This window comes from Sinohyriopsis cumingii, chromosome 6 (genome assembly GCF_028554795.1).
Source record: "Sinohyriopsis cumingii isolate HCF-2022 chromosome 6, ASM2855479v2, whole genome shotgun sequence".
Lineage (NCBI taxonomy): Eukaryota > Metazoa > Mollusca > Bivalvia > Unionida > Unionidae > Sinohyriopsis > Sinohyriopsis cumingii.
In genome coordinates, this window is record NC_142966.1 from 154008837 (window position 1) to 154069784 (window position 60948).

The 60948-nt window shown below is 39.8% G+C and overlaps 1 protein-coding gene across 1 annotated transcript; it reads left to right on the forward strand.

The window, feature by feature from the left end:
• Positions 1-11467: 11467 nt before the first annotated feature.
• On the forward strand, positions 11468-42652 carry LOC149798306 (IgGFc-binding protein-like). The gene is made up of 3 exons (XM_089960860.1): positions 11468-12739; positions 13704-13734; positions 42274-42652. The coding sequence occupies exons 1-3, from the start codon at positions 11468-11470 to the stop codon at positions 42630-42632; spliced, it is 1662 nt and encodes a 553-aa protein (XP_089816986.1). The 3' UTR covers positions 42633-42652.
• The last annotated feature ends 18296 nt before the right edge of the window (positions 42653-60948 follow it).

A 60948-nucleotide genomic window follows, 5' to 3' on the forward strand; every position in this document is an offset into this window, starting at 1 on the left:
TGGTACTACTATATGAGGCGGAAAAACAGAAGTTTAAACATACTGTGCAAAATAAATAAATTTTAAAAATTAAAAAAAAAGAAATGGGTACCCAGTTTTGCATAGAAACAAATGAAACCAGGGATTAAAATGTTCGTCCCCGTTCATAAATGTCATGTGAATTAAAATAAAGAATTTGAAGAAGAAAGAAAAAATACAGAGAACTATGTGCAGGAATAATTTGTATTGGGTGTTGGAGAACACGCATCAAACAAGCGAAGCATGCATCTACCATTTTTTTTAATATTTTATATTTAATCTGTTTGGATTCATTGATAAAGTTCTTCAGTAGTTTCTTGGTTTGGTTTTTGGTGTTTTACAACACAGATACACTCTAAAGATTACACTGAAACGAGGCTATTATAGTCAAGTGCTACCAAGTTCCAACCGTAGCTTATTCCAATAAACCATTACACGTGTCATTGCTTTCAGCATTGCCATGGCAACTAATGAACTTATTGTCAATAGTCCTAGGAATTGAATATTTGCATAAAAGTATATTTGTATTGACAGTGCTTCAACAAAGGATCGGTAATACAAGAAAAGGTACCAAATTAGTATTTAGTGAATGGACATGTCAAAGGGATGGAAAAGTCAACACTAACTTTTTGCGCAATGAATCCATCCCCTTACTGCCACGGAATTTTTATGACAGGTGTTTTACTATCAAATATACACCAATTGATTGCACACATGTTTGTTTTTGTTTGTTCGTATACTTTTGTCATCCTAAATATATGTTCCTAATTCAACCATTTATTTTACTTCGCTTTTGAGTTTACGTAAGAAATATGTAACACTTTGTTGAATTGTTAAACCTGAAACTGAAATTTAAGATACATGGGTCATAAATGGTTTGGTATTCCCAAAAGGACGGAAGTGTAAAATGAATTCCAAAAAGGCTGTCACCTGACTACAGAAAATAAACAAGGTAATAGAAATAGGACAGTGTATATTTGTTTAAACAATGTTTTATACGTTGTAACTGAAAACACCTTTCAATGTTTCCTGAACTCTTGGCACAAAAAGCTGCTAGAAACCGTGAAACAGTCACTGTACGATAAAATCGTAACTGGAATACATTCTTGAGTGTATTATTTGACATATGGATGTAACAAAATAAGAAGTTACCGAAAGGTACTCTCTCTCTCTCTCTCTCTCTCTCTCTCTCATATTTTTTAAATTTTTAACAAACAGTGTATACTAAGGCTAAACCTTATCGAAGTTGTATGTTTGATTCATTATCCTTCGATATATATAATTCTTCATACATACATACATACATACGTACATACATACATACATACATACATACATACATACATGCATACATATGCTTAGACACAATTTAAGTTTATATGGCTATTTTGTATATTTTTTACGTAGCATATGAGTAACAATCTTTATATTTTTCTTGTTATTAATAAAATATCGCTTTCTCATCTTGAAAGTCTTAAATTGGGTATTTAAAAAAAAGATTGTAAATAAAAATATATATTAGTGTGAATCGGAGATTTCCACTGACATTCCGCGAGAATTTTGAAATTAAGCGTGTAATAACATTCCTATTTCCACACGAGAATGCACGTTCTACAACATCATGTATAATTTGTAACTTGTATTTCGGACGGTTTCATTCTTTATAATGGAGCTTTTAGATGCAAAGATTTGTTTACTTTTCGTAATTGTATTAATACCTCCTCACGATTATTTGCTTTAATCAAACTGCAGACTGACGATGGACTGACTCATCAGGGTAATCTTTCATAAGTAGTTTCGAAACTCTATCGTAACGGAGTTGTCGAACATGCTGTTTTGGCAGGTATACGAATATAACCAAAGCTTTTCCGAATACGCACATGTAAAACAACTGGGTATTTTGTTATTTTTTGTTATACTTCGTAATGATTAACTTGTTTGTGATTTTCATTGCGTCTTTAATCATGGGCAATGGGATATACTCTGTTTATCTGTTGCCTGTAATATATCAATGAAAAATGTATTTTGTTATAGAAAAAATTCGCCAGCAACTTTCGCCAATCAGTAAAACAGCGTCTCTGAGTTAAGCAGCAAAACCATATTCTACTGTTATTTAATAATTGAAATACCTAAGTCTAAATTTTGGGGTTCTTCTGGGACAAGCTGTTTTTTAACACGGATAACAGTACGGACCAAGTGGCCTTTGTTTGGAGAATTGCCCTCCGGTAGTTGTGGGTTGTTGTGCTAATGCTGCTCAACTATTGCTGATGCTGGGCAATGAGCATTAGCCTTGACCTTTTCTACAATCAGTAATAAAAACATTATCAATATATTGTCAACTTACATCAAAACTGTCTTATTAGGTATTGATATTTGTAGGCATGCATTACGAGTGAAAAACTACATCTCTTAAATGTAACAGTAAGTGAATAAACCTGAGCTTTTAATTTGGCGGTTTCTGGAGTATAAGGCCAGACTATATGAATATGGCTCTTGTCATGAACAAAGGGGTCACCCGCTTGCTTCACCAAGGCTGTAGAGTCATGAACAAAGGGGTCACCGGCTTGCTTCACCAAGGCTGTGGAGTCATGAACAAAGGGGTCACCGGCTTGCTTCACCAAGAATGTAGAGTCATGAACAAAGGTTTCACCCGTTTATTTCACCAAGGCTGTAGAGTCATGAACAAAGGGGTCTCCGGCTTGCTTCATCAAGGCTCAGAGTCATGAATAAACGGGTCACCGGCTTGCTTCACCAAGGCTGTAGAGTCATGAACAAAGTGGTCACCGGCTTGCTTCAGCAACGCTGTAGAGTCATGAACAAAGGGGTCACCGGCTTGCTTCACCAAGGCTGTAGAGTCATGCACAAAGGGGTCACCCGCTTGCTTCACCAAGGCTGTAGAGTCATGAACAAAGGGGTCACCGGCTTGCTTCACCAAGGCTGTAGAGTCATGAACAAAGGGGTCACCGGCTTGCTTCAGCAATGCTGCACAGTCATGAACAAAGGGGTCACCGGCTTGCTTCACCAAGGCTGTAGAGTCATGAACAAAGGTGTCTCCGGCTTGCTTCACCAAGGCTGTAGAGTCATGAACAAAGTGGTCACCGGCTTGCTTCAGCAACGCTGTAGAGTCATGAACAAAGTGGTCACCGGCTTGCTTCACCAAGGCTGTAGAGTCATGCACAAAGGGGTCACCCGCTTGCTTCACCAAGGCTGTAGAGTCATGAACAAAGGGGTCACCGGCTTGCTTCACCAAGGCTGTAGAGTCATGAACAAAGGGGTCACCGGCTTGCTTCACCAAGGCTGTAGAGTCATGAACGAAGGGGTCACCGGCTTGCTTCAGCAATGCTGCACAGTCATGAACAAAGGGGTCACCGGCTTGCTTCAGCAATGCTGTAGAGTCATGAACAAAGGGGTCTCCGGCTAGCTTCACCAAGGCTGTAGAGTCATAAACAAAGGGGTCACCGGCTTGCTTCACCAAGGCTGTAGAGTCATGAACAAAGGGGTCTCCGGCTTGCTTCATCAATGCTCTAGAGTCATGAACAAAGGGGTCACCCACTTATTTCACCAAGGTTGTAGAGTCATGAACAAAGTGGTCACCGGCTTGCTTCAGCAATGCTGTAGAGTCATGAACAAAGGGGTCACCCGCTTGCTTCACCAAGGCTGTAGAGTCATGAACAAAGGGGTCACCGGTTTGCTTCACCAAGGCTGTAGCGTCATGAACAAAGGGGTCACTGGCTTGCTTCATCAAGGTTGTAGAGTCATGAACAAAGGGGTCACCCGCTTATTTCACCATGGCTGTAGAGTCATGAACAATGGGGTCTCCGGCTTGCTTCATCAAGGCTTAGAGTCATGAATAAACGGGTCACCGGCTTGCTTCACCAAGTCTGTAGAGTCATGAACAAAGTGGTCACCGGCTTGCTTCAGCAACGCTGTAGAGTCATGAACAAAGGTGTCACCGGCTTGCTTCACCAAGGCTACAGAGTTGATCTTCTTGCGGACGGTACACTGCCAGTTTGGAGTTGGATTAACGCTGACGCTGAAAAAATACAAATCAACAATAACACTATAATTAGGTGTTTGTTTTTTCTAGTCATGTTAAACGGAATCCTTGCGACCAAATATAAATTTTAAAAATAAATTTCATTTTACTCATTTGAATGATTTTTGTCTGAAATGTCATTTAAAACTATTTTCCCCCCACTATTGTCATGTAATTCTGTAGTAGTTTTGCACTGTATTGATGATTGTATTCAAGGGTAACAGTTGTTTTAATATTCACTTAAAATATAAAATAAAGTTTGAGAAAATAATCAAGTCAAAATTTGGTTTCCCATTCAAGTATTTCTAACTAAAGCATTCAATAAAATGCATTCATAAAATTTCTTACAAAAATAGTCCCTGTTCAGAATTTGGCTATTAAATACACTAATTCGATACTGCTGGGGGTGGGGTGGGGTGGGGTGTGGGCGTTGTTGTCAGGGGCGAGTTTTTACATGGTTTGCCTAACAGAGTGCATCATTAGTGGGAACCCCAAAAGGATTGTCTTCGCAGTAATTTGCTAACATTTTAAGGACAACGACTTTGAGTCTTTTATGTCAGCTGATGACGTTTCCTCTGATCAGGAACCAACTGACTTAACTACATAATGTAAATTGAAATCAGCAGTTAAACTATTTCCAAAGGTGTTGGGTCATATATTTAAAACATTTGCTTGGAATTCACATGTAGGTATACAAAAACAATTGATTTTCAGGTTCTAAGATTTTCGAGTGTTCAAGGTTTCGTCCTGGGGTTGCAGACAACAGAAGGCTTTATGACAGAATTGAGTCAGTTATTCGAGTATTACTGGATATTCGAGTGTTTGGTGTTCGAGTTATCAAAGTTTGATTGAATATCAAGGCGAAATGAAGTTTGAATATAATATCATCAAACGTGCTAATTGTTAAATAGTTGTGTTGTTTATGTGGAAGAAAAAACATTGAATCAAAGATTTTCTTATCCGGATTCCATTTTGTTTTGTTGCTGTTTTCCAGGTATGAAGGAAATGGAAACTGTGTCGTCAAGAATCGCCGTGTTTGCATTATGTTTATTCCTACTTGTAGGTAAGTCAATACTACATTTCTGAGATGGCTAAAGTAATATGCACCATTGCCCTCTCGTAAATAGTCTCTTATTGTATCGAGTCTCTATGACCCTGAATAGACAGTACATGATAAAGTACAGAAATAATGCGCCATATGAGGAGCCTTAAGGCGTACCGTAATGCTCCCTTATAAGTCGAGTAAAACTAAACAAAACAGACCCTAATCTACCGTAGATCAGAGTATATATAGTTTGTTATTGTGATTACTCATAAGAAATAGCACAGCTTTTGATCTGCCGGCACATTATGCGCCGGTAGATATGGGTCTGTGCAATTTGCAGCTGGTCTCGTCTTATAAGCAAGTAAAAGACGGTATTTACCATTTTGCATTGGTTTATGTATAAATACAGATACTGAGATAACAGTTACAGTAGCTGTGTTACTTGAGTGAGGATTACATAGAAAATTATTGACTTTTTATAATCAAATCTACGTTCCCAAAAATTGCATGCGTTAGAAACGATGGTCTCCGCTTGCCTTGTCTCTCTACTTCATTTTAGATCCGATGACAAGATCCGAGAAGTCGTATTTTTGTATAAGCAATCCTGAGTGCTTCTGATAATAAAAGCTAGTACTTGGAATGTTTTCACATGTTCATAGCACCAAATGTTGTGGATGCTGAAAATGATTGTAAACTAATTTCCTGCGTAAAGAAAGTGTAGCATTAATTATATGACTATTGCGAAGACTGTTGGCGTTATTAATTGCTGTTAGTTCCTAGCTTCTAAGAGAATAGTTGATGATCGAGAAAAAGCTGCATGTAGTATCACGGTCCCGATTGCTTTACTACGTTTCTAATGCAATAAAAAAAATATTTTTTAAAAATGTCACATTTTACCTTACTTCTGCAGCGTGTATCACTGTTATTGAGAGGAATCGTACATTGATAACTTAACGATGGATACAGGTGTGTACATCATTTTACTGCAGCGTGTATCACTGTTATTGAGAGGAATCGTACATTGATTAACGATGGATACAGGTATGTACATCATTTACTGCAGATAATTCTGCCGGTATTTAACAGAGAACGAGTTATCCAGGCACAAGAGATACATTTTAATTGATGTATATCATATTTAGAAAAAAATATATTAAATACCAAAGACGATTATAATATAAATGGATATAATTTCACCTGTAGTCAAGAAACGACGATTTTAAAACACGGGAGAAGCTAACGCACCAGTCACAACATGTTTTCTCCTTTATTCACATTCAAACATTCCCTACACATTTAGCTCCCCTTTGGAATTGTGCGATTGCTAACATTAGAACTATATAGCCATCCGGAATTTGTATGTAATATGGCAATTTTATGCGACAAAAAGAAATGTCGAATATCAATGTGTATAGAAATACCATTGAGTTGTTACAACCGTGACTTTCATACATGTGCTCTGCTACCAAAATGATCGATTTGAACTGAATGAATTGTTTGAACTCAGATTTGTATCTTATTCATAATTATTGAACTTCACATTGGTGATACGGGAAAAATCGCAACACGTCATATTATGAAACAATCAGGTCAAAGGTCAACGTACTATTTCAAAATGGAGATTCTGTCAAAAATGCAGAACTTAATATCAGGGAGAAGTGACCCAATCTTATTACCAATTATAATCTTTTAATACCATACAAGCTGCATGAGGTCACTAACCCCAGTCCTTGCACGTAAGCCAGCCTACCCATCCTCTTTGTAACATCGATAGCAAACTTTCCTCCCAAGTGTAGAAAATAAAATTAAGTCTAAATACCAATCTGTCAACAAATGCAGTAGATCAAAGCTTCTAAAGACTTAGTTTTGATCGTTGTGTGAATTCTTTGGAATAAAATATAGAAATTGCGAGGTGAAAAAAACATGAGCATATCAAGATAAATGGAGCAAAAACGAGTGAAAGTATCCATAAAAAGGATAGCTATTAAAAAAGGAGTCAACAACAAGCAAAGAAAAATTTAAAAGAGAAAGCTTAATTGTTTCACCTGGGACAACTTTTTGTACACGAAGGCGATGTCACATCGGTCCAAGAACATTCCCGAGACACCTGTACTGCTGCATCCTTTATAAACACCGAACCTTCAGACGAAGCACTGTAGATTTCCATTTGAAATAAAAGGTCAAATAATTACAATATTATAAAAACATGTCATTACATTGGTCCTACATACAATGACAACTAATTTGCTTAATATGGTCAATATTTTCATTAATTAGCATTGAAAATATGAGGTTTTATTTCTCTAAAACACATGTATGCCGTAAGGGCTATAACACTGTGAAATACCTCAAAGTGTAATATTCTCATTCTATTGCTGTATTTTCCAAGTAATATAAATTAGTTCATGGAAGAGTGTATTAATTTGAATTCAATAACATTATCTACAAATAAATCATTGATCAAGTGAGATCCTAAATTTCAGGCTTCTATATATAGCACAGAGCCTGTGAGTATAATTTTATTCCCAGAAAAGTGGAGGCTGCCACATATCGGATAGTTCATGTTTGCAAGAATGACGTAATATGGAAAGCAGCTTTCCTTGAACATGTTCATATGACCCATGTTTTTCTGACTTAATGAGATGGCGCCCAAAAGTTCAAGATCAGTATGACTTGTTTGAAGTGTTTGGATGGAATCGCCAATATCTGACCAACGTGCTTACCGCTCATTAATGTTTGGCCTTATTAGAGGAAATTTCGAAATGAACTGTTGGACAGAAAGTACTAAAAGTCAATAGAAGGTTATACATGGACATACTAAAATGTCAGTACGAAATACTGACTTAAATAAATTGATTTTGTCTGACAATATTCCTGTCACTTTTACAACAACAACAACAAAAAAAAAATACAAAAAAACAAACAAAAAAACAAAACAAAACAACAACAACAAATTTAAAGCGAAGAAAGGGTACAAAGTGGCAACTGTTGAATAACATTAAAATGAAAAGTAAGAAGGAAGACCATGTCAATAATAAAAAGGAATCAGTCGCAGACCGTGATATTATGTTCATATAACTTAAAGTGTTGCATACATGACAACCCATGTCCTGGAAAGATTCATACTGAGCCATCAGGCCCGTCAGACATCGCCATCTTTATCATCCGCCCCCTAGCAAAGCCAACATGTTATTTCTGAAAATTCTGTATTGTTTCCCAGTAAAAGTATATCAACATTTGAACAAAACTGATAAATGTTATGTTTCTTCACCGCTCCGGTGGCCTAGTGGTTAGAGCATCCGCCTTGGATGCGGGAGGTCGTGGTTTCGATCCCCGGCCGAGTCATACCAAAGAATAACAAAAATGGTACTGACAGCTGCCTCGCTTGGCGTTCAGCATTAAGAGGTTAGTAGTGTTAGGACTGGTCGGCCTGGTGTCAGGATAATGTGACTGGGCGGGACATCATGCTACATGTCTGCGGCATGGTGACCCAGTGCTAGACATCACTATAAACTGCCACATTGCAGACATCGTAGCGATATGACTGAAACGTTTTTAATTAAAGCTACGTTAATAATCCAAATCACATATTTCTTTACTAAATTCAGGTTTATAAATGGCGCCTTTATGTAAACGTTTTTAGAGATACACCTGAAGTCTGCTATTCCTTATAGGTATGGCGGTACCAGGTGTTTTTCTTCTCTCCATAAACCTTAGCGCTGAAGTTTCGTGCAATAAATACACTTTCGACCCTAATTCAGCAAACGCGTCACACGCTATTATAGCAAGCTATCTTAATTTGACGAGGTCAGCACTATCAACTCCACTGTAATTAAGAGATAACTCTGTCGGAACTAGACAGGGAGTATGAGTTAATCCTGTCGCAAGCGAGAACATTTTCACTGGTCTGTATCATATTAAAAAATAATATAAAATACAAAATATAACTTCAGTACAAATTAACGTAGTTTTACATATAGACAAGAGACTCGACTTTTTAAAGCCTTATGGAAACTACGTCTCTTACATAATAAACCAATCACAACTGGCGTTGTTCTTAATTTCTGAATCCAACCTGCCCTGCACATTTTGCTCAATCCAGGCATGCAGAATTTGTACCGTTATTCAATATGCACTAGCCTGCCGAGAGCAAACTAGGCAAATATTCCTTTACGAACAAAATAACTTGGTGAGAGAAGTCAGATCTAGAAAGCATGGATAATTAATTGATTTATTTAGAATTTCGTTCATCGTGGCGTCTATATAGAACAGATAACTCAGTTCATATTTTCCTAAGTTGTGGACTGTTTTTCTGTCCATTAAGGAAGGGCGAGGTGTTACAAATTTTAAGAAATACAAACAGCGAAATAGCTCAATCAGTTCATTTGTCAACCATTCTGAACAACGGTTTTCGTCCCTTAGAATGCGATATACCATTTGACAGATTTTGACGTGATTCTAATTAACAACAGATTATTGAATGCTTTGCAAAGCACAGAGACTGTGCACTCTCCCACTTGTTCTACAACTATTAGCAGCATCATGTAATTCTGATACTTTGCAAGAAGAAAAGTTCACGCTTCAGTCACCGGATAAAATCCCATTTTCAAATACAGTTGTACACAGTGAGGACACATATCTGCCGTCCTATAACTTGCATTTATCACATTTAAAATTTTAAATAATATATAAATAATATAAGTTAACATTATATCACGTGTAGCCAGGAGACTCAGCCTTTTTTGGGAAGTATTAGTTATCTTTTAGATATATTTCTTACGATACAAAATGTTCTGCCCACACACACACGCGCGCGCGAGCGCAAGTACGTACGCACGCACACACACACGCTCGCACACACACGCACATATACATACATACATACATACATACATACATACATACATACATACATACATCCATGCATGCATGCATGCATGCATGCATACATACATACATACATACATACATACATACATACATACATACATACATACATACATACATACATATGCAAATTCAATATCAGAAACAATTCCAGAACAAATCATTGCAAATCCTTTAACAGAAACAATCCAGAACAAATTATCGCAAATCCAGTATCAGAAACAACTCCAGAACAAATTACTGCAAATTCAATATTAGAAAAACCAGTGTGTCACCATTTCAAAAGTCGAGATCACGTGTCATATACTGCAAAATAGTCCCTTAGTATTGACATTATGAATCTTTTATATATAAAAATGTTATGCAATGCAGTTTTTCTTCACTCGCAAACCAATACCTTTGTTAATGACATGAAAATAAAAGATTTTTCATTTGTTTGGATGTATTGTTATGAGCTTGGTCATAGGTAACTAGCAAAGGGAAAATAGGACACACGATATTAACGTTGGAAATAGTACGACAATTGATTTTTCTGATAGTGGTTGACAATGGTTTTTGGACATTATCACCTCAAAACAAGATACACTTCTTTCCTAGGGGCATTGGAAAGTTAACTGACTTCATTTACTGATTTTATTAAATGCTATGCGCTTTGATACGAAGGTATAAGTAAGAACTGGTGGTAAGTATTGGCTGGTTCATTGTTGTCTAGTAATGAGTATTGAGTTCAAAATACGAGTACTGAGTTTTAAAGATCAAGTTTCGATTATAGAAAAAAAGATGAGGCAAGAAAAGCAAGTTTTGTAGAGAGGAAAGCGGTTACAGAGTTTACAAACCAGAGTACAGAACAGTGTTCGTGATAAATTGTGATGTTAGCTACCGTGTTAATCACTTCAAATATGTTTAAGAGAAACATGTAATCCATACATTCATATTTCAATGTATGTTTATCTAAAATAAACAAAATAGTATTGCTGCTAATTTAATTTCTCTCCCACGATCATACTTATAATGCCATCAAGCTGATGTTTGATTTCCACAACTCTTTTTCTTTAACATGGGTAGCTACTCACGATGACTGACAAAAAGAGGCAGTGCACTGTAATTAAGTGGTGTTTTCGAATATGAATAGTCATAAAAGTCAGTTGAAATGTATTTGTTTTAGAGTTAAATATAAAGGGAATTTACAGATATAAAATACACATCCGTGCGGTATGTGCGGCAATGTTTACAATTAAAACAAGGTTTTAAAATGTGAAATACATGCGCTGGGAGGGCCAAGACGATTCGTACACGATACTTTAAGTCTTTTGATCGATTAACACTTTAGAATTGTATTTGTTCCATAAGCATCACAGATAAATGTAGTCCCACGATCTATTGCAAGACGACTAAAAAGAGGAAGAAGAAAGAAGAACTATTCGTTCATGTAGACCTGAACATCAACATATTAAGATAATAGAACAGTCACTATATTAAAGATGGTCTTGTCTCTTTCAGGCGCATGGAACCTTAGGGGAAGAGAGTTTCTATTGGTTTTGATGGAGAATACGCAATACACAAATAAACTTGTCCTCGGCATCATCAACACGGAGAGAGTTACAAGTAAAGTCGTCATAACATGTCCACTTCTTCCAAATGCGCTCAATGAAAGTCTTCAACTTGATGCTATGAGCAGCATAGAATTCACATCAACTACTTTGAGCCTGGAACTTAAAAACTACGTCTCTAAAGCCATCTTGGTGAAATCCACAACCGATATAGTCATCATAGGTCTAAACTTTGTAAGCTACAGTGCTGATGCCTTTTTAGCTTTTCCAACAGATGCTTTAGGATTGGACTACTTCATCGTCACGTGCTGTACAGACGTTGACGATAGATGTCAGTTCTCTATCGTGTCTACCGGAAATAATAATACCATAACGCTGACGCTGCCGATGAGAAGGATCACATTTCAAGAACCAATCAATAAGAAGGCCGTTTATTCGGGAGGAGAGAATATTACCATGACGTTGCAGACATATGAAGTCTTCTTCACCCAAAGCACAGATGACCTGACTGGGATACGAATTAGGTCAACGTATCCAACTCTCGTTTCATCCGGTAATAACGTGGGACATTGGCTAAGCCACATTAATGTAGATCATGGAGAAGATATAATGCCTCCCGTTAAAAATTATGGACAGAGTTTTGCTCTCGTCACCAATCCTGCAGCTGACGCAATGGACTATATATGGGTAATAGCTTCAGAGGATGGCACAACTTTATCTCTCTTCCTACAAGAAAATACCACCAAGATTATCGCAAGAGCTGGGCAAGCCGAACATATACATTTGACGACGGAATTTGGATCTTTGACCTCGGACAAACCTGTAATGGTGGTTCAATTTACGTGCGATGACAGTATCGGTGTGTGGTCCATGTTTGTAGTTACTCCGTTGATTCGATATGCATCAAATCTCACTGTGTTTGCATTAAATACAAGTGAATCTTTCGTGAACTATGCTGTCATTGTTGTCCAGGAACGATACAAGGACGTCGTTCTTTTGGACGAAAGGAATATCACTGCCGAACTTTCTTGGACTTCCATAAATGGCCTTGACCTTGTTGCGGCGAGGGTCTTGATAAGTTATGGTGTACACAGCGTATTACTGAAGGCTAACATGTCCAATGAAACAACAGCTGGCGTCGGAGGTTATGTCTTTGGACGGGCCTCCACCACTTCATATGCTTATCCTTTCGGATATGGGCTGGTATGTAATTTACTGTAAATAATTTATATTTCGCGAGATTTAAGGAGTTGAATAGTATGCAATTTGTTCACACAACGGGATATACACACAGACACACCTGTTGACACATGTTTGCAGATTGTGAAATCTTCTTAAAATGTCTTAAGATGCATATTCGCAAAGTTATATGTCACGAATGAGACATAATGTTGTTTACACAGGAATCTGTCCATTCTTTGAATTCAGTTTTAGAAATAGATTTATGACAGTGTATACAAAAGTCGAATTTGGATTATTTCATAGCTCATCCCTATCTTTTTTTATCCTCGGAAAGACGAGAAGAAAAATAGCATTATAACATGGTTAGCGAAAATAGAATATTTTGATTGTAAATTATGTAATTTTAACTTAATATTTTCACCAATTAGATCATTCATTCAGATCAGACTGACAACATAGAAACGTGGACAATGGCAATACATTCATGGATCTCTCCTGCAACTCTTGACTTGTCATTAACGCTTGAATGTTGTACTTGTTTAAGTCTGCCGGTTCGTCTTCTTACCGTATGCACAAGTATGTAAAGCGCTTCAATCTGCCAACAATGCATACCTTGATATACCGTCGTATAATACCGACAATTATGATCCTAAAGAAAGAAGAAGAAGAAGAAAAACGTTATACCTGGATGTGTCACATAATTATGCATGCGATAAAAGTCGCAGTTACACGAGTCTATACACTGGAAATTACGGTATTCCAAATCTCTGATTGGGAGATCTGTGATCTCTAATTGAACATGAATTTTTGGCATCGAGTCAGAAATTTTGATTTAAAAATTTAAATTTTCGAATAAGTGTATTGAATTTCTCATGATACTAAGAATACATTAATTTACCAGTTACTTTTGCAATATTCTGTCTTAAATAACAGGAACGTACAGTTGCTGGAATTTTAGTTTGAAAAGAACGTTTCTTTTTTTCAGAAACGTTTCCAGCAAGATTACACAACACAAGGTAATTTTTCACATGTTATTCGCATTTGAAGGGGGGGGGGGACTTTTAAACACATGTACAAATGAGATTTAAGGCACTTTATTATGTTTTAGAGCTAAATCATTTTAAAAAATTGCCTAATGAGAAAATTATCTTCAACAGAGGAAAACTAGTAATTACACGCACGCACACACACACACACACACACACACACATATATATATATATATATATATATATATATATATATATATATATATATATATATATATACATACATACATACATACATACATACATACATACATACATACATACATACATATGAGAATTAATCAGAAGTCAGGGTAATACAAAATATACACACGTGAATTTACATACTACATTGACTTATCGGTCAGCCATCCCACGACATTTAATCTAATGCATGGCTGCAATTCTGTTCACCCATACAGGAGTAAATGTTTAACTAATTATATCTTCACATTGTAGTGTGACGGATGTGCATACGCATTGTGCAATTTACGACACAAGTATAAAACTTTGCAAAAAAATAAATTATATAGCTAGGATAATGAGGCTATAGCCTAGTTCTAGTTGAATCCAGTATGGTGTCTCTACTATGCACTTTATTATTATTATTTTTCAATTTGTACCTAAAACATTGATGTTCTTCGACAGCTAATATATAATTGGCAAGAAAGTTCAATTCTTGTCAGTTCCTTCATATAAACATAACATGCTTCCTGTTCCACACCCATTATGGCAGACCGACATGTCACCCAGTACGACGGACTGACATGTAAATTCATGTACTACACCCGGTATGGCATACCGACGTGTCAGTTCCTGTGCAACACACAATATGCCAGACCAGCATATCCTCCAATTTAGCAGACCGACATGTCAATTCAAGTTCTACACCCAGCATGAGCAGCCGACATGTTCAACAGGGCAAACCGACGATTCCTGTACTACACCCAATATGGCACACTGACACGTCATCCATCATGGCTGCTAAACGCAATATATATCAATATAATTTGATTTAGTAACATTATATGCTAGAAATTTCATGATCATTAGAAAATGACTATAATATAGTATTTTGTCCATTAAATCTGGTTATATTGTTGCAGTTCTCTTCCTATGGAGAGAATTGATGATTCTTTCCACTATCCTAACTCTAAAACAAACACTGGACAATAATATATCCTTCTGTAAATTATAGAATTTATCCTCTTGCAAAATCACTTACACTGAAGCAAAATGAGATGCGGGAAAGAGGGACTTTTACACTTCAGAAGAATAATGTGTTGCCTTGCAGAAACTATTAATCAATTCCACCCCACCCCACCCACACCCCCAAAATATGCAGTGCTTTCCAGCTTTGTCAAGAATGACTCCCAGCTTCCTTAGTTCCTTTCACCTATCTACTCGTAGAAGGGTCTGGACGCGACGGCTTCAATTTGAATGACTGACGCCATACCAGGACTCCTGATGCGATAAACGCTTTATGTGCTGGATGAGAGGACTGCTGGATGAGAGGACCTCTGATGCTATTAGCTGAACTATCACTGCTTGTTTTGCTGTACAGGAAAACTGAACATTTTGAAAGGACAACCACTAAGAATTACTATTACGATATCCCAATAAGACTTCCACACGTTCAAAATTGTCTTTCCTACACGTGCATAAGAAAAGACATTCGCCTTGGTTTAGTCCAGAGCAAATAGGTTCAAATATTCTACAAGTAATCGATTTAGAAATTTACTTAAAAACTTCAACAAGTGATTCAACCGTAATTTGGAACGCATTTTGCGATCTGCTTGCTCATGGCTACATGCACCAAGCATTGTCTCATCAGTTTCTTTCAATGACATCTCTAACTCTTCAGTCAAGCGTAAACATTTCTGATGCAGTGACCTTTTATCGACAAAGAGCTGGTGAGGTTTTAGCAACATCGACACATTCCCCATCTATTTTGGTGCATTATTTTGTTTATTGGCATGGTCAAAGTGTTTGGGGGACCACATCAATTCCGCAAACGAACTGCTCACCAGTGCCTCTGAGGTGTATGCACAACCACCCTGTCTAATTGGAATGATCTATGCTAATAGAATATGACATGAACTTTATGAAAACATCAACATCCAGACCAAAGTCTACCTGCCCAATACATAAGGACACATATCAGCACACATCTACATCTAGACCAAAGTCAACCTGACAAATACATCGAGACACATATCAGTACTCATCTACATACAGACTAAAGTCTACCTGCCCAATACACAGGAATACATATCAGCACACATATACAAATAGACCACAGTCTACCTGCCCAATACATCGAGACACATATCAGCACTCATCTACATACAGACTAAAGTCTACCTGCCCAATACACAGGAATACATATCAGCACACATATACAAATAGACCACAGTCTACCTGCCCAATACATCGGGACACAGAAAAGCACACATTTACATATAGACCAAAGTCTACGTGCCCAATATATAGGGACAAATATCAGCAGACATCTACAAATAGACCAAAGTCTACCCGCCCAATGTATCGGGACACATATGAGCATACAAAGTTAAGGCTGCGTTGTAAGGAGCCAGAACTGGAATTGGGGAAACTCTTTTTTTCGTTAACTGCACCAATTATTGGAACTAAGACAACTCTCGTTATTCGATCCATACTTTGTCAAACTAAAATGTTTGGATCAAACAATAGTTTAGGTTTGTGTAAGTAGTTCTATGGAGGCTATGTAAACAGCATCAACTGTCCACTCCTGAACAAGCTTCATGCTATCCAAAGAAAAGCCCTAATCGTATGCACCGGCACCCCACCCCACCCCCAACCTCATTGGACGAACTCCAAATACACACCGGAGAACTTCCACTAAATCTGAGGAGACAGGAAATTCTACTTAGATATGCAGTACGATTGGCCAAACACCCCAATACGCATTCCACCAAAAAGTTGCCATTGACAAATGTAACACCAAATTTAGTCAGAAACTAGTTACAAATCCTCCACGTGGTAAACAAATCATAGAACTTCAAAGATTCTTACCAATCATAGAACAACAGGAGGAATTCACCAAACCACCTGATCCAACCCCCTGGCTACAACCCAAACCATGGATAAAAACCAAAGCAACCGAATACGGAAACAAATTGGAACAAGAAATTATGCTAAAGTCTATCATTGCAAAGGATATTCAGGACATCTAGCTTGGTTTCGTAAAAATATTCACAGACGGATAAAAAATCAGCTGAACCTCCCAGTAAAGCAGCTGCAGTAGTTATCCCCGAATACGGTATCCAAATGGGAATAAAACTACCAGACCATTGATTTATATTCACTACTGAGTTCTGGGAAATTACTGAATCTATGCAATGGATTAAAGATAATAATATCCAAAAAGCCGTACTTATCAGCGACTCCCTTAGTGTAATTAACTCAATCAAATATCATAACACTAAATCAAGAGAACTGTTCCTTGCCAGGACCTACTATGCTGTTAGAGAACTATCCACACACAAAATCAGATAGTCGAATTCACGTGGATTCCTTCGCGCAAACGAATTCCTGGCAACGAACAAGCTAACCAAGTCGCCAAAGCAAGTTAGGAGACCCTGATCTTGCCCCACTTAAATACAGAATTACAGAAGCTCAAAGCTTCACAAAAAGCATATATTGAAAGCAAATGGCAGGATCATTGGAATTCCACCCCCAAAGGAAGAAAACTTTACTCCATTCTACAATCAACAGGTCCATTAAACCACCCAAAGTTAAAAGTGTGGACCAAAAATTAATCGTATAATGACAGGAAAAACAAAATTAGCTGCCAGTTCTGGTAAACTCTTAGGACCCCAACCAGCTAACATCAGTAGTGAAGGGGGATATTATAGGGTCTATGGGATTTATCATTAAAAATACCCTTGGGACAATATAGGGTCTATGTAAATTTAACATGGAGAAAAATCCTGGGACAATATAGGGTCTATGGGAATTAACATGGCCAATACCCTTGGGACAATATAGGGTCTATGTAAATTTAACATGGCCAAAAAACCCTGGGACTGTATAGGGTCTATGTAAAATTGAAACAGGGAGGGACTCTATTTTTTATAAAAAATAAAATAAAAAAAGGGGTAGGCAATGGAAAGGCTATCTCTTTTCGAGAAATATGGCTGGCCCTGAAAAGGGCCTTTGGGTTTATGTTAATATTAATATTAACATAGATGGCATCTGTTACATCTTCTTCTTCTTATACTCCTTCTAACTGCCGGTCCATACACAAGTACCCTCTTGAGACATCCTTGTCTTTCTATATAAACTCTCCTCATCCATAGACTTGTATCTGTCCTATCAACAACAGTCCACTTGGACCGGACATACATGAGCATGTCCGTTCTGAACATCATTGTTGACACAAGGGTTGAAGAATGAACGTCGGTCCACATCTTGAGGCTCCGAGAAACAGGTGAATCAATGCACTGAACTGCGCTTATTTATAGGTACAGGTAGGATTGAAACGGATTGAGTTCATTCACCAATCCGAACACGCGTTACAAAATTCAGCCAGCCGCATCCAATCCGAAGAGAGCAGTCTGTGACGTCACTTAGTCAATATAGATCTGCTAGCGCTTGTGTGCAGTCAATCTATGCGACAGTGATTCAACATGACGGAAACTCAGAAAGCGATCCAATGGGGTGCACCAGCAGCGGAGACCGCCCAAGGGAACCCGGACTTACTTTCAGAAGAGGTGAATTGGGATTTTGTGGATTTTCTCTCCTCGCAAGAATTTGTTCCGGAACCTTCGTTACCTTCTTCATTACCGCAAGTGGAGAATTTTAGACAGAGACAGAAAGAAGAATTGGAGAAATTTATACAACGACAAAAGGAAGCGGAACAGGCTTTTCTCCTACAGCAACAGCAACAAGAAGAAGAGGTAAGAAAAAAACAACAGCAACAACAGCAAGAAGAAGTATCAGCAAAGAAACAAGAGGGTGAAAATCAAACGGTCACGGTACTGTTGGACATTTTAGCGGAGTTAAGAAGTCTGAAACAAATGTATCAGACTTCTTTATCACGACCGAAGAGAATACGACCTTCCCGAGCTAAACACGTCAACCCTGTGACTAAGCCTACCGTACCACCCTTAGTGATTTCAACCCAATCATTATCATCATCATCAACATTACGCAGTCCAGAAGTAGGCCTTGGCCGTGGCAAAGGCATAAGGCAGTTAAAGTTGATTGCTTAAACTCACCCTTTCACCATGAAGAAAAAAGGCCCTTTTCAGGGCCACCCACATTTCTCGAAAAGAAATACAATTTCAATTTGCCAATAACTCAAAAAAAAAAATAAACCCCACCCATTTTACCTTATAGTACGTGTCTGTGTATGAGTGCGTGAGTGTACGTTCTTATTTTAAAATCACAACTCAAAGACACTTACCTTATATCATTAATTTATTCTTTTCTCCATTTTTTACAATTCAATTCACAATTCACAACACAACACTTTAATAAAAAGTTCATTGACTTCTTCTTTCTCCTTGTTTAGTCTCTCTGTTTTTTGAATTTCTTCACCGTCTTTTCCTCATTTTCTTCCCTTCTTCTTTTCTTCTTCTCCTGTTTCTTTGCCTCTTGTAAATAGAATTGTCTTTTTTCTTCCTCTTCTTCCTCTAAAGAATCCCTCTCTTCTTTCGAAGAATCCCTCTCTTCTTTCGAAGAATCCCTCTCTTCTTCTGAAGAATACCTCTTTTCTTCTGACTCCTCTTGTTTCTTTTTTGGGCAATCTGGAGACCAATGTCCTTTTTCTTGACAATAATAACAGGTATCTTGACTTTTGTCTTTTTTAGTCCCTGTTTTTGTTCTTTTTTGACGGTCTGGACACTCTGAAGACCAATGCCCTTTCTTCTGACAGATATAGCAAGTATCTTGACTTTTATCTCTAAAGGAAGGAGAGTAGTCCGTAGGCTGGTCTGAAGAGAATTTTCTAATGACCCCTCGCAAAGCTCTGACGAAACGTTCCATCTGGTTAGTCTCTTCCATTGTTGTGCTCGGCTTGAGAGTGAAATGAATAGTGAAAGGATAAGACACACACCCTTTTATATACGCTGGTCTGCTATGACTATAAAGAAGCTCATGGTGTTTGAACTTGAGTCATTTGACTTTTTGCTTTCAAGATGAAACGATCTAATTCATTCGAGAAGAAAGAAGAACAAGAAAGTAAGAGGCAGAAACGTGATCTATCGCCTCGAAGCAGGGCTGAAATCTTGGCACAAATTCATGCCAGTGATTTTGAAGAGGACATGAGTGAACCAGAATTTGAAACCTCTAAACCAAGTTCACCACCCTTAGTCAACCCTGAAAAATACTATTCCATTCGAGAGACGGAAAAGCGCTCCTCTAGAAAATTTAGAACCACGGCTTACAAATACACGGTGAAGTTTAAAGATTTCAAGTCCGAAGTACCGTTAGAGAAAGCAGAAGGGTTCATCACCGGAGTGTGGGATTCTCTGCTCACTTCACTCAAGCGACAATGTCAACCCAAAGAAGACGATCGCTTGAGACTTTCCATACAACACGACGGTTTGAAATCCCCTGTTTGGATCGAGTTTAGCACCCCTGCAGAATTGACCGCTTCCAAAGTCATGGACAAGATTCAACACGTGCAACAATCTAATGACCAGTTTGACATCACCGATGGAAAAGCCACATTGGACATGACCCACGTCTCTCCTCCTCAAGGGACCGGACGCAAAAAGATGTTATTGGTGAACGACCTTCGCAGCATTAAGCGTAGCCTTGTCCAAATTCACAATCCTCATGACCAGATGTGTTTAGCCCGTGCCATCGTGGTGGGACGAACCTATGTCAACAAGAACGACACGGCAGAATGGAAAAGAGACTGGGAGAACATTCGACAATCGGACCGAGCCAAACAACGAAGTGAAGCAGAACTCCTGTTACGACAAGCTGGCATGTCCAAAGACACACCCTGTGGCATTCCTGAGATGCAAAAATTGCAAGATGCCCTAGCTCCACGATACACTTTGAAAGTGCACCCTCAAGAAGTGCGCGGGCCTCTGTTGCTTCGAGGGCAAGATTTTAAGGACGGAAAATACATTCACGTTTATCATCACGATGACCATTTCGATACCATTACCAGTATCACCGGATTCCTGGGATACGGTTATTACTGTGAGAAATGTGACCATGGTTATAATAATCGAGAGCAACACAAGCATTGTGGATCGAAATGCTCAGGATGTTTGGCCTCTTCACCCTGTCTGAGCGAAGAACCAGTGCCTTGTTCAACTTGTCTGCGCACGTTTGTCAGCCCTACCTGTTACCAACAACATCTGAAAACGCAAGGTTCACAGCAGAAATGTGCTTGTCAACTCCTGAGATTGTGCCCTACGTGTGAACAAGTCATACGTACCAATAATACCAAGGCACACGTATGTTCAGGAAAGAAAAAATGTCACATTTGTCACCACATCGTGGACTTGGAACACCAATGTTACGTGCAAAAATACCAACCCCCACCAGAGAAAGAGGACGGTCACAAGAAGAAAGGCAATTTCATCTTTTTCGATTTCGAATGCATGCAAGAGACTGGCATTCACATTCCTAATTTCTGCGTGGCTCATCGAGCGTGCGAGAAGTGCATTCAAGAACCTGTCTTCAGTCATTGCCCTCACTGCAGCAAGATTCCCGGAGGGCGTGAAAAAATCTTTCGAGGACCGAACACGCTAGCCGATTTTGCCCAATGGGTCTTAGACCCCGTCGACAAGACGTGGAGCCAAGAGGACATCGAACGTTACGGAGATTGTCATCGTCATGCCACGGTGATGGCTCACAATTTCTCCGGATACGATGGACAGTTTCTTTTGAGACACTATACGGAACAAGGCACCGAGCGTCCTAAAGTGACTTTGAACGGAGCCAAAATCATTTTCATGCAAGTGGGACAAGTACAGTTTAAAGATTCTATGAGTTATTTGGTCATGCCTTTGAGTCGAATGCCTAAAACGTTTGGAATGACAGAAATGGCTAAAGGGTACTTTCCACACTTTTTCAATACGGAAGCCAATCAACACGCCGTTCTACCCCATTTACCTGAGGCTCACTATTACGACCCCGACAACATGCGTACCGAACAACGAGAAGCTTTCTACGCTTGGTACCAGGCTCACGCCTCGGACCCTTTCGACTTTCAGGAAGAAATGCTAAAGTATTGTCGTTCCGACGTGGACATTTTACGGCGTTGCTGTGGAAAATTTCGAGAACTGTTCATGGAACACGGAGGGGTCGATCCTTTGAAAGAAGCTTGCACCATTGCCAAAGCGTGTTCCTTAGTGTACCGCCAACGATTCATGCCTGAAAACACCGTGGCTGTCATCAGTCCTCAAACGACCCACTTTGTCAAACGTCAATACTCGGTCAAAGCCCTACGTTGGTTACATTACTTGTGCGACAAGGAAGACAAGTGGATTCAGCATGCCCGCAACGGAGGGGGCGAAAAGACCATCGGAACGTATTCAGTCGATGGCTGGGACTTAGAAAACCCCAAGATCGTGTACGAGTTTAACGGTTGCTTATTTCACGGATGTCCCGTCTGTTACCCTGACCGTGGCACTAAAAATCAGGTTTTGCAACGAACCATGGAAGACTTGTACCAGGACACTTGTCAGCGGCGCCTAAAGTTAGAACAGCAAGGATGCCAAGTGGTGGAAATGTGGGAACACGAGTACGATCACCGTATGAAAACCGATCCCGAGTTTAAACGCCTCGTGGAAAGTTACCAGTTCATGGACCCGCTGAACCCGAGGGATAGTTTGTACGGAGGAAGGACCAATGCCACCTGTTTGCTGTACCAAGCCGACGAAGAGAAAGGAGAAGAAATCAAATACTTGGACGTGTGTTCGCTGTATCCCTACGTGTGCAAATATTGTCGCTTTCCTGTAGGGCACCCGCAATTGCTGACGGAACACATCGACCTGAAAAACATTCGACAATACGAAGGCTTGATCAAGTGCAAAGTTTTGCCTCCCACGAACCTATACCATCCCGTCTTACCTCACCATTGTCAAGGCAAACTGATGTTTCCCTTGTGCCGTACTTGTGCCGAAACGTGCAACCAAGACCAACCTTGTCAGCACAGCCAGGAAGAACGGGCCTTGACGGGAACCTGGGTCAGCGTAGAATTGTTCAAAGCTCTGGACATGGGATACCAACTGTTAGAAGTGTACGAAATTTGCCACTTTCCCAAGACACAACAATACCACAAGGGTGACCCTACTCAGAAAGGCATTTTCGCAGACTACGTGGATGCCTTTTTGAAACTGAAGCAAGAAGCCAGCGGCTATCCTTCCTGGTGTCACACTCCCGAAGACCAAATAAAATTCAAAGAGAAATACTACGAACAAGAAGGCATCTCTTTAGACCACATCGAGAAAAACGAAGGCAGGCGATCGTTTGCCAAAGTGATGTTAAATTGCTTGTGGGGTAAAATGGCACAACGACCGTGTTTACCCAAGACGGAATATTTGACAGAACCTTCCTGCTACTTCCACATGATTCACGACAAAACCAAATACACGAAACACGTGGACGTCGTTCGAGAGAATTTGATCTTGGTCAATTACGAAGAAGATCTGGACTTTGTACAAGACGACCCTTTTGGAAATGTCATCATTGCGGCTTACGTGACAGCTTATGCTCGCTTAAAATTGTACGAAGCTTTAGAACTGTTAGAAGAACGCGTCCTGTACTTTGACACGGACAGTTGCATTTACATCTATCACCCGATTCAACATCACCCTAACATCGAAGGAGACCGTTTAGGAGCCTGGACAGACGAGCATCCCGACGACAAGATTCTAAGTTTCGTCAGCGGCGGTCCCAAGAATTACGGCTACGAATACCGGGACAAACAAGGAGAAGTGCACACGACGTGCAAAGTGAAAGGACTGACTCTGAATTATCGTACCAGTCGAGTGGTCAACTTTGGGGTATTGAAAGAAGCCTTGCAATCGGGAGAGGATGGAAACTTTAAAGTGACCACTCACCAACCGAACAAGATTGTACGTTTACCCACTCACCACATCGTCAGTCGACCCTTGGAAAAAGTTTATCAAATCGTGTACCAGAAGCGAGTGCGACTTCCCAATCATTTTACCTTACCGTATGGACATGTTGGTATAAAACATTGGTTGTAAGAGGATAGCCACCCACCAGAAGGATGACTTCGCCACAGCAAGAATCGAGTGAGAAACCCAATGAGAACTCCAAGTTCAAACCCTACCATTTTCCAGTCTTCTTACCTGACTATTGTGATTGTGCCCGTCGATTGGACACGTTTCAGAAATGGCCTACGGATAGGGAAGGATTACCTTCTTCGCATGTTTTAGCTAGAACAGGATTTGTCTACTTGGGACCTGAGTCAGGATTGGGATACGAGGTACAGTGTTTCGGTTGCGGACTGAAGTTACGAATGGATCTATGCATCTATAAAGATTCATCTATTCTGGAACATACTCGATGGTCTCCGCACTGTCCTTACCTTTCTATGGCCTTTCCACCCATCACACTACGGTACAATGTTGACGGTACCTTACAGACGGTGCCTTCCAGAACAGGACATAAAAAACGTAAAAAAGGAAAGATGTACAAGCTTGAGACTGCATTGCGACTAGTATAAAAAGGGGGCTATGGTCAAGATCGATAGTTCATTGGGACTACCAAGACCGAGCGAACAAGATGAATACTTTCAGAGAAACACAGAACAAGTTGTTTAGAAAGGCACAATTCAAGTGTGAGGCTTCGGAAGTGGAATGCGATTGTGAGCCTTGCGATGGATACGATGCTGTACCTTGTGACCTGAGCGATGCCGTAAAGCATCATGGGAACTTTAGTGTCCCTACCCCTATCATGGAAAGTGATGCTGTGCGTGTCAAACCTGTGGGATGCGAAAGTGATGCCGCTCGTCCTCTTGGACATTTTACTGGGTTTCGTTTTAAAGGGGAATGTTCACCTTCACGTCTACCCCCCTACGGATGTCATCCAGCCCTGAGCAAACTCCTGTTCCTGTCACCCAACCCTCATCGAAACGAACCTGTGAAAGACGAATATTCGTTTCCTGTGCGTTTGTCGGAATACTGCGACTTTGAAAATCGTCTTCAATCGTTCAAAGGAAAATGGCCAAAGTATCTGGGAGGACCGACCCCCGAAGAATTAGCCAGAGCCGGATTTTTCTACTTGGGTGAAGGAGATAAAGTCAAGTGCTTCAGTTGCGGTGTGTCACTTCACCACTGGGAACCGCAAGATTCAGCCTACGTAGAACATGCTCGATGGTCACCGAATTGTCATTACTTACCCTTAGTGGGACCGAGACATTGAAGTAACTTCTTACCATAATAATCTGTTCATGGATACTTTACAAGAGAACATTTGTGCTTTGCCTGTGGAGTTGAGAGAACGTATTTACCGAGAGCTGGTCAAAATACAAGTGAAACGTAAAGAACAATTGCATCCGTTACGTCACCGGTGTTTGAACCACTGGTACCTGAAGGCTATACAAGGACTGATTCAATTGAAAGTGTTCCATCGGACGGACATTGATCAACGATCCTCTAGTTTTAAAAAGGATTGGTTTGGTATGGACGATTCTATCTACTACATCACTGTAAACTTACTGCATCGAATTCCAGAGGAAGAGTTAACGAATTACCAACATCTTGAACACAATGTCAACTTAGTGAAAGAGGAAACTTCTGAACGAATTGTAATGTGTAGATTAGTGACTCAACGATTTAAATTCGACACTGAAGTAAAACCATGTTTGTGCAAAGAGTACATTTCTTGTGTCAGACCAAAGAGGATTTAGTATGACCTATTCATGGATACTTTGCTAGAGAACATTCGTGCTTTGCCTGTGGAGTTGAGAGAACGCATTTACCGAGAGCTGGTCAAAATACAAGTCAAACGTAAAGAACAATTGCATCCGTTACGTCACCAGATCTTTAACCACTGGTACCTGAATGGTATAAGAGAACTGATTCGTCAGAAATTCTTTCAATGGTCAGACATTGTTCAAAACTTTGAGGTCGCTAATGATCGACATGTTCATGATTATGGTTACTTCGAGATTCACCTAGTGCAACGCATTGAGGAAGACAAGTTAAAGGATTACCAACATATTTTACGTGGAATCTGCTTAGCGGAAGAGGAAACACCTAATCGAACTCTGACGTTTCGGTTACAGTATGCAAGATTTAGATTCCCTACTGGAGAACGAAGATCTCTGGCTAGAAAGTACGTGTATTGCATCCGAAAAAAAGAGAATATAAAAACAGGCTGCCATGCCACGGTTTATGTCACATGTCATCCAACAGATTCCGTGGAAGGAACTCAATGACCATATTCAAACCGTGGATCATTACCATCGATTATTACAAGAACTGTATCCATTCAATTTGGGACGACAAGTGGTGTGTGTCTTAGTGACTTGTTTTTTGGGATTTCGTTTACCAGCCGATTCTTTGTGGACTCTTTACGATCAGTACTTACCACCTCCATGGCCTTAAATGGTCACGAAAAACTCCTTTTGCTCAAAGCCTTGCGTTTTCATCTGGATACTTCTCGACCTCAACAGGAAAAAAAGATTCGTCAACTTTTAGCTACCCAAGACGTGTATGACGATGTGTGTGTAGCTTGTGACTTACATCCCCATTGGACAAATGTCCGTGCCTGGAAAGAATGGGGTTTTGAGGCTTGGACCCAAGAAGTGGCCCAATATGCACGAGAGTTGTTCAAGGAAAAAAGTTACTTTTCAAACGGTGTTAGTGACGGTGCCAGAAGAACCCGTCACCCAGGACAGGACTGTCGTGGACAGGCCTGAAAGACCCTTTCGGGAGGACACTTGTGTGACCTTACCCCCTACTATAGAACTGGTTAGAACATTACCCAAAACATGTTGTTGTCCAGACACTTGTGTTTATTCCACGTTCATAGTTATCATGTGCCTTTTATTGTTGTACTTAAGCCTTTGGCTTTTATGTATTTTTGTCTTTCGTATGTTTGAAACATTCAATAAACGTGTTCTGAAAAAGTATATAAACTCTTGTCTTGTTTGTTTTTCGTGTCACAAGTGACATTTCTCACACCATGACTACCTCTGCTGTCTCTGCTCCCTCTTCCTCTACTGTCAAAGTCATCGACGAACACTTAGATCGTGCCTGTTGGGAGGCTTTGTATCTTCGCCATCCCTTTAACATGCTCATTGCTGGACCTAGCGGTTCAGGCAAAACCGAATTCGTCAAACGTTTGATCGAACATAAACATCATTTGATCGATCGACCCCCTCAACGAATCGTGTGGTGTTACAAAGAGTGGCAATCGGCGTACAACCTCTTGCGAGAAAGTCAAGGCGATTCCATCGTGTTTGTGGAAGGCATTCCTAAAGAAGACGACGGCATCGTCTCTGACTCCCGTCAAACCCATTTGGTCATTTTCGACGACATGTTAGGAGAAGACGAAGAAGAAATTAAATTGTGGTTCACGCGCAAAGGGCATCACCGTAATGCCAGTGTCATTTACATCACCCAAAATTTGTTTCAACAAAGTAAAGCCCATCGCACCATCAGTCTCAATGCACATTACGTGGTCTTGTTTAAAAGCCCTCGAGATAAATCGCAAGTGCAAGTCTTAGCCAAACAGTTAGGAACGCCTTGGCTGACTCAGGCGTACGACGATGCCACTCAAACGCCACACGCCTATTTACTCGTCGATTTGAAACCTACCACTCCCGAGGATTTGCGATTTCGTACCCACTTGTTTCACCACTGGTGCCAAGACGGAGGGCCTGTCCTGTACACGTCTCCGTCCTCGACTTCATTTCACTCCCCATCAAAAAATCTATAAAAACCTCAGACCCTTTTTCGTCTGTCTCACTCTCAGTGCGAACATGACGTCCCTTCAGTCGCATCTTCCCGTCAAATTGATTCGTGCCTTGTATGGCATCAGTCGAGAAAAAGATCCACAAACACGAGCTCGTGTCTTAGAAGCTAGTCTCAAAGAAGTCTTACGATGGTTCACGGTGACGGCACGTCAATTACTCCAAGGAATCATTCAGAATCCTCATCAAACCCAACGCTTTTTCGATCGAAACAAAGTCGCTTTGGTCCAACTGGCCGATCCCCGCATCGACACTCAAACCAAAAAACAAATCATTTTGAAACCTGGAGGGAGCGGTACTCTAGGAGGGGTCATCATTCGTTCACTCTTAAGATGGGATCCTAATGCCCCCAAAGTTATCCCCAAGACAAAAGTCCAACGAAGCCCCAAGAAGAAAAAGAAAAAGACCAGGTCCCCAAGAAGAATAACTTCTCCAGTGGCAGGACCCTCCTCTTACCAGACACCACCCCGGAGAAAGAAAAGAAGCCCCCAAAAAAAGAAACAGAAAAAAAGTCCTCAGAAAATGAAAAGTCCACAGAAGAAAACTAGTCGCAAGAGAGGCACTTCGGCCAGGACGCAACCTTACACTCGCAAACCACGATCTGCCACGGCGGTGACTGCGTCTCCGGCAGTCTCACGTTTATCCACTTCTCCGTTGATGTCACCAGGAACTGAAGAGTACTTGGAGACGTTAATCACACCAAGAACTTCTCCGTTGATGACCCCCAAAAGAACTTCCCCAGTGGCAGGACCTTCCAATTTAGCGGCAGTGGCTGCTGCTCACAAATTACCTTCTCCCAAAATCAAAGTCCATGAAAGATCGGGCATGTTACAAAGTTTACTGGATTTGTCCAAGCAAGAACTGACTCGATTTAGTCCGTTACGTACCCCTGCACGACGTGTCATGCCTGTCCTCAAACTGATACGCCGTAAAGACAATCAGTGGCGACGCGTTCCAGTATAAAAAAGGCCTGTGACCGAGTAGGGTATCAGTCTTTCTTTGGTGCTCCTAAAGACTCAAAGATGTCACCCTCCAAAAAACCCCAAGGAAAGAAAAGGAAAGGACTGCCACCACGTTTAGCCAAACATGGGGACCTGTTATCTGTCCTGTCCAAAGCTTCTCCACCCCTACGAAAAAAACTCATTCAAACGGCTTCCAAAGAGGTCATCGATACCGTGTGCGAATGTTGTTTGAACGTTTTGAAAGGCACGATCCCTTTGTCCAAACACCAGAAACAATGCTTAGGCAAACATCGTCACGTTCTTCGCCAAATGGTTCAAAAGAAAATTCCCATTCGTCAAAAAAAGAAGATGTTGGTCCAACGTGGAGGCATTTTGCCTCTCTTGTTAGGTCCCATACTGAAAGGAGTCTTGGGAACCATGTTGGGAGGACTGGTGGGAGCAAGATAAAAAGGCCTTCGAAAGTCCCAAGATCTCAGAATCGACCCCTGACAACCCCATGGAAGGACGAAAACTAGCTTTAGTGCCTTACAAACGATGGATGGAATACCATCGGTGGCAAGAACAACGCACCCCGCATTTACCTCCCAATCCCAATTTGAGCGAGATGTCCCAGTTACAACACGAATTGCAGTCCTTGATGGATCGCCAAGATTTGTCCGAAACAGAAAAATCGCAAAAGTACGGTCAACTCTTGCAACGACTGCAACTCTTTCACCAGAAAGCTTTAGACGATACAGCTCTACCCACTCTGAAAGATTTTAAGACCTTGATGAAAAGTCCAGCACCATCACCAGTACCAGTACCAGTACCAGTGGTCAAGACAGAAAAAGGAGAAGAAGTGGAAGGGTTTCAAACTCCACCAGAAAAAGTACGCAAGTTAACAACACCACCTACCTCCAGAATTGGATGGATTGAAAAGATGATGGCCACCCCTTCTTCATCACAAGAGAAAAAGAAAGTGAAGACAGAAGTGAAGACAGAAGTGAAACAAGAACCGATATCCCCCGCTCAGACATCCTTCTCCTCTTCGACACCTATTGCTGGCCGCACACGCAAAGCATTGCAATCCAAGAAAATACCCCAAGAGAAAAAGAGTAGCATCCTCCAAGAGTGGGTGCCTTATTAACACACCAACCAACACAAAAAATGGAAAAAGTCTTAGCCAGCATTTACTACGATCCCTCACATCCTGCAGGTTACGCAGGAGTTCAAAAATTGTATCGTGCTGCCAAAACGCGACTGAAAAGTCTCCGTTTACCTCAAGTGCAACGATGGTTACAAGAACAAGCTACCTACACTTTACACAAACCCATTCGACGCAAGTTTGCCAGAAGTCGCACCCGAGTGGAAGGCATCGATCATCAATGGCAAGCCGATTTAGCCGATGTCTCTCATTTGGCCAGCTACAATCGTGGCTACAAATATTTGTTTTGTGTCATCGACGTCTTTTCCAAATTTGCCTGGGTCGTGCCCTTGACTTCCAAATCGAGCAGCGAATTAGTGCGAGCCCTGCAACGGGTGTTGAAACAAAGCGGTCATCACCCTCTTCGATGGCAAACGGACAAAGGCACCGAATTTCTGAACCAAGCTTTCCAAAAAGAATTAAAGAAACGTGACATTCATTTTTTTACCACCGAGAATCCCGAAACCAAAGCCAGCATCGTGGAACGTTTTCAACGCACTTTGAAAGAACGCATGTGGAAATATTTTACGCATCACCACACTCTGAAGTACATCGACATCTTACCGCACCTGGTGCAAGCGTACAACCAATCTTACCATCGAAGCATCGGACGTGCCCCGCAAGACGTGACTCCCGACAACGAAGTGTTGGTGTTTGAGCGTCTGTTCGGTACGTCCCCGACGAGGGCTGTCCCCACGAAAAGTGGAGAGTTGACCGTAGGAGATTGGGTGCGCATTGGCAAAACCAAACGCACTTTTGACAAAGGTTACTTACCTAACTGGACGACCGAATTGTTTCGCGTCACTGGACGAGTGCATGGCCGTCATCCTGCCGTCTATAAATTGGAAGACATGAACGGAGAAGTGCTCAAAGGAACGTTTTATTTGCCCGAGTTACAACGTGTCACCAAAAAAAGAAGACGTGTACGACATCGAAAGCATTCTCGAACGCAGAACCCGTAAAGTGGGCAAACGACGTGTCAAAGAAGTCAAAGTACGTTGGAAAGGATATCCACCCAGTTTTGATTCTTGGATCGACGCTTCGCAAGTCATCGACTATAAAAAGAAGTGACCTTCATGCCCTTTCACACAACAGACGCAGCTACGTCGACCACTCCTTCTTCACCTAGTTCTTCTGTGCAAGATTTACAAAAACAACCCTTGTGGGTGTGGTGTGGAGAACGTGTGCCTAAAACGCAAATCGTCTTTTTCTGCCAAATCTTCGTGGTGTATTGTGTCATCGGGGCAGCCATCGCCAATTTGAGTTTGCAACAAGGAGACAAACAATTGTGGACCATTTTATTGAGCAGTTGCATCGGCTACCTGCTTCCCAATCCTTCTCTGAAATTCTCCTCGAACGGGAACCCCGGGAACCTTGTGTCCAGTGCCAGTGCCAGTCACCAGTTCAACCACAACCAGAACCCCATTTTTGGTGGAGACACGCCTCTGACGTCCACTAACCCCTCGGACAGCCACAGAACTCTGGAATTATGAGTCACGAAAACCAATTTTACTTAACCTTACCCAGTGACAGTTCCATGGAGGTGTTTCCCCACAACACGTTGTGCTGTTACACGGCCAAATTACCTCAGGCCATCCCCTTAGATCACGAAGCCCATTGGGAAGTGGCTTTAGTGGAAATGATTCACCCAACACAAATCAAAAACATCACTGAAACTCAAAACACTTTTGACGTCGAAATTCTAGACCCAACAGTGCAGCAAACCATGACGACCACTTCTCAACATAAATCACTTCCCAAGACCCCAATACCCCGCAGCAGTGACACTTCTCCTCCTCTTTACGTGTATCACTTTAAAATTAACTCAGGCCATTATTTTAGTGGTCAACATCTGGTGGAGGCCATCGCTGACAAATTCTATGCAGCCTTTGACAAAGTTCTGACCGGACTAAAAAAACGTGTCACCATGGAGTACCACAAACTGTCTCACCGTCTACTCATCAGATTTGAAAGTGAGGAAAAAAGTATACGTATTAAATTTTGCCCTGGATTGTATGACATTCTGGGTGGAGACCTCAATTTGGTCACGGATAAGCAGACCAAAACGATTAAAATGGCAGAGATTGACAACAACGGGCATTTTGCAAGGTATTTTCGTCACCCGGTAGAACTGAACCAGGGACTGAATTTGATCTTTGTGTACTCCGATGTGGTGGAGTACAACGTGGTGGGACACACCTCCGTACCGTTACTGCGTGTCATTCCTTTCAAAGTAAATTCTGCCACGGCCACTGACGAGGAAGGTGGAAACACTTATCACGTTCACCGCGAATTTGTCCATCCTCATTATTTGCCCGTCAGCAAGTCGTATTTGGACACGGTCAACATTGCTATAAAAGGAGATTTGGGACAAAATATTCCATTCACCAAAGGAAAAGTCACGGTGAAACTCCATTTTCGAAAACGGTTCTCTCACGACTCGTAAGTAAGTCATGTATCCAGTGTACCGAGGGGTTGCACGACAGCGAGGACACGGTTTAGGAGATATGTTAAAATCGGCCTTTCGTTCGGTGGCCCCAGTCTTGAAACCGATGGTGACACGCGGATTGCACGCCTTGAAAGATGCGGCACTGACGCAAGGCAAAGAATTCCTCCAAAATGTCATCATCGACAAACAAAACCCTAAAGAAGCCTTCATGAGGGCAGGCAAAAATGTCTTGCTGCAAACGGGCAAAGACATTTTAGGCCGACGAGACACACCTATAAATGCCCTGCACACTACCGAGTCAGGCATTCAGCAAGGACAAGGCAGAAAGAGACGACGACGAAGAAAACACCCTTTCACCAGACTTCAAGCTAGAAAGGCCAAGAAAAGAAGAACCGTTCGAGACTTAGACGTTTTCGATTATTGAGAAAGAACAGAACAAAAAATGATGCACCGAGAGTCTTGCGCTTGTTCCAAGACGGAACTGGATCTGTTTGCCATGCCCCCCACCATGATGACCATGCAAGAATCCCAATGGGTGGAATTTCATCCCGTCTCCTCATTGGCCGATTCCGCTCCCATCGAGTTTGAAATCAAAGGACAGCCCGAAGATTACATCGATCTGAATAGCAGTTACTTGTACTTGAAAGTCAAAGTTCTAGATAAGGGAGGAGATTCTATAAGCGGCGAAGAGAAAGTAGCTCCCATCAACAATTTCATGCATTCCTTGTTCAGCTCAGTGGACTTGTACTTGAACAACAAACTGGTTAGCAGCAGCATGGATACTTACCCTTACCGTGCCTACCTGGAAAATCTCTTGACGTACGGAATAGATGCCAAGGATACTCATCTCAATGCCTGTGTGTTGTGGGAACCTGACGAAGCGGGCGAATTCGAAAAAAAAAAATCTTGAAGCTGACCTCAAATCAAAAACAACCACCAATGAGGGATTTGTAGAACGAAGAAACAGAATCAAAGATGGAAAGAGTTTAGAACTGATGGATCGTTTGCATTTGGACATGTGGTTGCAAGAGAAATATTTGCTGAACGGGGTGAATGTCCGCTTGAGACTGAATCGCAGTAGTGCCGCTTTCCATTTGTTGGCTGATGATGATGCTACTACTGGTGGCAATCCCAAAAGCAAAATCGAGGAGGCCAAACTCTACGTACGACGCGTGGAAGTGTTACCTAAAGTGGGAAACGACATCAGTCAAACGTTGAGCAGAACGACCGCCAAGTATCCCATACGACGTGTGGAAGTGAAAACGTTCACCATTCCTGCTGGACAGCATTCCATGATCGAAGATCATCTGTTTCAAGGACAGTTACCCAAGCGTTTAATCCTTGGTATGGTCGAGAATTCAGCCTTCAACGGAGCCTTCGCTGAAAATCCTTTTGAGTTTAAACACTTTTTTGTGAAGAAAGTCGAAGTCAGTCGCGATGGTAAGACCTTGTGTACCAGACCTTTCGAACCTGTCTTTAGTGACGACGAGACTAAGACGAATTACTTGAGATCGTACTTGTCCCTGTACGAAGCCACGGGTCAGTTAGGAACCAACACCAGTCACGGCATTACGTACGACGATTATGCAAAAGGCTATGCTTTGTGGGCTTTCGATTTCACTCCAGACCAAGGCAGCGACGAGGGACATTTCCACCCTATAAAATCCGGCCAGATTCGTGTGGAACTTCAGTTTGCAAAATAACTGCCAAAGACAGTGAACGTCATCCTGTATGCAGAATTCGATAATACCATAGAAATCAACAGTTTGAGAGAAGTCATTCTAGATTATTAGAAGCCATGGAAGACTGTTATCCCTCTTTACCTAGTGGAGAAACTTTGGACATGGAATGTGAGGAGACCCTGGAAAAAGAAGAAGTTATCATGATGAAATCGAGATGGCTAGAACAAGAAGCCCATTTAGTCTCCTGTTTTGCCAAACACTTGGTCGACAAAATGACGGAATTGATCAAGAAAAATTGCTATGGATGTCAAAACGATCATCCCAGTCAAATTCAACACGATAAATGCATGATGTTGAGTCAAGAAGAAAAATTGGACGAGTATCTGGACGAAGCTTGGAGTCTCATCTCGGACAAAGACGTGTTGCACCAGTGGTATAAAGACTTGCGTGAACATTCTTGTCCACCATTAACACCTCAAGAGATCCATCGTATCGAAGCTCTCCTAAATCAGAGTGAGGAAACAGAACGAATAACCGTTTATTCGTCAGACATTTTCAAGCAAAAAGTCAGGATCGAATTGACGACTTATTATTACCTGTGAAGAAGAAAAAAAACCACACAAAACAATGGATACCTGGGAACTTTATTACCTTTTGAACCACAGTTCGTATACGGCTTCTTGGAATCCTGTCGTCTGTGCTAAAGATGAACTCCCTCATCGCAAACCTAAAGACCATCAAGCTTACGTGATCAACACGGACGACAGTCATCTCCCAGGAACCCACTGGGTAGTCGTCTACTTTCCTCAAGAAGGATGTGTGGAATATTTCGATTCGTACGGATTGCCCCCTTTGGAAGACGATATCATTGACTTTATGAGAAGAAATGCTCAAACCACCCGATTCAATAACGTGAAATTACAAGGCACAGATTCCTTGGTGTGTGGACAATATTGTGTGTATTTTCTGCATCATCGCAGCCTGGGCTATTCCTTAGAACATTTAGTGACTCATTTTGATCCTCGTTCTTCTGCTAGAAACGATGTGAAAGTAGATCGATGGTTTTGTGACCATTATGCTTATCTTTTGTCTCAAGCTAGGAAACGTAGTGTCCATCAATGGCCTAATGATTTCCAACAGTGGAAATCACGATTTCATTCACAACGTTGTCAGCTTTGTTTAAAGTAGATTGTACATTGAGAAAAAATGTTAGTTATTTGAAAAAAATTGTTTGATGTTATAGTGTTGGATTATTGTTAAAAAATGTTAGAGTTGTTGTTTAGTGTTAAGTGATTTTTGAATAAAAAATGTTGTGTTATGAAAAAAATGCCTTTGTGGTTTGTTTAGCTATAAGAATGTTGGATTGATGCTCTTTTTTTCTTACTATCCCTCTCATGACACTCACTAAACGTTGCGGCTCGAAAACCGTGTGGGGGATGTTTTCCTTCACGTCCGCGCTTTGACTTTAAGAACCGGGTTATTTCCAGTCTAACCATCCATTGTCGACTCATCCTCCTAAGAAGATGTGCTCCAAACTAGCTAAGCTCAACGAAGCCTACGTGAATTTGCATAGGGTCAGACACAGTCTGATACCAAAGCCAGAAGAAATAGAGAATGTGAGAATGCTAAAAATCACTGAAGACTTAATAGAAGAGCTCTTCAGAGAAGAAGTGAACAGGGAAAAAGAAGAATGGACAGAGAAGTACAGACTTCAGAGACAGCAGCAACAGCAGCAACAACAGCAACAACAGCAGCAACCTGAACCTGACAGAGGCTTTGTCGATTGCCGTATCGACACCAAAGAGTTCTTCTTCTCTTTCCGAAGAAGCAGACCTGTTGCCAGAAAGTCTATCCTCAGAGGACATCGCATTCTTAGAAACTAAAAAAGAATGCCATAGCAAACAAAAAAACAGCCCTTTTCAGGGCTACCCAATACTCTAGAAAAGAAATAAGGATTAATTTGCCAATGTGTGTAGGTAAAGTAGTGTGAAAATAAACACTAACTTTTTTTTAAAAAAATGTGAGGGTATGTGATGGTGTGTTGGTGTTTGTAAGAGCTAAAGTAAGTTGGTGTGGATAGTAGATTAAAATGATGTTTTTTAGTGTTTGAGGTGTATATTTGGAGTTAGATTGAATTGCTTTGCGTATGTGGATAGTCTATTGAAGTGATTTATAAAAAATTTTAAAATAGTGATGGGTAGCATAAAAAGTGAGTGAGTGTTTCTTTTAGGTCCGCGCGTTGTTGTTTTTTTGGTCATGATCTAGGTAAGATGAATTTTACGTTATTAGGGGGATGTTTTCCTTCACGTCCGCGCTTTCAGTATAAATTGAAACTCGTTCGGCAGTCCAGCTACCCTTGTTGATTGATCAACGCCAAAAAATGAACACGAGACTTGAGAAACTGTTGGAGCTTCATGTGCATCTGGAATATGCCAGGCGCATATTAAATGAACTGGCCGCGGAAGCCATTGTCGAGGAGGGAAGGATAAGAGAGGAGGAAAGAAGAAACAAAGAAGAGGAGGAGAGAAGATATAAAGAAGAAGAAGAAGAAAGAAGATATAAAGAGGAAAGAAGAAACAAAGAAGAGGAGGAGAAAAAGGAGAGAAGAAATTTCAAAATCCCAGAGAGCGAAAATTGGGATTCTGAAGCGACATATCCTGCCTCTGCTCTCTCCCCCCAAAAGGTAAAAAGTAACTGGGGGATAAGATGTGTATGTGGCGCCAGGCCTGGAAGGTGCCACCATTAACCAGGTGTCCATGAAGTTCCAAACAAAACAGCCCTTTTCAGGGCTACCCAATACTCTAGAAAAGAAATAACGATCGATTAGCCAATGTGTGTAGGTAGAGTAGTGTGAATATAAACACTAACTCTTTATTAATAGTGGGAGTGTATGTGATTGTGTGTTTGTGTTTGTAAATGTTGAAGTAAGTTTGTGTGTTTGTGTTTGTAAATGTTGAAGTAAGTTTGTGTGTTTGTGTTTGTAAATGATGAAGTAAGTTTGTGTGTTTGTGTTTGTAAATGTTGAAGTAAGTTTGTGTGTTTGTGTTTGTAAATGATGAAGTAAGTTTGTGTGAATAGTAGATTATGGGTTTATTTATTGATTGTTAGCGTATGTAGAGAGTATAGTTGAGGTTTATATTATATGAAATGAGAAAGTAAGGGGATGTTTTCCTTCACGTACGCGCGATGTTAGTCATGATCTAGGTAAGATCAAATTTATGTTATTAGGGGGATGTTTTCCTTCACGTCCGCGCTTTCACTATAAGAACCCACAGTGTTCGTTGTTCAAACCATTCTGCAAAGAATAAAAAGAAGATGGCGTCAAACCAAATGGACAAAATACAAACCTTGCAAGACGTTTTAGACAACTTAGGAATAATGGAACAGATGCTAATAAGACTCGTTGAAGACCATTATTCCTATAGTCCCCATCGTGTGAAGATGGAAATTAATAACTTAAGAAAAGCAAAGGACAAGATTAGTGGTGTCATGAAAGAGATCAAGGAGGAGAAGGAGGATGAAGAGGAAAGAATAAGAATACGCAAATGGAACGAAAAAATTGAAAAAGAAGAAGAAAATGAAAAGAGGAAGAAAGAAGAGGAGGAAGAGAAGAAGAAATAAGAGGAGGAGAAGAAAAAAAAGAAAGAGAAGAAGAGTGTAGGAGATAAAATAAGAACTTGGTGGAGGAAAAGAAGAAATTAGAAGAAGAAGAAAACCCAAAGGCCCTTTTCAAGGCCAGCCATATTTCTCGAAAAGAGATAGCCTTTCCATTGCCTACCCCTTTTTTTATTTTATTTTTTATAAAAAATAGAGTCCCTCCCTGTTTCAATTTTACATAGACCCTATACAGTCCCAGGGGTTTTTGGCCATGTTAAATTTACATAGACCCTATATTGTCCCAAGGGTATTGGCCATGTTAATTCCCATAGACCCTATATTGTCCCACGATTTTTCTCCATGTTAAATTTACATAGACCCTATATTGTCCCGAGGGTATTTTTAATGATAAATCCCATAGACCCTATAATATCCCCCTTCACTACTAACATCAACTGTTATCATTGTCATGCAACTGAGGACCTAAACCTCGTATTCAATAACTGCGCTAAATATCAACTGGCAAGAGTAAAATTCATTAAAGCTAAAAAAGCAATTGAATCCCCCTATCCCTACCCAGACATTATTGACAATAGCAATCCCAATTTTAATCAGTTTGTAACATTCTAAGTTTCCTAGAAACAACAGGACTAAAAAATAAAATATAAAACCCAACACTCCCTGTCAGGCATCTAGCACCTTATAACATATCATATCAAATTACTAAACCTAAAACAACCCCCACCCCCACCCCCATTAAATTAGGTTTTGTCTTCTCAGAAAATCACTAAAATACCCTCCACCCCTTATTAAAACAATATACAGCTAATAACTAAAGTCAAGACAATAAATTTAATTCAATTGCTTATATTTAGGGGACAGGCTAAGAAACTACAATTAGGGAACCGTAAGGTCAGATGTCTTTGACATGTTTTAGAGACCCGAGTATCCAGCAAAGATATCTGTCTTATTTAAATAGATTTAGCCTGAAAATAAAATAACCCTACATTAATATCTTTAACTACAAGATAGGAACATAACCAAAATAAAGGAGGAGGCAGGTTAACAAAAGAAGAAAGAAAAAGATTAGGGAAGACATAAGATCAGATGTCCTTGATATGTCTTAGCGACCCGAGTATTCGGCAGGGATATCTTTCTTATCTAAATTTATATAACCTGAAAAATAAAATATACATTAATAACTTTAACCATAAAGATATGAAAATAATCAACAAAAAGCAGGCTAACCAATTCAAAAGGATATATATACATACATACATATATATATATATATATATATATATATATATATATATATATATATATATATATATATATATATATATATATATATATATATATATATATATATATATATATCTTTTTTAAAATTAAAAAGTCTCTCTCATCTACCTGCTCTACCACACTCAAACCTACCATGTTTCCGCTCTCATTACTAAAAGTATTAAACAGCACAGAGCCTCTCTCAATTCAGCAAATATCAGAACCTTTCGGAACTAAGCTCAATCATTCTAAATTCAAAATTCGTGCAAGACGACAACTTATGATCAACACCATGGACTAGTCAACGGGCACCTTCCAGTGGATCTGCGCCTGCCCTTCCGCCCACCTCCTCTCATGCCAAGACATACATCCATTAACAGCGTGCAATGCACGCATTAATTTTTAACAATAAAAATAATGAGAGTCGGTTCCAATCCCAATCATCCCCACAGTTGGTACTAGCCTACTTAAACATGAGTGCGTGTTCGGTCAATTCCCACCCATGAGTGCCCACCATTCAGATAGCATGGGACAATATGTCTCGCTAACTGAAGGCTTAATTATCAGCACTCCTTCAGTGCATAAATGCCTGGGGATGTGGCTCCAATTCCATTCCCTATTAACAATTAGCATCCTGCTGTGCAGGAATAAACCAGAGGCACATGCACTCCGTGCGAACGCCTCTACATTTCAAGAAATCAATCAATCATCAACTGTCCACGTATATGTTAATACTAAATGTAAAGTCCTATAAATGTGGGATTATTATTATTATTATTATTATTATTATTATTATATATATATATATATATATATATATATATATATATATATATATATATATATATATATATATATATATATATATATATGTGTGTGTGTGTGTGTGTGTGTGTGTGTAATATTTAATTATTATATTAATTCCAATTACATCTTTGCAATATAAATATATAGTACACACACACACACACACACACACAAACACAGAGTGCAAAAAAAACAAGCTGGCTGAATCTCTCTTTTTGGAGCAGTTTCCGAATCTCCCGGAGCATGGAAATTCTATAGGTGGCAACCTGATTATTCTTGGAGATTTTAACTTTCACTTTGACTGTCCCGGAAACCCAAACATATAAAGACTCATAGATTCCATTAATATTTTCAACCTCAAACAGTCAGTTACCCCCCCCCCCCCCAATAAACATGGTCACATTTTAGACTGGATTCTTCATAGACCTGATGATAACATTCTACGGTCCAACCTGGTATCCCATGACCTTGCATCAAATCACCTCTGCATTATATGCCATTTTGACGTATCAGTCCCTAACCCTCCACCTTTATCTGCTATACTAAGATAAACCTCCATATGATAAATAGAACAAAACTAATGCACGACATCCAAACAAACCTAACAACTTGCTTACCTCCTACAGCAGAACAACTCGATAACTGCCTGTGTTCATTGCTCGACAAACATGCCCCAGCTACCAAGTGCAGAGTATCAATTCAAAAGTGTTCTCCGTGGTATAGCAGTGTTAGGGACCAGCTTCGCACTGCTAAAACCTGAGAGGCTTTGGCTTTCCACCAAACTCACTATTCATAAGCAAATCTATGAAGCCGCCAAGACGAATGTCACAAAAATATAGTTCATGCAGCGAAATCAGCCCACTACACTCCTGGAAAGTTCCAGCTGCAAAGAGCTCTTCGAGATTACTAACAAGCTAGTGTCAAGGAACAAATCTACACCACTTCCAACGACTTTCTCTCCAGTCAACCTTCCGGACATGTTTGCAAATTTCTTCCGTGACAAAGTACAAACCATTAGAGATAAGCTTGCTAACACAATTTCAATTGGCTCGTCGACACCATACAGGTGGGATACAGAATTTGAGCGGCAACCATTAGCAGCATTTGAACCCGTCTCTATGGATTTCGTACGTACAATCCTGATGAAGAGTGCACCAAAGTCATTTGAACTTGATCCAATTCCAACATCACTGCTGCTTGAGTGCTTAGATCCAGTATTGCTTTCACTAACTGATGTTATTAATACCTATCTCTCATCAGGGAAATTCCCATCATTTTTCAAAACTGCCATTGTAAAGCCTCTGCTGAAGAAACCAACACTAGACCATAATGATTTAAATAACTACCGCCCAGCTCCTAATCTCCCATATAAAATATCTTAGAAAAGGTTGTTTTATCCCAGCTTGTATCTCATCTGAATTCAAGCAGTCTTTTTAGCAATGTACAATCTGCATATCGCCCTTGCCACAGTACTGAAACTACACTTCTAAAAGTAGTTAATGACATTCTCTCTGCGTTGGATAGGGGACAGATTACAGTCCTCACCCTCCTTGATTTGTCTGCAGCATTTGACACAATAGACCATGATTATTACTTCACCCTCTCCAGCATGTATTTGACATTCATGATACAGCCTTACTGTGGTTCCAGTCCTACTTGGTCAACAGGGCACAAATTGCATATGCAAATGGAATACACTCCAGCCCAGTTGATCTATGTTGTGGTATTCCACAGGGGTCTGTTCTTGGACCTGTTGTCTTCATTATATACACTCAGTCGCTCTCAAGTGTCATAGATGATCATCTAGTGTCTCACCAATTGTATACTGATGACACCCAAATATGCAAATCTAGCCACCCAAGTGAAGTTGATGCTACCATCCAAGGTGTAGAGAGGTACATTTCTGATGTGAAATCATGGATGACATGTAACACGCTGCAGATGAATGATGATAAAACTGAGGCCATTCTGATCACAACACAAAGACTTTCTCATTCACATCCTTTACCTCAAACAACAAATATCAGCAACAACAACATTAAATCCACACAATCAGTACGAAACCCAGGTGTTACTCTGGACAGTACTCTCACATTGCACCAACATGTCATGAACATATGCAAGGCTGCATATCTTGAGCTGAGACGCATCAGCTCAGTTCACAAATATCTTTCAGTTGTTGCCACTAAACCACTTGTGTGTTCATTAGTACTTTCAAGACTGGACTATTGTAACTCAATTATGTCTGGTTCATCTCAATATCTGCTCCAAAAACTTCGAAACGTTCAAAACACAGCTGCTTGGATCATACTTAGAGTACCACATCTGAGCACACCTCCCCGCTAAAGATCTTATAAGGTTTCCTACCTTAATATTCCCTGCATTTTTTAATGTTTTCTAATTTCGTGGTGTTTGTTTTTGTAATCATATCATTTTATGTTTTTTATCTTATAGGTGTTGTCTAATGTTGTAAAGCGCTTAGAGCTTCTTCAAATTAGGCGCTATACAAAGTCCTCGTTATTATTATTTATTATTATTATTATTATTATTATTATTATTATTATTATTATTATTATTATAATATACAATGTTATTCTCGACAGAAGTGCCAATGACGTCAACTACAACAATTGTGTCCACAGCTACCTTTCGGACACCCATTCCAATGCAGGGGTGTCTTTGCAAATGTGCAGACATCGCTAGAATGGACAATGTTTCGACTATGACCGGAGATGAGCTTGCCGTGGTGATATCAGAAATCATACAGGAGCTGACGGTAGACACCAAAACAACATCATCCAGCATTCGAAAAAAGTTGTCGGCTGCAGATAATCGTCCATCGTCCACAGCTATTGGTGTTCTTGGCGTCATTTTTCTGTCCCTGTCGTTTGGCTTAATTATTGTTGTGGACATTGTCACCTTCTTACCAAGCATATTAAGTAGCTTGAGTAAATTAGTGTAACGTTGGCAATGGAACATTAGAATGCCTTTTCTGTTTTGTAGACTAACATTAAAATGCCTTTTTACATTCCTGTTTGGTAGACTAACATTAGAATGTCTTTCTACATTCCTGTTTGGTAGACTAATATTAGAATGCCTTTTTACATTCCTGTTTGGTAGACTAATATTAGAATGCCATTTTACATTCCTGTTTGGTAGACTAACATTAGAATGTCTTTCTACATTCCTGTTTGGTAGACTAACATTAGAATGCCTTTCTACATTCATGTTTGGTAGACTAACATTAGACTGTTTTTCTACATTCCTGTTTGGTAGACTAACATTAGAATGCGTCTCTACATTCCTGTCTGGTAGACTAACATTAGAATGCCTTTTTACATTCCTATTTTGTAGACTAACATTAGAATGCCTTTTTACTTCATGTTTTGTAGACTAACATTAGAATGCCTTTTTACTTCATGTTTTGTAGACTAACATTCGAAAGCATAGCTGCATTTATATCATTAAAAAATATGCACTTTTTACAATCGTTAAGGTCACATTTTTCTCTTTTTGTAATACAAAAACGGTTTAAAACAAAAAAAATTCCCCTAAGACCTAAATCAAATTGTTATGTGCCATGTATAACAATTAATGCGAAATGTGTGCACTAGCTTAAAGAAAATTACGGTAATAAAATATCAGCATCTTATTGCGCGAGTGACATCTTGTTTTTTAGGATCTGGTTATAAGTTAGTTTAAATATATTAATACAAACGTTCTTTGATAGAAAGCACATAGATGACCTTAGGATCAGGAAGTAAAAAACATTGCATTTCTATAAATAATTTTCCGAAGTAAAGGAACTTCTAACAAGGCAAACACATATATGTGTAATGTTGTTGTTGTAGGGTTTAACGCCATTTTTCAGCACTAGATAGGCTATACATGGCGGCCAGTATAACTGGTGGAGGAAGAACCCTGGAAAACCCAGGGAAGAACCACCGACTCACGAGAAGCTACTAACATTACCCGCGTACTCACACTAACCGAGCCTTGGACTCGAACCCACGCAGACAGAGGTGAGATGGCAGTGATCCGGAATAGTGAGCGGTTTAGACCACTCGGCCACTCGGGGCCCCTCACTTATGTGTAATACTGAAATACATCTATGTGTAATATTAAAATACATATATGTGTAATATAGTTGTAAGTAGTTCTGCTACATGTGTAATACTGAAAATACATAGATGTTGAATACTCAGGGTGAGAAGGTAAATATTTATAACGAAGATAAACAACATTGTCTTAAACAGAAATAAATAGAATGATCTGTGAAACTATACAGTAGACGGACTGTATCGTGCTCCAAACTGCGAAAAAAGTGTCGGCTATACATAATCGTCTATCATCTCTGACTATAGACATCACTCATCTAACAGTGTCATTTGTCTTCTTGTTCGCTTATACGTCGTAATATTTCTACGACGTGTATGCAGCAATATCAAGAAAATCATTGCAATCAAATGTTAGAGATTACGATCTTATAAATGCGTTATCCTTTCCTAAAATTCACGTAATCGTGTGATCATGTCTTGCTGCATCCAGATATGCCATGCTATTCTTTAAAACACATATGACTTATGTCAATAATAAAATGGATTTTAAAAGGAAGCAAAACGCAACAATTATGATGAAATGAAGAAGAACGAGAAGGAAAAAGTTAAAACTGAATGTAACGGACGTGGAAAAGAGATAGAAGTTATAATGTAGAATATTATTACAGCGATATAACTATTAATGGTAATCGATTCAAATGTTAATGTGCTCAAAGCTTCTAGGATATTTCAGATGACATTCACTGTAAATTCAAGGCTCATGAAGACTATGCAAATGATGATCAAACATCAGATAGCATATACTAATCATAGAGACAAGTAAGGATAAGGAAAGAGTGCATAAGTCAAGATTTGACTAAATGTATCGACTAAATTTTATTTTGACTCTTGGCAATCTAGGTGGAATCTTTTCATTTCCTTTCCTTGTAGAACTCCATTTTCTAAACATATTCCACAATTTTTTAATCTACTCAGCGGTGTACTAGCATGCATTTGGGATGACTTTTGTAATAAATCTATCTTTATTAATCCCTAAATCATTTTCGATTATTGTTCATTATCAATATATAAATAGCTTTTCGTATTCAACAATAAATCCCGAATAAACATTTATAGTTTGTCCCGAAGTTTGAAATCTTTGATTTAATAAATCAGCACTTGGATCTGTTTCCTATAGTAAAAGTTGATTCCTCGTTTCCTGTATCTTCTAAAATTTTGTAATCTCTTAATTTTTTAAACAGTTAACCACCTTCCACGTTTGCATGCTATTTCAACGGGCACAAAATGTGAAGAGGATTATTTTTTTTCCCTGAGACTCATGAGTACTAAAATAATTGAAGATTAGCAGAGTAAATGGAACGTACAAAGAGACAGCAGATAATACATAAATTGGGTCTTCCTCTTCAACTATAATAACATTCAAGGATGTAGTTTTAAAAATTCCTATCAAGCTTAAAGGCAAATGACGTCCACTGGATGTTGTGCAATTGATACAACTGTACCGATTACCAGAATAGTGATAATCACTGTCATGTCCATATTCATTGTAGTGTTCTCTATATTCTTTATGGCATTTCCTATCTTTATTTTGTTACATGTTTAGGCTCAAATAAACAGTAACACAAGAAAGAACTAAAAAACACGCTTTGAAAAATATAATAATTTATTTCCCTGGAAATGTTCTGTAAAAATGAGGGGAAAAAATATGAACTTACGGTTTTATAGAATCAAATCCAAAATAATCCAAGAGTAATGTAATCCAAGAATAAAATTTTAGAAGTCCTAATAACAAAATGTTCTACTGATTTCAAGTTCGAGTCCCGACGAAGAATCCAAGATGGAAGACGATGACGTATGTTGTAACCTGTAATGTTGAAGCCAACAGTTCCTCGTAGAAAGAAGAAATATCACTTCGGTTTTGGAAATCTGAATAAATTTATATAAGAGCTGTCTTTGATCAAGAATTTTATATGAGCACAGGTATATTTCCAGGAAAAAAAGAATTAATCCTTTTAAATCCAAATAATCTGGAGAAAAATTAACATATAACTCGAAAACTCGAAAACTGGTCACATACACTTTCCAGTGTGATGTAAAAGCCCAAAACTGAGAATATCTATCCAAAACAAAGGTTATATCGTATTCTAAAACGCAAAAGGGGGTCCAGCTTCCTTAACTCCAATTCCATCTTGTATTTTAATTCTAATTCCTTTACTTTTGTGTCAGAGTCTGATACAGACTTACTGATAAAAACAAAGCACTTTTATCCAAAACATTTTTTATTACCAAGTACTGGACCACAATATTTCTTATTTCTTGTTTCGTTAAGGAAGCCTTTACCCCAGAAAGATCGTATTTTCAATTAATCTTTTTTGAAATGATCTGATTGTTCCTTGGTAGGAAATGAAAGATTTCCGCTTTTGATGACATGTTAGAAAAAGCTTGCCGATTTCAAAAACAATTTCACAAACTAGGAGAATTCAAATTTTAATAAAAAGCAAAAGTTTCTGAAATATTCTAGCCAAAATTACAAATTATCCTTAGGACGAGCTACCCAAATTCTTACGTGTTTAGGCTTGAATAAACAGTAACACAAGAAAGAATGAAAACAACAAGCTTTGAAAAACATAATAATTTGTTTCCCTGGAAAAATTCTGTAAAAATGAAAAAATATGAACTTACGGTTTTATAGAATCAAATCCAAAAATAATCCAAGAATAATCCACGAATAAAATTTTAGAAGTCCTTATAACAAAATGTTCTACTGATTTCAAGTTCGAGTCTCGACGAAGAATTCAAGATGGAAGACGATGACGTATGCCTTAATGTTAAAGATGTTTCGCCTGTTAGGATCTATAGTTCTTCTTTAGAGGTATTTCGGAGTGTGCCTGTACATATAAGCAGAGCTTTTGCTTGGATTATGTCAAGACATTTGAGAATTGATGGTTTGGCACAGATCTGGCATCCATAATCCAGTTTGGATCTGATTGAAGCCCTGTAAAGTGTTACCAACGTATCTTGGTCTGCACCCCCATTGTAAACCTTTGATGATTTTCAGGAGGTTAAGGTCTCCGCTAGATTTCCTTATTAATTCGGTGATGTGATGGTTCCATGTGAGATGTTGGTCGTAGTACATGCCTAAATTTGTTGGCACTCTTTCAAATTTGATTGGTTCGCCTTGGATATATAGGGTTGGTGGCTATATATTTTATCCTTTATGGGGGAAGAATAGTATTCCCGTTGTTTTTCCTTTTGATAATTTGAATCCCCATGTGTCGGCCCATTTCCGATATTAGTTAAACTGACTTGTAGTTCTGTTAATAGTTGTTGGCTGCGTGGATTGGCAGCTTTCCATAAGACGCTGTCGTCAGCAAATTGCGATATGTCTATTTTGCTGAGGTCAACACAGCGTTCTAGATCGTTTATCATGATGTTAAATAGGGTAGGACAATAATGTGCACCTATTCTGGTTCTGATGGATCTGTCTTTTAAAAAGGTTTTAATCCATTTATGCATGTTGCCATTGATTCCATAATAGTTCAATTTGGCAATCAGACCATCAGTCCAAACTAAATCGAAGGCTTTCTCAAGGTCTAAGAAAATAGCTATGAGGTGTCTATCGCATTTTCTTTTAGCATTAAAAGCTAGTTTGATACGGGACTCGAGCCTTAGTAGTTGATCTAGGGTGGGTCTTTTACTACGGAAGCCACTTTGGTTTTGTGAGAGAAGATTGTTACTTTCAAGGTGATGTTTGAGTCTGTTGTTTATCATTGTCTCAATCACCTTACATATGGTATCGGTCTGTAAGAGGATATTTATGTGGGGTCCTTGCCAGCTTTAGGGATCGGGATAATTATAGCCTGTTTCCATTTGTGGGGAATTAGTCCTGTCTGTCATGGACTTTCAAGTACAAGTAACTGCTATTCAGATCGATGTAATCTTCAGGCTGTCCTTTGAGTTCAAACTCGATGAGAGCTGAATCCGTCAAAGAGGAGACGGGGTGAAATTCGACCCATTGGGATTCTTGCATCGCCATCATGGTGGGTGGCATGGCAAACAGATCCAGTTCCAACTTGGAACAGGCGCCAAGGTTCTCGGTGCATCATTTTTGTTTTTGTGATTTTTTTAATAATCAAAAACGTCTAAGTCTCAGACGGTTCTTCTTTTCTTAGTCTTTCTAGCTTTATGAGTGTGAAGGCTTCTGAAGGGGTGTTTTCTTCGTCGCCTCTTTCTGCCTTGTCCTTGCTGTGGCGTCAGGAAAGTAGGTATGCCTGACTCGGCAGCGTTCAGGCCATTTATATGTATTTCTCGTCGGCCCAAAATGTCTTTGCCCGTTTGAAGCAAGACATGTTTGCCTGCTCTCAAGAAAGCTTCATTGGGGTTTTGTTTGTCGATGATGATATTTAGGAGACATTCTTTACCGTGCGTCAATGCGGCATCTTTCAACGCGTACAATCCTCGCGTCACCATCGGTTTCAACAACGGAGCCACCGAACGAAAGGCTGATTTCAGCATATCTCCTAAACCATGTCCTCGCTGTCGAGCGACGCCTCTGTACACTGGATACATGCTTTATGAGTCGTTAGAGAATCTTTTTATGAAAATGGAGTTTCATCCTTCGGTGAACTTTTCGTTGAATGGACTTATGTAAAGTATAGGTGGCTTGTTCCTTTAACCATCGTTGCACTTGAGGCAGCATGATACAATTTCTGAACTCCTCCGTAACCTACGGGATGGGATGGATTGTAGTAAATGCTGGCTAACATCTCCAATTTTTTTAATAAGTCACCCACTCTTCGCTGATACTACCTTGGATGGGGCGAAATGGTGGTTTGGAAACGGGGTTACCTGTCCGATGAGCCACGGAAGTAGAAGTCGAAGGTAGTGGTGGTGGTGTAGGTGGTAATGGAATGGCTTTGGTCTTCTTTTCTTTTTTCATTTATGGTTTCCCTTCTTTCTTTTTCACTTCTGTCCAAGGAGAAGTGGACATCATCAGTTCTTCTCGTTGGTGTGTGGGGGAAGGGGTCAACAAGGACGCTGAAATCTTACTAGGAATGGGAGCTGCTGACGGTGTTTGAAAGACTTCTCGTACCTCTTCTTAATCAGGCATTCGTGAGACTGCGTCTGTCTTGACCACTGGGAGTGGTGGTGGTGGTGGTGATGGTGATAGACCTTTCATCAAAGCCTTAAAATCTTTCAGAGTGGGCAGAGCTGTTTCGTCTAAAGCTTTCTGGTGAAAGGGTTGTAGTCGTTGCAAGAGTTGACCGTACTTTTGCGATTCTTCTGTTTCAGACAAATCGTTGCAATCCATCAACGATTGCAATTCGTGTTGTAACTGGGACATCTCGGTCAAATTCGGATTGGGAGGCAAATGCGGGGTCCGTTGTTCTTGCCAACGATGGCATTTCTTCCATCGTTTTTAAGACACTAATGCCAGTGTCGTCCTTCCATTCGATTTCAACGGCATCGTCTGAGATCTTTGGACTATAGAGGTCCCTATTATCTTCTTGGTCCCTTTTTATGTTGCTCCCATAAGTCCTCCCAGCATTGTGCACAATACTCCTTTCAGCAAGGGTCCTAGCAACAAGAGCAAATTTCCTCAGCGTTGTACCAACATCTTCTTCTTTTGACGAATGGGTATTTTCTTTTGAACCATATGGCGAAGAACGTGTCGATGTTTGGCTAAGCATTTTTTCTGGTGTTTAGACAAAGGTATCGTGCCTTTTAAGACGTTCAAACAACATTCGCACACGTTATCGATGACGTCTTTGGAGGCGGTTTGAATGAGGTTTTTTTTTGCATTGGTAGAGAAGCTTCGGACAGGACGGACAACATGTCCCCATGTTTGACTAAACGAGGAGGCAGTCCTTTCCTTTTCTTTCATTTGGGGTTAGAAGAGGGATGACTTCTGGGAAGGACTTCTTTGGGTGCTCAGGAGCACAAAAACACTGATTCCCATTTTTTTCCTCGGGTCTTTTATATACTGGAACGCGTCGCCACTGATTGTCTTTATATTGTATCAACTTGATGACAAGCGTCACGCGTCGTGGAGGGGTTCACAACAGACTAAATCTGAACAGTTATTGCTTGGACAAATCCAGTAAACTCTGTAAGATGCCCAGTCCCTCTTGGACTTTGCTTTTGGGAGCAGGTGCTTTGTGAGCAGCTGCCGCTGCAGCTAAAGAAGAGGAGGCTGACACCGCTGAAGTAGAAGTTATTGGAGACGCGGGTTTCCATTGTTTCATCAAATGAGGAAGAACGGATGTTGTGCCTTTCTTTTTCTGGGAGAAAAACGGACATTGTGCCATTTTACCCCACAAGCAATTTAACATCACTTTGCCAAACGATCGCATTCCTTCGTTTTTCTCCACGTGGTTTAAAGTAATACCTTCCTGCCCCCAATATTTCTCTTTGAATTTCATTTGGTCTTCGGGAGTGTGGAACCAGGAAGGATAGCCGCTAGCTTCTTGTTTCCGTTTCAAACAAACATCCACGTACTCTGCGAAAATACATTTCTGAGTCTCGTTCCCCTTGTGGTATTGTTCTGTCTTGGGAAAGTGGTAAATTTCGTACACTTCTAACAATTGGTATCCCAGGTCAAGGGCTTTAAAGAATTGCTCGCTGACCCACGTTCCCGTCAAGGCGCGTTCTTCCTGAGTGTGCTGACAAGGATGGTTTTGGTTGCACGTTTCGGCACAAGTACGTCATAAGGGAAACATCAGTTTTCCTTGGCAATGGTGAGGTAAAACGGGATGGTACAAGTCCATGGGAGGCAAGATTTTGCACTTGATCAATCCTTCGTATTGTCGAATGTTGCCCTGGTCGATGTGTTTCGTCGGCAATTGCGAGTGCCCTGCGGAAAACGACAATATTTGCATACGTATGGATACAGCGAACACACGTCCAAGTATCTGATTTCTTCTCCTTTTTCCTCGCCGACGTGGTACAGGAAACAGGTGACATTCGTCCGTGCTCCGTACAAACTATCCCGCGGGTTGAGTGGGTCCACCAGCTTGTAATTTTCCACGATGCGTTTAAACTCGGGATCGGATTTCAAACGGTGATCGTACACATGTTCCCACATTTTCACCACTTGGTATCCTTGCTGTTCTATCTTCAAGCGTCGCTGACAAGTGGCCTGGTATAAGTCTTCCATGGTCCGTTGTAAAAACTGATTTTTAGTACCACGATGAGAGCAGCAAAGAGGACATCCGTGAAATAAGCAACCGTTAAACGCGTACACGATCTTGGCGTTTTCTAAGTCTCAGCCATACACCGAATACAGTCCAATGGTCTTTTCACCTCCTCCGTTTCGGTCATGTTGAATCCATTTGTCTTCCTTGTCGCACAAGTAATCTAGCCAGCCTAGGGCTTTGACCGAGTACTGACGTTTGACAAATTCGTCCTTTGAGGACTGATGACAGCCAGGGTGTTTTCAGGCATAAATCTTTGGCAGTATACTAAGGAACACGCTTTGGCGATGGTACTTACTTTTTTCAAAGGATCGATCCCTCCTGTTCCATGAATAATTCTCGAAATGTTCCACAACAACGTCGTGAAATGTCCACGTCAGAACGAGAATACTTTAACATTTCTTCCTGAAAGTCGAAGGGATCAGAGGCATGAGTCTAGTACCAAGCGTAGAAAGCTTCTCGTTGTTCGGTACGCATGTTGTCGGAGTCGTATTAGTGAGCCTCAGGCAAATGGGGTAGAACGATGTATTGATTGGGTTCGATATTGAAAAAGTGCGGAAAGAGCCTTTGGCCATTTCTGTCATTTCAAACGTTTTAGGCATTCGACTCAGTGGTATGGCCAAGTAACTGATCGAATCTTTAAACTGTACTTGACCCACTTGCATAGAAATGATTTTGGCTCCGTTCAAAGTCACTTTCGGACGTTCGGTACTTTGTTCCGTATAGCACCTAAGAAGAAATTGCCTATCGTATCCCGAGAAATTGTGAGCCATCACCGTGGCATGGCGATGATAATCTCTGTAACAGTCGATGTCCTCTTGGCTCCACGTCTCGTCGATGGGGTATAAGATCCACTGGGCGACATCGGCCAGCGTGTTCGGTCTCCGAAAGATTTTTTTACGTCGTCCGCTTCAAGTCCTCTCCAGGAATCTTGCTGCAATGAGGGAAATTGATGACATAGACTCTTGGATGCACTTCTCGCACGCTCGATGAGCCACGCAGAAATTAGGAATGTGAATTCCGGTCTCTTGCATACATTCGAAATCGAAAAAGATGAAATTGCCTTTCTTCTGGTCATCTTCCTCCTCTTGTTTGGAATGGTATTTTTTTAATGTAGCATTCGTATTCCAAGTCCACGATTTGGTGACAAATGTGACATCATTTCGTCCCTGTACATAACGTGTGCCTTGGCATTTCTAGTACGTATGACGTGTCCACAAGTAGGGCACAACCCCAGGAGTTGACAAGCACTTTTTCAGGTGTGAACCATGCGACTTTAGATGTTGTTGATAACAGGCAGGGCTAACAAAAATGCGCTGTCAAGCAGGGCAATGCACTCGTTCTTGTCCTTAGTCCAGACAGGCTTGATTCTGACTCACTCATGTCAACTTCGATATCACTGGCATGAATTTGTACCAAAACTTCAAAACTGTACTAGGCGACAAATCACGTTTCTGCCTCTTACTTTCTTTTCCTTTCTCTACGACATGATGCGATCATTACATCTTGACTGAAAAAGTAAAATGACTACATTTTAAACGCCATGGTTCCCGTTATATCATGTTAGACCAGTGTATATATAAAGGGTTAGTGTCTTCCATTCCAGTATTCATTTCACTCTCAAACTGATCAGAACGATGGAGGAGCCCACACAGATCGAAATTCTGATCAGAGCTTTGCAAGGTGTCATACGAAAGTTTTCTTCAGACATACCGACGGACTACTCCCCCTTCTTTCGAGATAAAGGTCAAGATACTTGCTATATTTGTAAGAAGAAAGGACATTGGTCTTCAGAGTGTCCAGACCGTCAAAAAAGCAAAACAGGTGTCAGAAGAGACAAAAGTCAAGATACCTGTTATCATTGTCAAGAGAAAGGACATTGGTCTTCAGAATGCCCTAAGAAACAACAGGAGCAAGAGGAAGAGAGTGGTTCCGAACAGGAGGAAGAAGAGGTACCCTCCCCTAAGGAAGAACCCAAACACGTGCAGAAGGAGAAAAAACAGAAGAAAAGAAGACGAGGAAAAGTGAAGAAAGAGGAGAAAGAACTTGTGAAAATGAAGAAATTCAAAAAAAAACAAAGACAGTGAACAAAAGACACAGAAGAAGTCTATGAACTTTTTAAAGTGTTGTGTTGTGATATTGAATTGTAAAATTAGTACCAGAATTGACCAGGCAGAAAAGTGTCTCTTGGTTTTAATTTTATAGAAAAAGAACCTACACTCACGCACTCACACACACACACACACACACACACACACACACGTACATCATGGTAAAAAAAATGGATTTTGAGTTTTAATTGATTTTGGCAATTGAAATAATATCTCTTTTCGAGAGAAGTGTGTGGCCCTGAAAAGGACCGATGGGTATTTGTTTGTTTAAAAACAAACTCAGGAATGTGACGTAATCAGTTTTAACTACATTAAGCCTTTGCCACTGCCAAGGCCTACTTCTGGACTAGCTCCTGTCGATGATGGTTTGGTAGAAATCACTAGGGATGGCATCGCAGGCGTACTGGCAGGGTTGGGTTGTTTGGTTCGGGAAGGTCTTTTTCGCTTGGGTCGCATTAAAGAGGCCTGATACATTTGTTTCAGACTCCTTATCTCTGCCAAAATGTCTAAGAGTACCGTCACCGTTTGACTTTGACTGTCCTCCTTCTCTCCTAGACCTTGTTTCTTCTCTGCTGCTGCTTCTTCTTCTGCTTGTCGTTTCCTTCTTCTTTCCTCTTCTTCTTGCTGTTGCTGGTGAAGGAGAAAAGCTTGTTCTGCTTCTTTCTGCTGTCGTAAAAATTTCTCCAATTCTTATTTCTGTCTCTGTTTATAATCCTCGACATGTGGTAAAGAATGAGAACATGGCGAGGATACTGGTACTGGAACAAATTCTTGCGAAGAAGAAAGAAAATTGACCAAATCCCAATTAAAATCAACCTTTTCTGGAAGTAGGCCTGTGTTGACTTTGGTAGCCGCTGCTATGACATCGATTCTCATATCCACAGCTGGTGCACCCCAATTCATCATCTTCTTAGTTTGAAAACTCTGTCGCATGGATTGACTGCGCACCTATATAGGGAATGTGACGTCTTCGGATTGGAAGACAGACTCCAGACTGTGACTGAATTTTGTAACACGTGTTAGGATTGGTGAATTAACTCAATCTTTTTTGATCCGGTCTTCCACTATAAGTAACACCGTTCAGTTCATTCCCTTCACCTGTTCTCGTCACAAGATGTGGACAAACGTAGAATCATCTTCTCTCGTATCGTCAATGCTGTTCCGTACGGACTTACACATGTATGTCAGATCAACATGGACAATTATCCGGATCACCGATACAAGCGCTTGGAAAGGAATAATTTATGTGGAGAGACAAGGCTGTTTGAAGAGAGTTCTTATTTACGGACGAGAAGTCAGAAGAAGTTTGAGGAAAAGAAGAAGAGCTATGCGATGCCCTCTATGTTAACGGAATGATGTTTTCATGGCTACTCATATGCCTCGAAAAGATTTGGTTGTTTTTGCCTATTTTTTTTATTCGGTTGTATAGTTGTTTGTGTTTGTTTGTTGTCTGTTGTATGTGTTATCTATGTCTCTGTCCCGCCAAAACGTCATAGGGTTTTCCCGCTTTTGGGTCTCTATTGAGGTCAGCCCCTTGCTACATTGTTAGCAATCTTAAGTCCTGTGACGTCACCTTACCTGTAATGTATTTTCCCATTGTCGCTATACATCTTGACGCTATACAGTCACAAGGGAGGTCTGTAATGTATTTTCCTTTGACGCTAAATCCTCCCCCTTCACTACTCATATATACTGACCTGTGATATGTATTACTGTATCATCCGTTAGGTTTGATAATCTAACATTTCCAAGGGGGGGGGGGTTAAAAAGTGATATCTCTTTGACTCCAGAGTTTTATTAAACGCATGTATTACAGATGCATTTTGATCAGAATAAGTGGAAACAAATTATATTTTTGCTTATCCATTAATTTTTTTGCGCTTTTTAACAGTTTTCCCGAAAGCAATTAATATATTTTGCACTTTTTTCTTTTAAACTTTATAAGCCTATGTGTATTTGGAGAATATACGTATCCCTGTCAAAATGTTTTAGTATCCTATATCGTATTTTTATATGTCATCAGTGTCTCTCAGATACTAATCATCCATATGACAAATATAGATCCTTTTAAACAGAAATACATTTATTCTCTTGCTAGTAAAATGTATAGGTAGATCGTGCGAATAACCATTCCTTAATTCAGCATAAAGTATCTTCTTCTTGTCCAGTTTTATACATTTTAGCAATTATTTGATGTTTATGTATCTAATAAAACGACTGACTAATAGTGTATACCAGTAATACAAATATGCAATTCAGCCTATGGATCATATATTGGTATGAATAATATTTCTATTTTCAGACTAAAATATAAACCCACCATTATTTTTATTTCATTTTAAAGGCATGCAGTATGTATGCCTTCTGTTTCAGTGTTCACATTAGTTACGTTGCACTTGACTTTATTTACAGAAGTTAGTAATAAGTTGTTCTCCGTACAGTTTCAGTTAAATGAACCAAGCTAAAACAATATTAAATTACAGAGATATTTATCGTCCGTCCAATATTTTGTTTGGTATTCCACCCTCTCATTGGCTTTACATCGTTGATGAATTGATCATTCCTGCTTCAAAATTATCCACTTTCCCCGACATAATCTGGAGGCTGCATAAAATATTTTTATTAGATTTATCAATAATTTATGCACACATATCAAATATATGTTCTCAAGTATGATATCAAACCCAATTCATGAACAATCTGTAATAACTCACAATAAAGGGCAAACTGTTTTCCACCTACTACAAATAGTTACAAAATATCATTATTAAATCCAATACATAGATATTATTGCCAAGAACCATCTTCGTGATTTTATATTATAAACGTACGGAGCTGGATGTCTCTTTACTCTTGTGCCATAAGCATAATGGATACATAGCTCGAGACCGTTACTAGACGCAACTGGCAAGCGTTAGTAGATTTTAGAACTTATTGTTATTAAATAGAGTGTAATGCGGTTAAAAAAAAGTATGAATTACAGTTAAGGTGTAATATGGTATTGTTATGCTCACACGCATTAAGTGTATTAATCCGGAACAATGGGTAACGTTTAAAGCACGTATTTTCTGGTGTACGGCCCTCGTAATAAAATTGGTACTAATTGGTGGATGAGTGGCTGATAACCCTTCCGCCCAAAAAGATTGATTATCGTACGTCTCAGTAACAAGGGTACTAGGACTGAGAGCACATACATATTCCAATCATTTAAGGTGTCATATCACTCAAGGCCGTTGACGCAGTTATATCTGGCGAATAGAAGCAGTTTTGGTTGGGGACTTTTAAACATTTTGTGCAGTAGCTTAGGGTGTTGTTTTACAACTTTAATTTTGCTATTATGGAGCTCTTTGTAACAAGCATTGGTAGGGTGTTGCTCGTAAAAAAATGATATTTTTGCGGATCGTTGCCTGGAAAGCTTGTGAAACGTTTGTGCAATAAGCATAGCCTGTTTTTTTTTCTTCTTTTTTTAAAATTCATTTTTTAAAATAAAAATATGCTTGAGGGCGGAATAGAAAATCATCGTTGGCCGGAAATTTTAAACAGCCATACATATTTTTTTTAATTGTTTGGAATGGGGATTGCTTTTACAAAACTCATTTTGATGTTGATTGTATTAGTTGCCTGGTAAGTATATTTTACTTACAACACACTGTACAGAAGATGATTTGCTTCTGAATCATGGAAGAAACTTTGGCGCATGTCGTTCCTATAGGGACCGCTTACTGCGGATTATCGCTCAATATTTCGCGCATATGCTCAAACAAGTTTTATTTTTAAGCTGGTCTTGGCGTTGTTGTCTCTTTAATAATACTGCTGTTTCTTTGAATTTTATTTTCATTTCAACACATGAGTGGCGATATAATACAGACGAATTGAGACATAAGTGGTTTTCCAAGGAAACGATGAGGCAGTCTTGCTTTATGCTGATATTAGTAATCTTTGTATTATATGCCATAAGAAATAACAATAAACTATTTTAATATATTGAGTCTAATGTTCCGAAAGTACAACTTTGAAATAAAACACATTTGGGGCAACGAAAATGCAACTGCAGATTCATAGACAGGAAATTTATTCCCTGACATTTCCTTAAAGTTGGAGTGGCTCTGCCATGAGCTTTGGAAAAAGACGAAAAACATTTACCAGAAAGTTTTCATTTCATTCAAACTGTCTTTTCAAAGGAAAATGGTGTATTGTGATTACGTGTGAATATTCTGTCTTGGATATATGAGAAATACACAGTGTATTGGTGTCAGTGTGCAGCAGACGCCTTGTTTGTCAATGATGAAATAATACTGTCATAAATTTGGGGTATGCGCCATCTGTATATAGCTCTCCATTTTACGGATTTATTAAATTTTTGCGATTACTTGTTTGATTATGGGAAGACGGTGTTGGGGAAATATTCCTCAAGCCAAATAATTAGCCAATTGCTAGGAGCAAGCATTACAGAGTGTAGTGTTGATGAGATTTCATGCTGGCATGATTTAGTTTCGTGTGAGTTCAGGTCAGAGCCGCATAAGTGTGCCTTTTGCCAAGTAGTTCCTGTTCAAATCTAATTGTGTTGATTGATTGTGTATCTCCATGTGAAGGATTTGTGATAGAGGCTGATAATTTGTACAATGGAACATTTGAGAAGGTATTGTTCCATTATATGGAGACGCCTTTCATGATGGTAAATACAGTGTAGAGTTACTTGCGAAATAATGAGGCTTAAAATCATGATTTGACTGACCAAGAGCTAAGAGTGGGAAAAGTAGTTCCCTGTATTTGGTGCTCGAGTTGTATTTATATTTTATGGCCTGAAGTACTGGCACTACGTAACATATATAGGGAGAACCGTGCAGTTATGCGGTTGCCATCCAATTGTGTCGTTGTGATATTTGTGGGCACGCATTAATTAAAGAAGAATTGTTTATAGTCTGGGCGTTTTGGAATTTCCAGTAGACAATGATTGTTGTCGATAAGACTTTGAAAATAAGGGGAAAACAAGTGCCTTCTAGCAGGATTCAGGCCAGGGTTAGATTAGCTCGGTAAAGAGACCCGGTTGGCTTATTACAATATTTGGAGTACCTTCGTTCCCTCAACTGAGCTTTATATTCAAGTTGTCTTGCACTTCTTGCCATTTTAAATTCGTAGTTGTTGTTTGGTTATTAAGCACATTACAGACTTGGCGTGTGTCGAAACCGGAACCTGTAGATTACGAGAACGGCGCTCCACCAATCTGTATGTATGTATGTATGTATGTATGATAGATAGATAGATAGATAGATAGATAGATAGATAGATATGGAAATTTTCCACACTTCTGTGCAGGTAGAAAAATCCTAACCATTGGGATTATAGTCCATATAAGAGACTCAGCCAGTCAAGTTCCTAACACACATCCTATCCTGTTGGTGCAGACTAGCAAAAAGACTATCAGACTCAGATAGTCTCGTTCCTAACACACATCATATCGTTGGGGCAGACTGGCAAAAATCCCAATCATGCATGATTAGATTTTCCTGTTTTGCCCGCACTTGTCTGCCCACATTGGTGTGGAATGTATCATTAAAATAACATAAACCTTGTTGCGTGCGAATTTTAATTTACAATTTCAATATCAATAGATGTTGTAGCAAACCCGGTAATAATGATAATACTAACACTAAAAATTTATTTCAAACCTGCACTCGACTATTTAAGACTGATATATGTCCCCTGTTGTTCTGTTCGTTGAAAGAAACTTACAGTAAAATAAAACATTTTTATTCTGCAAGGCTCACTCGAGATATTATAAAGGAGTTATGGAGGTCGTTCTGAGGTGAAAATTAACCCACAAAACAACATAGCTATCGAACATTCAGGAAGATGTATATACTAGGTAGAATGGTAGGGTGGACAAAATACAGCAATTTTAAACCATAACAATAGTCCAGATATATGCATTTTCTTCTCATCTCTTTATGTGTAGCACACTGCCAAATTGTGCTGTTGATAGGTACGAATAAACGCTGAACATTCTTAGAATGATATGAATATAGGTCGTATATACACCTACACAAATAAACTTTTTGTAAAACGAAGAGTGCAAGATAAAGTAGGTCGCGTAATCAGTTTTCACAAACATGCGTGCACCTAAATGTCGTTATGGGCTACCACAGAAACTGAAGTACCTTATATACTCGCTTATAAGTCGAATCCAACTACAGACTCCACAGAGCCAGATCAGTCGTCGCATAAAGCGTCGGCAGATCTGGGTCTGTGCAGTTTCTTATGAATAATCAGTAGAACGAACAACATAGGTCCTGACTGGCATGTGCATTATGCTACGGCAGATCAGGATCTTTGTTGTTTGCCGTATCCACAATCACAGTAGCTGTCAAACTCTTGAAACCTACAAGACAGCCCCGCCCAGTGTCTTCTTTTCCTGTGCGCAGTGCAGCAATTGCGATGGGACTGAAAGAGCGCAAACATGGTTCATGCCGCAATAGCAAGTCCCTGAAAGAACTAAAGCTCTCTAACCAAACCAAGGGTGATAGTTAACTGTTATTTTCGAGCAATCGGGAAGACTGCATCGACTGGTATGCATGTGTGTGTGTATGTATGTATGTATGTATGTATGTATGTATGTATGTATGTATGTATGAATGTATGTATGTATGGGCATGTGACGGCTAGGATGTATGGACACCTCTATAAGCGATCAGGGCCGGAATTTGCTAATTAGGTCATTGAGTTCTTAAATATCCAGCTACAAACTGAACATCGTCCTACTTCAACCTATCACCCTCCGAATCTATATATATATATATATATATATATATATATATATATATATATATATATATATATATATATATATATATATATATATATATATATATAATTACGGTACCAACCTGAAACCGTGAAACTGTCTTCTCCAAGCAAAACAACAGCTACTGCTTCTTCCCCGCTGCATGTCATCGATAGTAGTTAAGTGGGCCACTATACGTACAATGGAAATTAGCATTACGGAGACCCCTGGGCGAATATACGTACAATGGAAATTTAACATGGCGAAAAATCGTGGGTTAATATACGTACAAGGGGAATTAACATGGGAAAAAAATTGTGGGCCGATATACGTACAAGGGGAATTTAACATGGGGAATAGAGTTTGGGGGTTGTTTAGGGACAAAGGGGAATTGAATATGGGATTTTTTTTTTTAAATTTTTTTTAAAAAGGGGTAGGCAATGGAAAGGCTATCTCTTTTCGAGAAATATGGCTGGCCCTGAAAAGGGCCTTTGGGTTTATGTTAATGTATTCATTAACATAAAGGGCACCGCATTGGTCTTCTTCTTGTCCTTAGGCTACGTCTCACTGTTGGTCCGTAAATCAGCACTCTTTTCAGGCATCCTTGTCTTTCAACGTAGATCTTACGTATCCACAGGCTGGTGTTTGTCCTGTGGACAACGGTCCACTTGGCTCGGACATACATGAGCATGTCCGTCCTAAACATCATGGAAGACACAAGGGTGGATGACTCAATGAGCGGGTACAAACACAAACACACAAACACAAACACACAAACACAAACACACAAACACATACGCTAAGAAACAATAAACAAATCCATAATCTACTATCCACACAATCGTACGTGAGCGGTTACAAAACCCAAACTATACTCTCCACATACGCTAAGAAACAATAAACAAACCCATAATCTACTATCCACACAATCGTACGTGAGCGGGTACAAACACAAACACACAAACACAAACACACAAACACATACGCTAAGAAACAATAAACAAAATCCATAATCTACTATCCACACAATCGTACGTGAGCGGTTACAAAACCCAAACTATACTCTCCACATACGCTAAGAAACAATAAACAAACCCATAATCTACTATCCACACAATCGTACGTGAGCGGGTAC

Excerpts from the sequence above, each read along its gene's own strand:
- LOC149798306 (XM_089960860.1), top strand. The coding sequence starts at position 11,468 with ATGGTCTTGTCTCTTTCAGGCGCATGGAACCTTAGGGGAAGAGAGTTT. Across the intron at positions 12,740-13,703 it reads ATCCTTTCGGATATGGGCTG|AAACGTTTCCAGCAAGATTA; the intron begins GTATGTAATTTA and ends TCTTTTTTTCAG. Across the intron at positions 13,735-42,273 it reads GCAAGATTACACAACACAAG|AAGTGCCAATGACGTCAACT; the intron begins GTAATTTTTCAC and ends TATTCTCGACAG.